The sequence below is a fragment of the Cyprinus carpio genome, unplaced genomic scaffold (genome assembly GCF_018340385.1).
Source record: "Cyprinus carpio isolate SPL01 unplaced genomic scaffold, ASM1834038v1 S000006738, whole genome shotgun sequence".
Lineage (NCBI taxonomy): Eukaryota > Metazoa > Chordata > Actinopteri > Cypriniformes > Cyprinidae > Cyprinus > Cyprinus carpio.
In genome coordinates, this window is record NW_024879337.1 from 6,000 (window position 1) to 71,338 (window position 65,339).

General features: G+C 37.9%; 3 long non-coding RNA genes across 3 annotated transcripts; all 3 read left to right on the forward strand.

Annotated features, from left to right (window-relative positions):
• The first annotated feature begins 25,199 nt into the window (after positions 1-25,199).
• Positions 25,200-45,217, forward strand: LOC122144604. Its single transcript, XR_006159774.1, has 3 exons — positions 25,200-25,661; positions 40,533-40,705; positions 45,184-45,217. It is a non-coding gene; the product is annotated as an uncharacterized LOC122144604 (long non-coding RNA).
• On the forward strand, positions 34,655-39,681 carry LOC109053538. Its single transcript, XR_006159775.1, has 3 exons — positions 34,655-34,842; positions 38,781-38,815; positions 39,227-39,681. It is a non-coding gene; the product is annotated as an uncharacterized LOC109053538 (long non-coding RNA).
• Positions 45,218-62,558: 17,341 nt separating the features above from the next.
• LOC122144603 lies at positions 62,559-63,251 on the forward strand. The gene is made up of 2 exons (XR_006159773.1): positions 62,559-63,020; positions 63,105-63,251. It is a non-coding gene; the product is annotated as an uncharacterized LOC122144603 (long non-coding RNA).
• Positions 63,252-65,339: the final 2,088 nt, after the last annotated feature.

A 65,339-nucleotide genomic window follows, 5' to 3' on the forward strand; every position in this document is an offset into this window, starting at 1 on the left:
AGTGATCTACTGATGAACACACAATTCAAGCTGGAGAAACTAGAGTTAGTATCATTATTCTCTACAGCAGTTACAGTGAGATTAAAGATTACTGTTTACTTTCAGGAAAAGGTGGCCAAGTATAGTGTCCCATACTCTGAATTTGTGCTCTGCATTTAACCCATCCAAGTGCACACACAGTAGTGATCACACACACATCGTGAACACACACATGCGGTGCCCGGGGAACAGTTGGGGTTCAGTTCTTGCTCAAGGGTCTCATCTCAGTCATGGTATTAAAGGTAGAAGAGAGCAATGGATATTCACTCTCTCCACCTACAATCCCTGCTGGACCTGAGACTCAAACCTGCGACCTTCAGGTTACAAGCCCGACTCTCTTACCATTAGGCCACGACTGCCCCCAATAAAACAAAAACAGAAGAAAAAAGTTTAACAAAATAGATTAAGATATAGGATCAACTATAGAACTACTTAAAATCATATTAAAAAGTCACCATGAAATTAAAGTTGATAGTTATTATTTTATGGAATATTGCAGTGTTTAAATGATTAATCTGTGCAAAAAAGTATTTTTAATAGATCTGTCCTCCTGATCTTTCATGTGAATAACTTCCCTTCACCCTCACAACATCATCTCTTCTCCTCCTCTGATGATGGAGCAGGAAAATCTGTCGATCACAGGAATAACTAACTTTTTTTTTCCACATTCACTCAGACATATGTCGCATAAAGATCCCCTTACTCTTAAATGTCTTTTAGTAAATTGTAAATTCAGAAACTCTAGTGGTTAGCGTTGTAGAGTAGCCCTCGTTCCCTGAAGGAGGACGGAGGACTTTACTCAGAAATAGACGGACGGTAATGGGGTCCCGTCGCACTACAGCCCCATCACCTCGGAGTGTACAAAACGAGCCCGTGTCAGCAGTGTACCCTTGGTCTGTGGAATTTGCAGTGCGAGCTTCCACCGGCCCACTTTTGTGGGTATATAAGGGCAACTCCGCATATCTTCAATTTTTCACTGACGGAGTACCGCGGCCCATGACCCGAGCCGTTCAGCGGATACAGCGCTGTGGCAAAGGGGCGTAATGTCTCCATTCCCATCCCTTCCGGGGAGCGATGGGTTACATCACGTACCCTGAGTACGTTCCCCTTGTCAATGTGGGACCGCGATAGATGTTCCTTCAAAGAGAGACCTTACTGCCCCGCAGGGGCAAGTAGCCGCGGAGGACTACTCTCCTCGCCAACACGATATTCATAAATCTACTTAAATGTGTGTTAGGTTGTGGCCCAAGCCGCCGCACTTCTACAGAATAGTCTGTTGCATGCATGTCCAGTGCGTAGTGCCCGGAGGGGAGGCTACACTCCTAGGTGTGATTGAGCTCTCACCCCTATGGGCGAGCAATTGCGGAGTCTTTGAAGTCCTGATACATCCTCGGCTGGGCCAATAGCCTCCCACTCTATACTCCGTGGGATAACCTCTGCTTCGTAAACAGCATGTATTCTCCTTCTTCTGCGCCTCCTGGTAACAAACAAGAGCATTTTCTCTGGGTCTGAGGTCCTGAGGCACCGTGATTTCTGTACTACGGTGAGTGTCAGCGAGTGTGCCGTACTCGCTTGTTCATCCTGCACCCCAGAAGGCAGCTTGCACAGTTTTTTCACCCCTTAATCTCTCAATGATTGATGGGAACTTTGGGCATCTCCTTGTTATCCAGGCCCCGGGTCTCAAAGATAAGCGTGTGAGAGATTGGCCCCTTCCGCCTTTCCTTCCCTCGAATTCCAGGCATGCTTCGTCAAACTGAAAATGCCTGCAGGTCCCGCGACCCTCTTAACCGAAGCCAAAGCCATAAGGAAGCGCAGTTTTCAATGATAAAAACTGTTAGCTCTACTGAGAGCAAGGCTGTTCGAACAGGTGAGCCTTCTGCAGTGCCGATAGAACAAACTCTCTCCTGCGAGGTCCAAGAGGGAACGTGATCTAGAGGGCGAGGCGGCATTGATCCTCCTGGCCCCTCTCAAGGTAACCTTGATGACCTTGATGCATGCTTCCCAAGAGACTTACCATCAACAGGGTCATGGTGAGCCAAAGTGGCAGACCACATAGACCTTCAGGGTGGAAGGAGACAACCAGCCTTTTGCGTTCCAACCCTTCCTGAGAAGAAAGCGAAAGCACTGACCCGGTATCGTAGGGGCAACTCCAGGGTTCTTCATCGACGTGAAGAACACCAAGTGACGAAGAGGTTCCACTTCAAAGAACATAGGGGTCTCTGGTATACAAGGCTACTAGCCAAATGTGATGGTAGCTAACCACCTGAGGATGGCCAGGTACCTAAAACCTTCCCGTGGATCCCTGCCAGAACCCCCACAGTTTTAAAAAGGTTTTCAATTATTGGGACGGGGGGGGTGCCAGAGGATGCCCTTTTCTGAGAAAGAAGGTCTTCCTCCTCAGAGGAAAATCGGCCCAGACGGGGGCGTGTTGCGAGGAAGTACAAGTTCGTGGGAAACATGTCTCGGCCGGGCCAAACAGGTGCAACCATGAAGGAACTGCTCCTCATCCTCCTGATCGTAGCACGCCCTACCCGTCTTGTGGTCAAAAAGGCGCACTCTCGTGGGGAACGCAATACTTGCGCACAGCCCCCGTGGCGCCAGCTGTGTCGGCCAGAGCTGTCTGTTGCAATTAGTGGGGGCCCTTGTAGTTCTAGGGCCATAACCACAACTGGCAGTAGGGACTTTTCTGGAGAGGCAAACAGGTCTACCTAGGAATCTCCGAAAAGTGTTCACAAATCAGACATGAACGACTGCATTGGGTGGCGTATCCAGTCTTTTCGTCCCCGGCGAGTCTGTTACATGAACCTCGTCGTGACTACGTGCACGATTCGAGCATGGCTGCCGGAAGTGTTGACTGGCAAGAAGCGGCCTGCATAAGGCTTTCTGACTCACTCCGCCAACAAGAGGAAATGGAGAGCGAGGTTGAGGCCATGCGATCGTGAGACGGTAGAACCGCCTGACGGTTTGAGTGTCTCGCTACGGCCATGGCAGTGTTGGCCCGTTAGGACGCATAACGTGCTTGTCCTTCAGCATGGCCCTGAAGCGGTTATGCACAGAGAACGCATACTGCTAGCAACTCCGAGGCTATTTGACAATGTCCACTGAAGTTGGGGTCTGTCCAAGGAACCTGACGCTTCGTATTGGCGTATGCCACAAGGCATGCCAGCGACGTCATCAGAAACTTTCTTATCCAACCACGGGGTGAAGGTTCAGCGCATTTTCGGAAGTGATGGTCATCGGAAAGGCCTGCCTGTGGCCTGCCATCTTGGGATAGCGTGACAAGCCATTTGGCTGAAGGTTTCTCATAATATAGAGCCAGGTATTACTGCTTCTGCGGACGCCATATGCCACAGGTCCTCTGACAACCGTTTCAGTGGCACCGCGGTACTGCCCATCGAAATTTGACTCAGTGCCATTCAGCAGTGACGTCGTAAAGGGCCTAAGCGCTTTAACCCTCTGGAGTCGATAAGCGGTTAAGCGTCCCGTTGGGGTATTTTTCCCTGAGAACCCGAAAAGCGCTCTGTTTTGAAATAACTTTCATGTCTGTGCACGTACTATGGGGAACGCCATCTAATACATTCAATAAGGTACATCTGTCAAGGGTTACTTTTTTTGATACGTAGACCTTAATAACAACCTTACTTGATGTGCCTTTATATAAAGGACAAACTTAACAAAACAAGGAGTTAAATAGTATGCAGCCTTTGGCCTGCGCTGATCTTCAGATCTCAAATGCGCAGGTTCCAATGAAGCTGTTACTAAGTGAATACCAACGAAAAGGGGAGACATGCGAGGATATCTATAGAAGCCTGACATGTTACTTTTAAACTAAACCAAGTAGCTGTGACTACAAATACTCTGTGATTAAAGTAACCATTGCTATTGCACAACGCGCTTGCCGTTTCCCGTCTCCACTTCCACGTATCTTCTAATGCGAACCAAAAACGCCCCCGCGCCGAGCGCGTTTTGAGATTCAACTGTTTCACTGAAGCGCGAGGCTTTTGATACACCCCACACAACAGCAGACAAACGCAGCGATACGTTCTTCACAGTTTTATATTTTACTGTTTGCTTGCGATGGACCTGTTGCTTAACTGCCATAATTCGACCCCAAAAGATGTGATGTGGTGAGGTACTGAGATTTGGATTTCCTCGACCCTCACTCTTATGGAAGCACTTTATTCAGCGAGAATCATAAACAGCTGAGTAAGCTAACTTTATTTATTTATATACTGTATGTTTTCACATAACGTGCTAAAACATTTACAGTTCGACTTTTCCAAGAGACTCTTTCAAAACTATAATTCGGAATAAATGTAGAATCAAGTGACCCGATATGCCGTTTCAATACTATATACACTACTATACCATTCAAAAGCGCCCTGTAATAATATAACATTACCAATAAATGTAAATGTACAAAGTGTGACACTTCATTGCTGTTCTTTCAATTTATTCACCCTAAAAAACTAAAAAAATATTCTCAGCTCTTTTCAACATTAATAATAATAGCGCAATCTGATAATGATGTGATAATAATAACAATAAATGGTTTTTTTGTAGAATTAAGAGTTGTTAGCGGAGTGGAGCTGGTGAACAATTGTCTCCTCCGCGGCTCCAATGATTCAAAAAACTCCGCCTCCTGGTTCACCATTTCCCACGTCGCCCCATCGCCACTAACCCTCACTCTCACTGCATCAGAAACACATCTCAAGAGCTAAATTATTATTTCACTATGATGTGAAAAATCATTTTACTTCATAAATTACAAATAAAACAAAATACATGTAAATAATCCTAGACTATATAGTTTGTAACATGGGTTATTGGAACACTACTGATTAGCTTCCATTAGCCATTATCAAATTATTAATTGGACTGCTCTCCAAAAACGTCTGTGATATGGCAAAGCTTGAGGGTACTCACTTTCAGAACCAAGAACAATTAGTGCTGCTAACCTTTTTCAGTTTTTCTTCATTCCTGTAATGTGAGTAATTGCCGCAAGATCGTGCAGGCTACATTATGTGTAAGCTTGTGGCTGTCAAGCTACAGTGCCTCACCTGCTTTGTCGCCTGCGAACCAATGTAGCAGTTGGGGAATGTTTTTATGGCTTATTCAGTGAATTAACAAACCTGTAAACAACTTACAACCACTCTCTTTTACCTCCGCGACTTTACTCAAACCTCTCCAATAATTAAATACAGTGCTTAGTGTGTTAGTTGGCCTAATTTGTGCGCCCATTTTCCCCTCGTACCTCGAGGCCGGTAGACTGGAGCCGTTGCTTAGGGTGAGTGAAAACTCAATGCTTCCGACACTTTCCAAAATATCCGCTCATAGCTCCCAGACAAAACTCACGGTCAGCTTCTGCTCACATACCCCTTAGACTCCAGGGGTGCCAACCTTCATAGTGCACTTTGAATGGCGACTGATATATTTCCTACAGTAAAGTCGCTCCTCTTGAACTGGAATTCAGGGTGCTCTATTTCCTGTGATGTCCACTCCAGCAGGGCTCCTTACGTTTGAATAGAAAAATGTCTGAAGCCATAACAGAAACATGCGAGAGTGACTGGAATTGAGAACCGCTTGCCTTTATGTAGATGCGGATACCCAGAGCAAATGATTAAAACAAATATGCCAGGATCAAATCCGTTTTCTTGAAGACAGTCAAACCGTTCAGAGGTGGCTCTAGTCAAAATGGCATAGACATCAGAGGTATTCATATATTCATTTGAATAATTTGTTGGCCACACTTCTACAACCAGGGGCGAGCTTTTCCTACCTGTTTGATCCACTCAAAAACGTGGCAAAATACTTCTGCTGTGGGCACCTGAGACTGTTAGCTGAAACTCGTGGAGAACCCTTAATGCTGGACAGTAAATTCAGTTCTGAGCCAGCTGTTCAAGGCATCACGGTACTCTAATAACGGATGTTTTAATGAAAAGAACAGATGAAACGGTAATACTTCAACCGTGGGCGCAATTTTCCATCATGATTTAATCAAGCCATACCTGGTAATCGTTACATATCTCGAGCGGAGTCCGATCCGACTCCCTCATGTCTTTCCAGGTTTAGCCATAGGTGGCGCTCCCTGACCACCAAAGTGGACATCACCTGACCCAAGGAGATGCGCAGTAACCTTCGTGTGCCCAGTTAGAGCAAGGTTTGGTTACAGTGCACGCCTCCTGCAAAACCTCTGGGTCAGCACGTGCCCCATGCAGCTGTTTGATGGCACCTTGGCCTGGTAGACCTGAAGGTTGGCCATGGGCGTGCAGGGCAGAAGCGGCCTTTGACCCGCAGCTCTGTAAGCCTTGGCCACAAACTGTTGGATGAGAACTTACAGGCCTTGGGGGGAAGCTTGTGACCACCATGCCATGCGGAGGTGCTCTGAGGACACAATTGCATCAGCAACAAATGGCTCCACTGGGGGAATCCCAGCATACCCCTGGCAGCTCCGCCCAAACGTCAAGGGTCAGTGGGAAGGTGGAGGAAGCACCGAACAGTTTCGGGTGCAGTTAAAGGTTGGCTCTTCCAGTTGAACTGGTCACTTCTCCTGGTGCGTCTACCTCCGGGAAGTACAAGGGAGCACCAGTGGTGGGTGCTGGCTTATGGCATCCCCGAAAGCATACTCCCCTGAACCAGATCGTCCAGCATTGTGTGGAGCGTTCGTGGATCACTGGGTGGAGGTTCCACTCAAGCACTGAGGCGTCCTCAGCTGGCCGGGATAAAGCACGGCCGTCAGCCTCTCGGGAGCTATCGTCAATCGCTTGGCACTCCCCAAGGGAAGCACGGAACCTTCAACGGTGCCCGACCGGAATCCCTCATCTCCTGAGGAATCAGAGCCGCCTTGTGATGCGGCGATCAACATCTGGTCCTATCCCTCCTGCAGGCCCCGAGATGTCAGGAACATGTAGATATGGTCCATCCAAACTCAACACTTCAATCCGTTCTGCATCGTTGGGGGGTGTTGGTTGTGGGGTGGGGTTGGCCCCACACACAGTAACCCCAATCGACCCTGGCCCCAGCCCAAAGTAGCCCTCTATACGAGAAGGAGCAGCAGCAAAGCGGTGTTGGCAGACGGGAACTCTATACCTTGTTTACCATCTGAGTCGACTAACGCGGATAAGCCGTTTTGAGGCAATTTTCCTCCTGATACCCCCGAACAATTAACTTAAAATTCCCTTTCAGTTTTGACTTCTAGACAGACAGAGCAATACATCAATCATCTGGAAAGGTCTCGTTCTTTTTTTATTTGTACCACACATAATAACCATCCATAATCGCACAACAGAATTAATATTCACTGAATAGGGGTAGTGCAGTTAAAACTTTTACATGGAGGACAATCAAGCTAACTTTCAAACTGAATTTGCATCATTGCTCGTCCCAATCCTTTCGATCCTGTTCTAACATCTATTATCACAAAAAAACATTATGTATATTACGATCTTATTATTCATTATTAATGTTGAAAAGGCTGAGAATATTGTTTTCAGTTTTTAGGGGGATATTGAAAGAACCAAAGCAAAAAAACGATGGTTTGTTACATTTGCGTTACAGTTCTTCTTTGTACATTTCAAATCTTATTATTACAATGTGGTTCACCAATCTTTTGACTCGGTATTAGTAGTGTTATATTGTTCTTGAAATTATAATATTTCCTTGCTTCTACATTTAGTCAGGAATGATCGTTTGGAACAAAGTCTTTATAAAAAGTCTAACGAGTAAGATTTTTAACACCGTTATGTGATCAAACTATAACAATTATATAAAATAAATAACTAAAGACTTACTCATGTTTCTGAGCCTCTGCTGATAATTGCTTTCATTACTTTTTTTTTGTCTGTGGAAATCAAAAGCCAATCCTCAACCACATCACATCGTCGTTTTGGGGTCGATATTACTGTCTTAGTCCTTCATTGCGAGCAAACAGTAAATATTACTATAACACTTGACAGTGAACAATCTCTGGCTGTCGTTGTCTCTCTTTTGTGTTGGCGTATTCACAAAGCCGCGAGCGCTTACCAGTGAAATATTTGAATCTCAAAAGCGCTGCTCAGGCGCTGGGGGCGTGGTCCGGATAGTTGACGCCTACTCTCATATGCCCTTTTGAAACAAAAAGTGTCTTAGAAATTTTAAATTGATCTTTTGTTTTCTGTGAGTGATGCAAACAAGATGATTTTCACATAATTGAAGCAAAAATTCTAGGCTACAAGCTCCAGGTTTGACAATCTTGTGAACAAATGTTCTGTATTTGTTTTATGACCTTATTTCAGTGACTTCAAAATTGCAGTTTATAACTAACCACGCATAATGTTTTTTTCTCAAAAACACAATCATGTACATACATGCTATTTACATGTGTGTAGTTTGTACTGATTACAGTGTTATTAGACTTAAGGCCATGTATATTTATAAGCAACTGAAAAAAGCACAAAAGTCAGGGGATGTCAAAATTTCTCTAGGCCCCCAAAAGCCCCTAGACCTCAGAGGGTTAAAAAGACGCAACAGAACCCGAAACTCTTTTAGAAGCTCTTTCAGTGGTGCTGAAGTGCTCAGGGGAACGCGGGAGCTGACCCGGCGAGGCTTGTGACGAACTGCTGAGTCGGCCATCACACCAACACCAGCTGACTCCCTTTGTAAGCACTCCGGTGAAACCAGCTGTAGATGTGCTTCGCCTCAGAGCGAAAGCTTGGATCTGAAGTTGCTTGCGCTGCTTCTTATATACCCACAGCGGTGAGCTTCGTGATGCAAATCCGCCAGACCAAAAGGTACACACAATGTACCATTGGCCCATTTGTTACCACTTCGGATTGATTGGGCTCTCAGTGAGACCCCGTCGTCCAGTCTCTTTCTGGCCGTAGCACGTCGAGCGTGACGACTGAAAGGGAACTTAGAATTTTCTTGATTTCTCACATTAAGCTAATTTTCATGTTCATGTTTCAAGTAGTTCTGAAGTTGATCTATATCTTAATCTACTTTGTTCATCTTTATTTCCTCTCCTATTTTACGTTTATGGTCATATAATACAAGGTTTTTGGCAATGTTTTATTTTTTGCACTTTATAGTTTTAACACATGATGAATTACTCACACATGAACATAACGTGTCTGATTCATTGTGTTTTCTCTTTCTGTCTTCAGTCTGAGTGGATGCAGTATTACAGAAAAACAGTGTCTCATCCTGACTTCAGCTCTGAAATCAAACCCATCACACCTGAGAGAACTGAACCTCAGAGGGAATCAAATAAAAAACACAGGAGTGAATCACTTATGTGACGTACTGGAAGGATTCACACTGTAAACTGGAGAGATTGAGGGTCAGTAACATTCACATACAAAGAATCAAAATGATAGAAAATCACTTTGTTTAACTCTTTATGTGCTGTTCCAAGGTCTTTTGAGACCCCAGAAATGATGTTTGCTGAAATAAATATAAAAGAAATCCTTTATCTAAATGTCATGAGACTTTGTACGGTTGTCAACACTTGGTAGCTCTACAAATAAAAAATTTAATTGGATTGATATCTGGTTGTGTGTTACTGTTAAAAAAAAAAAGTCCCTCTCTGGAGACCCTCATTGAAATGAATGAGGAAATGATAAAATCAATAATTTTTCTTCTTAATTTATCAAACAAAATCAATAAATCCACACAATTCAGAACCACAAAATACCACGAAAATGAAGTGGCAACCCATCCACACGTTCACAATGCAAGAACAATCACACACAAACACCCGGTAATACATAATAATTGCATGAGTTATCATAATTTCATACATTAATAGACATTAATATCTTGCATAAAATTTTTTTAAAAAAAAAATAAAAAAAAAAAAAATTTTTTTTAATTTGTCATTAAACACTAATGGGGAGACTATTAAAGTGTTGATTTTTTGTTTACATAATTTTATCAAGAAATGTCAGTCACAATGCGAACCAACACACACAGACTGAAGAGGTGACACCGGCACATCCACGATGGAGGAAAAATACCGCATACGCCATGTTATCACCATTGAAATCAAAATTAGAATGTGGAGTCTTTATAATGTGTAATTTTACATAAAAAAGCTCTTTTTGTATAAAAAGCTAATTAAAATATATTAGGAATTGTTTTTTATAAAAAAAAAAAAAAAAGTGGAGTAAAACATTAATAAAACTGAGTAAAATTACATGTGTTTAAAAAATCATATATTGTTTGTTGGCTGTGTTCTCTGGAGACCCCAAAAAGCACGAGTTTTCCTCCCACACGAACAGCCAATAAGAGCGTAAACAAACACTTCTATACTCAATTATTCATGTGAATGTGTTCAAATATATTTGTGAAAGATTCTTCACATAATGATTTGTTGTAAGAGATCTCTCTTCCTGTGGGTCTTTTAGTCTGATTTACTGTGGCAGTACGATGTTTCTTCTTTAACTCAGTCTTGACACACACAAAAGCTGCTGCAGTTTCGAAAACAGCTTGCTCTGAGAGCTAATAGATGGCGACTCCAAAGCAGAAGCTCATTGAGGTGTACGAGATCAAACTGTAAACTGAGGTGAGTTAACTTCACTTTGTGATATTAAAAGAGGATCATTTACCTCGGATATGTGAACAAATTATAATTTCAAATAGTTGTGAAGAGAGTTTATCAAATGCTAATCACAGCTTTACATATTTCGAAGGGTTATTTGTGTCAGAAGGACATGTAAAGTTGATAAAGTGTTTGAAAACAAAGGAGGAAAGAGAAGAAAAAGGCACACTGTCAACAGCTGTATACAGCAACAAGATGCGTTATTAATGACATCAGTAATAGGGATCATTACCAGTTTGAAATAGATGGGTTCCGGATGTAGGAACACGCTGGTTTAAAACAGAAGCAGATTAAGATTAAGCTCACAGTCGTCAAGCCAGAATAACATGATCAATGTCTCTGTCTCTTGTGTGTTTTTTACTTTGACCAGCAAGAAGGCACAGTCTGGTACATTACTGTACTGAAGAGATAAGGCCCGGTTCCAGACGAGCGGCAACAGCCCGCTCTCCTAAGTAGAAGCCCCGATAAGGAAGTGACGAGAAACTGTGGCCTCATGACTGGCCGTTGAGGTCTGTGAATAGAAAAAGGGTCCGCAGTCCCATAGACTCCCAATTATAAAATGCCCAACTTTACAGCAGAAAAAAATCATACTTTACATCCAATGGTGACAAAAAAATGATGACGTATATTATATGCTTATTTTTGGCTCTTATCACCCACATAATGCGGGGGTGATTTTTTTATAACTCATCCGTTAAACATATTTAAGCCTTAAAGTTTGCATACGTAAGGCGCAGTGGCCACGGAGTGGACAGTGGTGGGGTTGAGCTGATACAAGGCAGGCGCGATGGTGGGCGGAGGCGTTTCAGCAACCGACCCATGTTGCCCATTTTCAGATTTATTGCAGGAGAGTACGCGCGGTGACGCGATGCCAAATGTTGTTATCGGCACGATCTGCACATCTTATGAGCTTCAATAACGCTATGATGAGAGAGTTAAGGGTCGCCGGGGCACGGACAATACTCAGATGGCTACAGCTATCCTCCAGCGTGTTTATAAAAGAATAAATCGACAGGGGGATCAGGCGTGTGTCCTCTGAAGAACTTATTATGTGCTAACATCCGGGCTGCATGTGCCGACCACACTTCTATATGTTTCTTGACACAGAGTGAAGAAGTAGACACAATTTTAGATCAGCTAAACACTTCCGGCCGTGCAACAACTTTAACAACAAGACACCCTTTGAACAATGTCTCCTCAAGTTCTACTAGTAACAGGAAATCTCCTGCGGTTTGGTTTTGAGGGTAAATAACCAGTCAGTAAACACTGGGCACAAGCCTAAAGCAGTTGTGTTTGAAACTGAAACAACAACGTTGACGGCAGGAGCGCGGTGCTGTTGATAAGAGGAGCAGGACGCCCAGGTCAAAAAAACGCACCACACCCCCCAAAGCCACGCCCCGACCTCACAACTACCGCTACTGACATGAGTGTGTTTATTCCTGCGCTGCTTAATCGAAAACAACACCTAATGGGAATAAATACAACCTGTTCAGAAGGACACAACCCCTTCCCTGACAAGCCGAATCCAGTACTACCAGCTAGCTGCTTGCAGAAAATGTCACTGAGTTATCGGAGACCACTACCCAAATCAACAGGGTTAAACCACTAACCAGAAGGACCAACCAGCGTGTCTTTAGTGCTTCCATTTTAACTCGTGCACACGTTTAAACCTGAAAGAAAGACAAAAGTTGTTTTATCAGGTTTTAGCCCCCAGTAAATGGAATCTGATGAGGATTGTTAAAATGGTAACCCCTGAATTACGCCGGTTCGAAAAATAGTAATTTTATTTTTTAGTTTACTTCCATTGTTTTGCACACTGATTATTTTTCTCTTCCTTTTCCAACTTGACAGTGTAGATTACAGATCCATGTTTTATTGAGAAGGATTCCTGATCGAGTTCAATCCACCAATTACGTCTGATTACAGATTTTAAGAATGTCATGTTTTTATTGTGCCAATGTAGTCCTACTCCTATGGCTCTCATTTTCTCCCGCTGAGGATGATAATTATATGCTCGATATTCATAATTCCAGCCCTTTTACAGTCTGTGAGAGTGCAGGACGCCATAAATTTCTTCAGATTGAAGATTCCAGGCGTGGTAGATAGTATCACTACTGTGCGACTATGAGGGAGGACACCATAAAAATAATAGAAAATAAATGTGTGATAAATAGCTGCTGCTGTACACCAACGATCCTAAAAGTACGCCGTGTCTTGAGAGAAAACATAGACTTCTACATGTGAAACGTACAATGTCACGCAAACGAGTGTTGTTAGAAAACGTCTATTGTACCATCGAGTCCGAAAACCGCCTTGGAGTAAAGAGATGTTAGCACTTTTAAGACTGTGATGCTGCTTATTCAAGCAGCTACTCATATTAAGACACACGACGCAGATGGTACAGTGTGTTTAAGTGTAAACCTGAATAGACAGAAAGGAGGACGAAGAGCTCAGAATGAGTCTGTCTGGCTCTTCAGTTTAATAATATTTGTTATTATTTCAACTCAATTCAATAAGGACTTTCAGATGGTTTAAACTTGAAATGTGAATGTCAAAAGGTGACTAACAGCAGTTTTGAAGGGTTTAAAGTTGGGTCAAAGATTATAAAGCAGATCTCCCAATGTGTGACAATTTCCATGTTAACTTAAAACATTTCCCATGATCTCTCATACGATTTTCTACACTATTGTCTTCTATTTATCTATATTTAAGTTGCTCTGCTGTCTAGTCTGTTGCTAACAATCAAAATGTTGCTTACTCATTTTACAAACAAACAAAGCCGAAGAGAGCAGAAGAGCCAAAGAAGAAGTAAAGAAGAAGAAACAGTTATTTGTACAATAAAAGCCCTTCTGCTTTTTAAAGAGTATTACCAAAAAGTCATACCCGCGGGTATGGTCCATGTTGTTTTGTTCCTCAACTGCAGATTGGCGGAAAAGCGTGCTTCATGACTAAAGGCCAAAGCAGGATTTATTTTAATTTAAAAGGTTAAAAAAAAGTTCTGTGTATTACTTTGTACGCGATTTTGTTTAAGATATACAGTCCACAGTGGCCCGTTTTTCATTTTCTTAATTACATCAATGTTAGTTTCAAAATACTTATGGTAAATGAGCCTGATGTTAGTCGGGAAAACTGTTTAGATCGTTGGTGTTGATTTTTTTTTTGCATGTACTGAAACTATAATTACAATCCACCATCCGTTTCAAGGCTTTATCGACAATACATGGACCCTTTTATCCGCACAAAGCAAGTCAGTAAATTGGAGTTGGTTGATGGGCCCCTTAGTTTGGGACGATCAGGCTGCATCGCCGGGAGGCTGTCTCTCGAGCTATAATATGAGCTTTACATCAGATCATACTTGTGCAACTGAGGGCCAAACTTTGCTTCTTCTAAGGAAAACAACTAGGGGTCCCTATCAGCCATGAGCATGCTAAAACAGACCCACACCTATGCTTCGTGTATGTCTGGTAATAACTGAGGAAATGTGGTTTATGCGGATATTAGTGGGTTAAAAAAAACACTACATTATTTTCCAGGATTGTTGACGGTACATCTGTTGTTTCTCCTCAAGGGATGCCTGCTTTCTGGGAAACGGGCGAGGAGTGGTCCTAGAAACTCCAAATGGGATCCTGAAGACTTTAGAACATTCGGTTCCCCGAGCAACTTAGCTTATCCAGTGTATTGTGATGCTGGCGACGGTGCTCAAGTCGTGTGGCGGAAATGCATACCATTAGATCTCTTCAGCCCCCATTAGTATGATGTCGCTGGAGTGCGTGTTTGGACAGAAACAGTAAAACCCATTATTTGCGTGGCATGAACATGATTTCTAGGTTCGTGTTTGGGGTATACTTTTGGAAGGCAAATTTAATTGGCTGTTGGTTTCTGGGGGCAGAGCCCAGAAGTGTTGAAGTGAGCCCCTCCCTTAGGGATGAGAAGGAATGCGCCCTTGGACATGAGAATGAGTCGATACCTTAGTCAGGAATGCTTTACTGTTGGCAGTAATGTCGACACAGGAGCGGATGACTTTAGTAAGCGCTCACCTTGTAGTCTGCTTTCACAACCAAACACGTGATCTTTCTAAGATGATAGGCCCCAACAGCAATCCTACTTGAAGAAGATAAGGGTAGAGTCTTCATTCTGAGGAAGGGAACATGTACTTGCTGTTATGCAGTCCATCAGCAGCCAGTGCACGTATACTTTTGGAAGCGTGTTAGAAACGACGCAATTTGGGAAACGTGCAGCGGAGTCTTAGCCATTTCATCTGGAAGGATTTGAGAACCATAGTCTTTGCTTCCTCACTGCCCTTCTTGATTCACCCAGGAAGCATAATACTCCAAAAGATCTTGGCATCAGAACATTTGCGAGTGCATCATATGACCCCTTTAATGCGCTCCAGCACCTGGCTGCTTTGGGTCCTGCATTCCTTAGGACCAGCGACTCTGCAGATCAGCGAGGGCACTCCCTTTCTCTCAGTACAGTACTGAAGTTAAATTAAATCTAAATGTGGAGGATGTTGGTATTTACAAGATGATTGACAAGGTCAGTTTAAGTCGCAGGGAGTCGTGGCGAGTGCGACGGGGCGCTCCTTTAAAAGAATTGAACCTCTGTGACATGAAGTGTGTTGATGAACCAAAAGCACCCCTACTGGAGTAGGTACACTCTCAAAGTGTGTACTTTTTTCACCAAAATCCTTGCCTACTCCTGAGGGCAATAGTATAAGTAACCGTAACTATGAAGCCAGCGCAGGGAACGCAGTTTCTTTGGAAATACTTTAATTTACACCATATGTTAACTTACTATTAGTCATAGCCCGTTTCAAGCCCTCCACCCTCCATTTTACACATGTCACAGTATGCCACATTCTAACCCAATCCAGCCCTGAACCCCAATAATGTCTCCAGCATTCGTGCCTCGTCAAACATTCTCACCTGACGCGGGTGTTAAACAAGACAGCTCGAGCACTTACGAAATGGGGACTCTCAGAAAGGTCCCCTTTTTAATGAACAAGCAATGAAATGAAGTGAGTTATTGATTTGGCAGGGAAAGGTTTGATTTGGCGAGGCTCCCGATTAGTTCTTTTTTTTTTTGCGGGGGGCGTTCGGATTTAGTAATTATTATGGCAAAGAAAGGGACTAGCTGCAATCATCTGATCACTCGTCATAACATTTTCCTGGAGTAGAGTATGCAACCAGTCGCCTATTATAAAAACTTAAGCGAGCACTTTCCAATTTCCAATATGTGAGTAGCTCTCATTCAAGCAACAGTTAAAAGGTTAAAAAACTGTCTTAACCCCACGATGTTTAATATCATATATTTGTGCTACAATTTCTACCAGCCTTCGACCTTGATTAGTATTTATTCTCAGGGAATCGGGGGTTTAAAAAGGTAAGTCAAATCTTGCTTCTATCTCATAAAGCATCTGAGTTCATATCAACAAAAACCGGAACAGAAGACTTCTCCATGTGGGTCTGTTCTTAGCTATAGGAATTCAATGCCTAGGGGAGGCACAGAAACTTGTGTTATATACTACACGGTCAGTTATTTATTACAAGTAGTAAAATATTCTGACAAAACGACTGTACAAGTTATCTAAATAAAGTATAAATTGAGTAAGTTTCTCTGTCAAGCCAATATCTCCACAGGCAAGAATATCAGCCCCCCCCCACGATGGCTTCTGGAAGACAGGAGAGCTCGTCAGGTCTGGAGGAGAAGCAAGCATCTGATTTCATCATCACTTCAGTCTTTTTTATAGGACAGCAGGGGATCCAGTGTAGCTTCTATACATTCATACTGGAAATATTCCCCTCAGAAGTGCTCTTTATAATAAGGCCTTGCATCTTTCTCATTTTTCTTGTCTTCGGGATTCTTGCTGCTCCTGCTGTCTTTTACACTCAATTTGAATCTGAAACAAAGCCGCTGAGGTGATGCCAGCTTCTTTCTCTCAGCGCGCTCACTACGTACATGTGTCATCTCTATGTGCTCTTTGATATACATGTTTAAAGATTTCTTAAGAAAATTAAATTAAAACAAGAGCACGAGTGACTCTCCTCCACCTGTCACTTATTCCTCCACTCCCATATATGTCCAATATTAATATAATACAACACACTGTGTTAGATGGGGAATAACATCAGCAATCTCATGCGTTTCGGTCAAGACTTATTTCTATTTCATATCCAGTCGTGCTCACAGTCAGATACTGTTCTAGACGCTTCATTCCCGCAGGAGACGCGTCTAAGCCGTTTTGATCGTGTGCTTCTTATGGGAGACGTTCAGCACTAACTATTGCGTTATTATACCTAGTGAACAGTTCAACTATGCAGGATTTTGTGAAGTGAAACCTAACTGAAATTTCAGAAAACATTGATCCAGGCCCTGCACTTTCTCTGTAAGAAAAAGAGCAGGAAAGTAAACTCACAATGTATGTGTTTCAGATAATGTTTCTGCAATCAAAATCCAGAGAGTATATGAACTCAAACAATTCTCATCAAAATTTCAAATTCCACACTGAATAAATCAGATTTACCCCTCCCAATCAACCAGATACTGGTATCCCCTTCCCCGCCGCCTGGAATCAAGAATCCTCCTAATGGTAAAAGCGGGAGCGCCCTCAACCATTAGGGGGGGAGGGGGGAGGGATTTAGGGGAAGAAGATGAGGAGAGAGAACAAATAAAAGGCTTGACACAAGACACGTGAAACACTGGGTGCACTCGACGGAGAGGATGCGGAAGCTCACAGGAGTCTCTCTCGAGTTTGTCTATGTTAGACCTGCTGGGCAACCATAACCCCATCATTAAAAAAAAAAGACTAAGCTAAAATGCAAAATACACAAGTAAACAATACAGAATGAAATACTTGAGTGCTTGGCTGCAATGGTCAAAGAAGAAATCATCCAGGACGTTAAAATCCAGCAACAGTTTTCAGTTATTGTTGATGAACTAAAGATGTTCAGAAAAAAGATCATTTGTTCTGAGATATTTTTACAACTGTGTGGTTCATGAAAGCTTCTGAGTTTGAAGTGGCAGAACACCTGATGCTGCTTCTTAAGTGACAAGATTATATTCTTCCTTGAGAAGCATGGGCTGAGTACAAGAAAACCTTGTAGGTCAGGGCTACTTATGGAGCAGCAGGATGCTGGGCACAAGCAGGTGTTCAAGCAAAATAAAAAGCAAGTAGCCAAACATGCCTCTATAAGCCCATCAGTGCACACTGCTTGAACTTAGTTATAGTAGATGCCACAAAGTGTGGCAGATGCAGGAAACTTTTTTCTCATTATTGAACCATTGTATGTATCATGTCTGGGTCTTATGTACATAACAAATGGCTGAAGTAGCGATGTTTGATGGTGCACCAAGGAACTCCAACAGCTAAGTGATACATCGCTAGCTCAGGCACATAGTACGTCGCAATGTTATGGACAGGCTCTGCAATAGTACAGGTGGCAGCTTGAAGAGATCGGATCTGGGATGAGAACCATCCACAAAGAGCTGTAGAAGCAAGAGGGATACTGCCTCAGATTGGATCTGAATTTTGCTTGATCTCTTGTTCTGTTCAGAAAGGTCCCTGAGGACTCCAAGTTTTTATCAGACATGCTCCAGTCGAAAGTAGCAGTGGACTATGCTAAAGCTGTTGAACTTTATTGAAGCACTTAAAGAGACACTGGTCCAGTACTCATAGTCAAGTTTCCCTCTTGAGGAAATGTGGAGTGAAAACACTTGATTTATGCTCCACGTAAGTAACATTGATACAAGAACTCAAAGCTTAAACCAAAGAGGCCAAGACAGCACAGTGCTGAAGTGCTTCAGATGTACTGTCATCCACTGCACCTTGGGACAGCTTTGTAGTTCCAGATAGCAGACACTTTTGGGTCTCTGTACTATCCAGTTCTGGATAAATATGATTGGAGAAATAGGAAGAAGATTTTCTAACACAAATTGTACAACATTATGCAGGGTGTCCAGGCACTAAATCTGTCCAAGTCCAACTTTTTTTTGAGAAAGGAGGCTGTTCTGTTATTGGCGGAAGCTTATGATTCAAATATTTATGATCTCAAAAAAAACGAGTGCCACATATCAGACGAGAGGAGAGTACTAGACAACAATAAAAGAGGAGGGAAAAAGGAGAGTCCTACCACTCTAATGGAGTTCACTCAGTTTTTGAGCCATACCAGGATGTAGTTTTAAGTGAGTTGTTCAGGTTGGGAGTAAAAAAATAGCCAGTTGTTTTACCTGTGAGAGCAGTGCATCCTGTGAACGTAAGTTTTTCATCTCTCAGGCTCATAAAGACTTATTTGCGGTCAACTATGACAGAAAAGAGACTATCAAGTTTGGCCACTAGCATTGAATCAAAACGACAAGTACAAGTAGATCTAGATAAATTTGTGAAGCGCTTTATTGAGCAACATGGAAACCATTCAGCTGTTATAGGCATGACAGGCCACTGTTCTTGTTAACATTTACAGCTTTGTATGTATGAATGTATTGTTTGTGAGTCAAAATGAAAGCTCCCTGCAGGAAAATGTTTGTCCAGACTGTTTGTCATGCTGTTCTAAAACTAGTGGATTCAGACATTTTATCTTTCTATAAGAGTCCATAAGACTTTCTATATATCTTGCTCTTCCTCAAAGAGTGAAATCTGAAAGTCCATCAGTGCCGAATGGAGTCAGTTTGAACTGAGAAAACTCTGAAATCAGTCACAAGTTTAAATCTCATCATTGAAATGTTCTTGCTCCATAAAGCCATCAGAGAAACTCTGAAATCAGTCAGAGAGGAGAAACAATTGAGACATTTGATAAGAAATGACCAACAAACAAGCTGAAGACAGTTACAGGAGAAACCAGCGTCAAAGACTCTCTGGATCTCAGGATCAAACGCTGCTTTAAGACACTTTTCACATGTTATGGTCAGTTTGTTTCTGTTGAAAACGACACCATTGATCTCCAGGAAGTTGTGGCAAAGTGTCAATATTCAGAGTTTGAATTCTTTAGAAAGAAGGAGCTAGATGGTCACATGTGCTGATTCTGACTGACAGGAGAGTTTCACATCACTTTACTACAGAGCCGCCTCACATCAGCTCATCTGTCCTTTCATTACTGAACCAGTTTGTCTCTTCAGATTGGTGGACTGAAACCTTTGAAGATGTTTGACAGATTTTGGTTCTGTTTGTGGCGTCTGGTTGGTGAGTTTGAAATGTGTATTTTTTTTAAATATATCTGTGTGTTTTTCTAAATGTCCTTTATGTAAAAACACTGAAGCTCAAACAGCAGCGGCTTTAGTTTCAGTCGTGACGAGATTCTCATCTGAAGTCAAAGTGTTTTCTGTGTATGATGTTGTGGAGCTCAAATCAACTTCAGTTCAGAGTTTTATTAAAAATCACCACAAAGATACAACTATTAATCCACACACCAGTTTGCTTCTGTTGTGTCATTTGGGATATTATTCTTCTGAAATGTTAATTCCAAACTATTTACTTCAGCAAACCATCAAGTTATTTTAAAGTCTTTTTTTGTTTGTTCTTCAGGTGTGTTCGGTGAGTTGTCTCAGTGATGGAGGGACATTCAGTCTTCATAAAAGGATGCTAATGATGTGATTCAGTGGATGTTCAGATATAAAAGCATAGCTAAAATGTGCGTAACAGATGGAAGAATTACTGTAAATGATGTTCTTGACGGAGATTCAGAGACAGACTGAAGCTGGATCTCTGACCATCACAAACAGCACAATAAAACACACTGGCATTTCTGAAGAACAGAACAACAATGAGAGAAAGAGTTATATTTCCACTGTTAATGGTGAGTTCAGTTTCAGTTTTACCTGTTATATCAATTCCAGCTTTGAAGTAAATCTAAATGAATTCCTTATCATTTAAATGCTCTTTTATTGTAAAAATTTTTAAATACAAATTAAATATAAATAATTGTTACTATGTCAGAGTGTTTTTAAAAGCTCCTCGCAGTGTTTATTCCTCGTTTGCTTCAATGTTTTTAATCATCCTCTTCTGTATTTATTCTGTCATGTTTTCAGCTCGTCTGCTTGTTTCTGTCACCAGCACAGACTGTCCTTCATCATCATCATCAGGATCTCATCCCAATCCCATCAGCAAGCAGACTCAACATCTGGACATCAGTGAATTCTGTCACACATGTTCAGGTTCAGCAGCGCTGATATTAGAGCTGATATTAGTGTTTATTGACTGAGCTGATCCTCAGTTTGATGTGTTTATTCCTCAGACTCTGAACACTGTTGTGGTTCTACTGAAGCTGTGATCCGATTGGTCCTCTCTGCTCTGGTGGGCGTGGCTACTGTCATTCTTCTGGTTTATGACATCAGATCCAGAAGAGCTGAACAGGATGAAGCACATATTCACACATCAGTTACATGAATAATGATGTAATTTCTCATGAGATATTGCATATATGAATATTTGTGAGATTTAGTAATTTATTCCTCTATTTGTTCATTTTTCTCAGGAAATATAAAAATAAAAAACAAAACTCAAAACTAAAAATTCTTCAAGTGTGTTTTAGTGTCTTTGTCATAATAAATAATGATGATTATTTGAGCTGACAGTCTTTCTTTTAGTGTCAGATTTAAAAAAAAAAAAAAAAAAAAATCCAAAGCTTTATTGTTTATTTTTCTCTCAGATAGGCCTACATAAAACAAAGTAATAAAGAGACACACAGATCTCACTTTACTACTGCTGTCCATTAGCCATCTGTATTTACTTGTTTTTAGGTATCTTTTAAATTATTCATGAGGCTGCGTGTTCTTGTCCTATGAGAAGACGCTTCTCTTAATTATTCACAACAGCATGTGTTGATTTGCTCTGACAGAGCTTCAGATTGTGAGACCGTGTTCATTAACTGAGAGAAACGTTCATGGATCAAAGGAGAGGGTTTGTTTCTGCTTTGTAATAAGAGTTCGGCACAAACGAGATTCATTCACTCGGTGAGCTTTACTGTTTTTACAGCTCTATGACAACCTGTCAAAAGACTTATAAACACCGCAGAATAAGCCTTAAAAGTTATCAGAGCTGCAGCAGCGCGTTCATATATATGTTTCTGATGCAGAGTGCAAACCGCTGTGCATTTATTTATGCTCGATGAGCGTGAAATGAAACTGTGTGAACCCCAAGCTGTGTGTGTTGTCTGTCTCTCCTCTTCCCCTCCACTCGCAGCAAACCACACACACATTGTTTTTTTTTTTTAACTGTGGATAGAACGAACCAGCGCTGAAACGGGGGTTTTATGACCATTTAAAGTCACAGTCAAACCCTCACAGCAGCCCAGATAGCACATGTATGTCTGCAAGATTTCTGTTAAAGATCTCTTGGTCTGGAAAGCATCTACTGTGTACAAACATCTGAAGGACATCTTTAAGATGTCAATTTTACATACGTTCTTAATCATAAACATCTTAAAGACAAATAAACGTCTATTTGACATCTGTTAGGAAATGTCCTTTAGATGTCACTGCATGAAAAGGGTCAAATCCGGTCATATCTGGTCATGGTGAACTGCTGTGTATTTTCAGGTTTGTCGTATGTATGTGGAAATGATCTAAGCCGAGTTACACAGAACAGTACATTTCCAGAAATACCCACATAGTCCGGTGTACACGGACATCTTCAGGAATCGGTGAAGTTTGATGGACACACTGTATAGAGCTGAGACACTGCTGGTTGTGAGGACTGCTGGCTGTCAGACCTTTCATGTGTTAATGAGCAGCAGTAAAGAACCAGGAGAGATTCACAAAACAGCCTCAAAATAGTCTTCATATTACTGAACTCAAATATACAGTAGCTGGCCTTATTAGTTTTGAGAGACATTAGAGAACATATCTGTCTGTTTTATAATTCACTGAAAAAAATGTTTCATTCATTTAATTACAAATTTTAGGGTAATGATTCACATCTAAATTTTTTTAATTTTAGCCAATAAAAAAAAATTAACTTGCCACATATTTTAACATACATCGTGCCGCAAACCAAAAATACAATTCATATAAACTATATATATAAACAACTAATAAAAACAAAAAATCTAAATTAAATAATCAAAACAAAAATTCTCATTTAAGATATATATATTTATTGTTTTTATAGACATAAAAAATATAAATATATATATATATATATTTAATCAAAACAAAAATTCTCATTTAAGAAATTTGTTTTTATTGTTTTTATAGACATAAAAAAAATATTATTTAGGGCAAATTATTTATTTTTCATTGGCTCAAGTTAAACAAATATAGATGTGAATCATTAACCTAATTTTTTTTAATCGGATGAATAAAACATTTTTCACTGTAATTTCCAAGTTAAATCTATATCAGTTGTTTTATTTTTCCAATTTGTTACACTAGAAAATGAAGAAAAAAAGCAAACAAATAAAGGAACATTCATGCAATTTTTATTTGCAGTTTTATTTTAATTCAATTCCAAATGTTAATTTAAAAACACAACAAAACATGATTTTTTTTTTTTTATCTGAAAACATTTCCTCTTAAAACACGAAAAAACTAGCATTAACAGTTTATCTCAGAATCAAAACAAACAGCATCAAAACTATATGGTTTTATTCCTCTCTGAGTTCACAATATTAGCAGAACTGAATTTTAGGAGCTAACTCACCTTTTCCGAGGTTGAGCATTACCTGCTGAATAAAATATAAAGTGCTTTTCAAACACTTAGTCCAGGTGCAGGGCATAAATCAGTCTGAAAAAAATGGACATAGAAGGCCTGAGATCGGTGGGTCATCCATTACAAAGTTTTCTTCAGATGATTCCCGCTCTAGATGGGTTAGATGTGGACTTGATCAACACTGAGGACTCTTACTGGAGTCTGTCCTGTCAGCTGCATCCTAACAGATCCATAAAGACATTATCAAGTCAGTTAGATAATGCTGTTGTCATATACTCAAGATCATATGCTGCATTCACACTGTGTTCTGCTCAGAGCTGTTCATGTCCTTGGAGCGGGAACTGTGTGTTTCTATGGCAACACTATCGACGGCTAAATTAATCTGCAGCAGTCCGGTACAGTCACGTGATACAAGTAGAAGCTCTCAGAAAATTCCCAGATTACAGATGATAATTATGACTAGTTGTAATCTTTGAATTATTTTCCAAGTTTTGTAATCTTGTAATTATGGCAAATACAACATGTGATGAATGCACTTCTACACACCTGGTTTACTGTAAGAAGAGCTGGCCTTTGACTGATGTCAGGCTTGTCCTTCACAACTTTTCTGTGAAGAGCAAACATTAAAGTTACAGTCTTTATGAGGGCATCTGACTTAAGGGTTTCCATTTAATTGTGCAGTGTAGCTGTCAATAAAGTGCTCCTCCTCAGAACAGGTCTCAGTTAACACACATGACATACAGCTGATCTGGAGCTCTGCTGTGAGGGGCCAGAAGTGTTAAGCTTTAGTGCATAAAGTAATTTAAATGTATGCCTGATGTGAACAACAACATTGTTTCATTCTTGTATAACTTCCATGTTTGAACAGAGAGACAAGGTTTCACAGACAAGGCTTAGCTTAAGCCAGGACTAGGCCATATTGGTTAAATCAGGATATTTAAATAACTTCTATAAAAATGCTTTAAGAGCTTTACTGGTGTGCATCTTGAGACACGACAACGGCGCTGACATATTTTAAGATGTGCCAGTACAAGATATTTTCAGTTAAGACAGCTTGAACATGCATTTAATCTGAAACTAGTTTGTGAATCCGGGGGATAATGTTTATATAATGTTAGCTGTGCTCTCTTTTCAGTTATGAGGGCCATACTTACACTTCCAAAGCATCTCTTCCATTTTTTCTTCCTTCATAAACAAGAAAAGGGCTCTGAACCTAGATAGAACAGAAGTATATTCATCCGTTTTTGTATTTATACCGTTAATTACTTTAAACTTACTTTTTCAAACAACAGTCATGTCTATTAAACGTGGTCGTTAAATTATTGCACTCCCCATATTAGTGCCACCATCATCTCTCCTCCGCTGTATAGAGCGTGCGTTTACTGCTATTTTACCTGTCGTGACTCCAGTACATGCAAACATGCCTTCACCTATTCAGCCTGTGTAGTGTCGTGTCTGCTGCCATGGATCTGAGGGATCACACTCAATCTTGGGGTTTTGTTTCCAGAAGATAGACTTTATTTCAGAGAGAAACGAAGCCGAGATGTTCTCTGCGAGAAGATCTCTCGAATGTTATGTGGTATCTCCTTATATACCATATACAGGGCGTTCCCAATATTCCATAATTTTCCTTAGGCTTACAATTCGATCCCCAGAGAGGAGGGGCCCCCTATTTGGTCTGGTAAGGAGAAAGACCCTTTTCCCAGATGTTTCTCATCTGGGTCTGGACATCCTGGTCACGTAGGCATCTTTCTTCCTATACTAAAACCATTGGATTATAATGGAATAATAACTATAGACATATGTGGCTAAATTCACCTTGATTATACTTGATTAATAAAAAATCTTATTAATAAAAATCTTCTACACCTGCTGCTGTTAATTTGTTTGATCCCAAATGTAATTCGTTACTTTCCACCTCTGCTAATATATGATGGCTATATGCATTCAAGACTATTTAGTAAATCACGAACACTTCGGCTACGTTAACTTTCCAATGAAATGCATCACAATTGTTTTTAATGTTAAACAAATAAGAATTGATGCACATTTGATACTCTGACACTCTGATTGTCCTCTAATTCGGTAGGTGGCGTTGTCACTAAAAACCTAGGGTCCTAGAAATGCGTTCCTAGGATTGCGGTCCTGAAAATGCAGCCTCCGGTTTTGCAGGCAGATGCTACTCACACTGCCTGGTTTCGGTATCTGCAGTTCTGAAATCCCTGCGTGGCTCGCCTTGATGACGTCATCACTCGCGCGAGCTCAGCCAGCGTAGGAGCTGTATCCCTTCTAGCCACAACACAACAGCCAGCGTCGAGTCTCGTGAGGAGAGCAGTTTGCGGTCCTTCACGTGTTTACATTATTGTAAAACACACTTAACCGTTCATTTAAGCGACAGTCAAAGAGGTAATTTCTGAATTGTTTTCTTTCTGCGTTTGCTGACTAAAACATTTATAATAGCAGGCAACGAGCATGTGAGGAAAAATGCAAAGATTTAAGCGAATTTGTGTTTTTATATTTGTTTGTATGATTGTTAAGATATTTAATTAAGATTAATTGCTTTATTGCTATGCATGCAGTTATTAGCAATCCAGACTATATTTAGATCAATATGCAAACATTTTGGTCGATGTAAGTAATGGCATTACGTTAGTTGTCTGTCTGTATATTTCTGATATATATATATATATATATATATATATATATATATATATATTATTATTTAATAAAACAGCAGTATAATATTCCATCAAAAAACATCATTAAAAAAAACAACCATCTACCAACAAAAAAAAAAAAAAATAAGATCATCTGCTGATCGTTTAATCTTTTGTTCTTTGCATTCTTTTTTACATTGGTTTCTTTTAATTGTGTTTTTTCTTAATTTCTATATTACATTTTCTGTAGGCTATATATATATATTTTATATATATTTCCTTATTAATTAAGTTAGGAATGAAGTATGTAGATAAAATCCTTATAAAAAGAGACAAAAACATAGGTTTGTGCTTTTGTTTTATGTTTTTGTTCAGCAGTTTGGCCAGCCGTGCTGCTAGCTTAAATGTGCTATGTAAATTAAATTAACTTGAAACTTGAATAGAATTTTCAGGGTTCTAGACTCTAGATTCACATTTGCAACAATTTTTTTGAGAATGTGCGAGTTAAAATTTGAGGTGGTCATATTTGAGATGCTTACAAATGCTAACAATTCGATTTCTCTCCTGGACAAAAAGATGCTTACAAATGCTAACAATTCGATTTCTCTCCCAGAAGAAAAGACTTTATTTCAAGGAGAATAAAGCTGAGAGTTCCTTGCAAGGAGATCTCTCGAATGTTATGTGGTATCTCCTTATATACAGTATATACAGGGCGTTCCAAATAATTTTCCTTATGCTTACAATTCGATTCCTCCCTAGAGAGAAGGGGCCCCCTACTTGTTATGGTAAAGAGAAAGGCCCTTTTGTATGTTTTTCCAGATGTTTCTCATCTGAGGGCCTTGTATATTCTTGCCACGTAGGCACATTCTTTCAACTCATAGGCTATATGATTATAATAGAATAATAACTATAGACATATACAGTGGGTACGGAAAGTATTCAGACCCCCTTAAATTTTTCACTCTGTGTTATATTGCAGCCATTTGCTAAAATCAGTTCATTTTTTCCTCATTAATGTACACACAGCACCCCATATTGACAGAAAAACACAGAATTGTTGACATTTTTGCAGATTTATTAATTAAAAAGAAAAACTGAAATATCACATCATTTTATAAAATGAAGAGAGGGCGTCGTACGTTTGAGATCATTTTACTTTGTTGACTGTTTCCCGTCACGGAGACTGTTGATCTTTAAATGGTTTTGTGGTGCTCGTTGTTGTATTTTAAAACACAATTGCAATTTTTTCAACTGACATTATGGCATTTAAAATTAAATTATCCCAAATTGTGGCGCGTGTGGCTGTGCTGCGCAGTAAGAGAACCGCTTCCATCGGCGCTGCTGCAAAACGCACTGCTGCTCACATCAAATATTTTTATGTGAACATTATGACCAGTACTTAATTCGATCCTGCTGGATCCTGTTCCTGAAAATGTCAGATTTTGGATTTTTGCGTTCAGATAGGCCTATTAGTTTTTTTTTTTTTTAAATCCGGCATTTGCAGTGCAATAGATCATGACAGTGCGTGCGTGCGTGCATGCATCGAGATGGAACGAGTGCAGGTTTGGCTGGATATATTTGGAGGTTATTGCTCATGTCTCATTTGACACAAATCCAAATGTTTCCATATTCGCAATGTATTTGAATGTTAAACTGTTATTTATAATGTAAACTACAATATGGCTAGCATAAGCATCATCAAGCGTGAGCGGCAGGAAGTCAAATTAATTAACGTTACTACGGTTAAAGTTTAAATAATTAGAAAGTGAATACTGTACAGTTTGTCGTGTTAAATTTCAAATAATTAAAAAAATTATAAAATTTTATCTCAAGATTTTAATAGTTAACGTTATCTTAGAGACTGCTTGTGAGCTAATTAACCAAACAGAGCATTTATTTATTAAATTGAATTAGAAAACCTACAAAAAAAAAAAAAAAAAAAAAAACTGAATAAAAGTAGATTTATAGCTTTTCCTCATTGACAGTCCGCTGGAAGTTGACCGTTACAGAACAAAATAACGGGCACTTGCAGTACTCAGAAAGTGACGCGCGCTGCTAGTTTAAATGTTAATTTGTCCCGTGCCCTTTCAATAAATCTGTCATTAAAACATTATCCCCATTTGCTAAGCAAACTATTTGTTATTTGTTTTTTCCATAATTTGATGACAAATATTTTATATATCTAAAAATATAATAATGCCATCTTTTAAAATGCTTGACAAATTTAGTATATTTCCCAAATAATAGGCTATCCTTCCAATTGGTATCTTAACAATAATAATACATGTGGTGCAATAATATGAAAGTTATCTGGAGACGAGCTGACCACGTCGCTACAAAGTTCTTCATGGGACTAACTAGCGACGTCTTTTGAGGACGTGCCCACGACGTTTCTGGGACGTTAGCCGAGATTCTAAAAAAGTAATGTCAAAAAGTAATGTCGCGCTGACCAAATGACGACGAACTGGTGACGTCCTCACAACGTTCTGTGTTTGCTGGGAATCAGGGCCGCTGCCAAATGGAGGCCCTAAGCAGGATTGTATTGTTGTGCCCCCCTTCCTCAAATATCATGAGAAAAAAAACAGGGGGCTTGATATGTAGGGGTCAAAATAGAACTTTAATAAAAAATAAAAAAAATTAAAAAAGTAAATAAATACATTTTATTATTTACAAATTACAATTGTAGCTCTCGACATTTACCTATGGCTATGACTTGATTATGACTCTAATTTATTAACCTGTTATTAACCAATTATTATTGCCTCGTTTTGTATATAATGCATTTTAAGTCATTTTAACGGCTATTGATGGCTTAGGTCTGTTTTTATAACCCCAAAATAAAATAATAATAATAATAAAATAATAATTTATAGGCTATTAATACTTCTTTGTAAATTATTAATTGAAGAAACAAAACCATGGTTAATTTGTGGTTACTATGGCTACAAGAACGATGATTCTTTTGGTGTTATTCTTGTTAAAACCATGGATAATTTTCGTAAGGGAACCTGGAAAGTCAGAGAGAATATAAGAATCATTGGTGGTGGTGAAATTATTTCTGACATAAAAACTTGTTATTAACGTCAACAGCCAAAAAAGTTTCACATGAATGTGCCTGAAAGTGATACACGGGCCTCGTTTTTACCTAAACAATTTACAATTTATTTTAATACATATTAAAAATGTATAAGGTGTGCATTGTAGTTGACACCTAAATGAACACATTACAGTTATTTTTATGACTGTAAGTCTTTCTCCTCAAATGCTATTGAGCTTTAACTTTGCGTTTGAGCCCATTCCATTGTGAAAAAGTAGCATAATTTACATATGATTTACAGTTTATTTGTCACAGTCATGGACTTTCAAAACCTTTTCATTATAGATGACACCTAGATTAACACTTTACAGTTGTTTTATGACTGTAAGTCATTCTCCTCAAATGCTATTGACGTTAGAAAAGTGTATACCAATATCGCATGTAACTTTAGAGACGGTCCCTAAATTTGCGAATATCGAATGACCAACATCAAGCCAACTCTATGCCAGTGTTTAATTTTTAACATTTAATTTTTTTTATTTATTTATTATTATTATTTATTTTATTTTTTTTACTTTTTTCCGTTTTCTTCTCTCTGCGCCGGATTGCTGATGTCTTTTCCACGGGCATAGATGTCCATCCTTCAATTATGAGCATTCACCAGCAAACATGAGGTGCGGGTTTGCAAGTGCGGTTGGGGGAAAGGCGCCCTTTCATCTTTTTTTATGAGCAACTACGAAAACTCCCCACTCTGAGTATAGGGAGCGGCGGTACCTGCCAACTATACCTATACTGAACCTCTCTACTACTGGAAATGCACTGATAAGTGTGGGATGCCAATAAAAAGACAGAAGAAACTATTTGGCGCCAGTGTTGCCAGATTGGGCGGGTTTGAATTTGATTGTGCGGGTAAATATTGGCTTGGGCGGGTGGACAAGTTATGACATAACTGAATTCAATGATGAACTGCCCTTTTGCATTATTGACACACACACACACACACACACACACACACACACACACACACACACACACACAAACACTTTTGCTTTATTGACACTATTTTTCTATTTAATGCCGTACAGTGCTTTGCCACAACAATCATTATTAAAAAAGCCACAATATAAATAAAGGTGACTGACTGACAAAATATGGGCTGGTTTGGGGTCAGTTTGGCGGTTTTCAAACATATAAATTGTATAAGCTAATAGGGGTGTAAGAAAATATCGATACACTTGAGTATCGCGATATTTTGTTTGGCGATACTGTATCGATTCTCAAAAACGTAATATCGATATATATATATATAAAAAAATCATACAAGATTCATGGCAGTTGTTTCGCTTTGAGTTTACATCCCGGCCGCTAGACAGCATTATCCATCAACGAAAGACAGAGAAAAATAACAGGAAATAGGGCACGCCACTAATGTTAGCATTAATATCGCTATTTGCTGCTAGTAATGGAGAATGAAAGAATTGTCCCTGTTCCTGGTTCGGTGTACAAAGCTGAAGTGTGCCGTCATTTGGGCTTTTGTGGTAATGTCCACCGAGGGACCGTGGCGAGGGCGCCGCCTCGGTCCCGCCGCGTCCCGTGTGAAGAGGGGCTCGCGAGGGGCGGGTCGAGGTGGGCGGTAGGGTCGCCGCCCGGCTGCAGCTTTCTCTCATCTGGGGGGCATTTGTGCAGTTGGGGCGGTGCTCACGTCGCGGTTTCGGCGATTCCACGCAGAACATAAATACAAAATGAAAAACCTTGGAAATCCACGTGGAAAGGTTCGACATCTGTATTTATTTTGTTTTACAATTGTTATGTTTTCTTTAGGAATCATGTAAGCACTTTTTTATTGATATTAAGCAGATGTAATTTTTTGTTCAGATCAGACTTTTATGACATTGTATGTCAAAATTGTAAACTGAAACTATGAACCTTTAAAGCAGGTTCTTATATATATACACACATGGTCTTTTTATAAAATACATTTTATACGTATTATACATTTAACTGAAGGATCCTGCAAGCACTTTAATTCCCAACACCCCCACCCTTTACTCGTACTGCACAAAAATTGGTTCAATAACGTTGAATGTTACAGGGACTGATTATTGCAAACGCAGATCCCACCTGTGTTCTGGTTAAATAATTTTTATTTAACTTATTGCTAAGGTTTGCATATGGTGGTGTATTCTTACAACATACAGAACTACCAAATTTTGCTATGAGTTTGATTGCATCATATAATATAATTGCTGTTAATAGTGTTCATCGTCTGTTTGATTATGTTTTTAATTGATTTTTCTTAACATTTCTGCCATATGCACATAAACTGACAGCCACCACTGATAAGCTACTACTTAATATTGTAGAAACTTAATTTTCTGTAAAGTTGCTTTGCAACGATTTGTATCGTAAAAAGCGCTATACAAATAAACTTGAGTTGAATTGTGTTCTTAATGACAGCTTTCCTAAAAATATATCTTATTCCTAAAATAAGAAATATCCCAATATATCGCCTTGCTGACAGTATTGCAATGTATCGCAACATATGTATCGTATCGCCAGATTCTTGGCAATACACAGCCCTATAAGCTAACTGGTTAACATACAAGCCCAAGTGTGCATATGCTGCATCCAATCAAGTCATCATGACTTTACTAAACGCGCACACTGCAGAGGCGCTGGTGCTGATGTTGATGTCATAGTCTCACTTTTAGCCAATTACTAGGGATCACAACAGACAGCACATGATAAATCATCTGAGTGCGACGTTTTTTTAAGCGTGATAAAAGTATGATAATTGAATGTACTAGCTGTATAAGTGATTCATAAGCCCACTAACCAGATAAGTGTTCAAAGAATGGCATTGTGTTAACTCTCAAAATGTGACTTACCCCTGTTTGAGGGAGCTGATGGACACTAAGGCCTCCTACAGCACTGCAACTCCGAAATCAGAGGGTAGGTTAAGTTTATTTTAATCAACCATCTTGTTCAATTTTTTTTTTATACTATAGACCTCTGTTCCTTTTATCTTTTAAACGGTCCAGATTGGTATGCTATATCCTTAATGCTGGGGCTGTGGGACTTGTTAGTTTTTATAAGCAGGGTCTGTTTAAGTTCAAATATGAACTCTTCACGCAAGTGACTTCCTCTATTTCTGGGGTGTAAAATTATAGTGAGCGCACACACGAAGGTTAAGCGCATTAATTGTTTACTTGTTTTTTTTTTTATTTTCGCGGATTATTATACAGTATGAAATCAATGACTGACGTAGTTTTTGACTGTCATGGTGTGTGTGCAACGCTGCATTGAGTGTGGAGATACCTAATTACGTTTTGCTTATTTCCAATATTGGACCCTTTTTGCATTGAAATGGTCCTATCTAGTTTATTGACTTTCCTAAATTCATCAGTGTTATCTTCTTCCTAAAATAAGAAATATCCCAATATATCGCCTTGCTGACCAGTATTGCAATGTATCGCGCACATATGTTCGTGGTTGGGTTTTGACAGATTCTTGGCAATACACACCTATATAAGCTAACTGGTAACACACAAGTTTGCGTGGTGGTTATGCTCTAGCTGTCCAATCCTGCTTCCCCAGGACTAGTTTAAACTTCCTCATGGGTCAGTCAGTGCGCGTTTTTTGTTTTCCTTTCGTGAGGTGTAGTCGGAGCAGATATTTCACAGACATTTGTTTTAATCAACATTTTATCCAGTATTTCGAGAATTTGTTTCATCAAGACAACATAGTTGAATGTTCTTGGCATCTGCAGACTATCATAGTTCACCAGAAAGCAAAGTGGCATAGAGGAACTAAATGTGTATCTCCGACACTGTGCACATTGGACCAAGCCTTTCAACGTTGAAATAGAGTTGAATAAGGTCAGTTATTGTGTTTAACTCCGAATAACAATGTTTAATGGTTGAACGGGTTATTGAAAACAGCCGGCACATATCTATATACACTGTCCTTTTATCTTTAAACGGTCCCAGTCTTGTAGGCTATAGCCTTAAATTGCTGCTGGACTTGTTATTTTGATTAGGCAAGGTTCTGTATTAAGTTCCATAATGAGACTTCACCGAAAGACTTCCTCTGTTCGGTGGTAATTATAGAGGCCGTACACGACAGGTAAGCGCAATTATGTTATTTTTGTTTTTTTTTTATTGCGTATTTTTACACTATCATCAATGAATGACGTAGTTTTGACTGTCATGGTGTGTGCATGCATGAGTGTGAGATACCTAATTACGTTGCTTATTCCAATATGGACACTTTTTTGCATTTAAATTCCTATTATTATTGACATTGAAAATTATTCACGTTTTTCATTCTTGTTGGAGTGGGTGGGGTTTTCTTACACATTCAGCCAGAAATCATTCATCCAATCTTACAAAACCTTTCAACACTTTTTGACAAAATCATACAACCAACCTTCAAAAACCGTCACCACTATTTTAACAACTCATTCAGTCAGTGCGCGTTTGTTGTGTCTTCGCCGCATCAGCAGTGCGCGTTGGTTGTGGCGTCTGGAGGGGAATCGAGCAGAGAGGGACAGGTTGTGGAAGCAACATTTGACAAGGGTATGTCCGAGAAGGGTGGCTCAGATAAAAACAGATGGTGGCCGTTCGGGCGCTGCAGACGGAGGGGGGCACCAAGAAAGCATGTTCAGAGAGGAACCTAAAGGCAGCCCAGCCTGCACATTGCATCCAACCTGCACCCGTGGAAGATAGTTGAAATAAGGCCAGGATTGGGTCGTGATCACATAGATTCTTGGCAATACACAGCCCTATAAGCTAACTGTTAGTTTAACGGGGGTACTAACAGAGACCGCCACCACGGACGCACCTTCATGCTTGCATCCAAAGTTGGGGGGCGGAACGGGTCATCATGACTTGATTGCAATGCGAGCGGACACTGCAGAGAAAAATTGGTGAGTGCGAAAAGGGTGGATGTCGTGAACAAAAACACTTTGGTAAAGCAACAGAGGGGGTCAGAAGAGCTGTATGGGGAAGCAACGTAATGACAGCACAGGTCGTGATACGGGAACTCAGCGAGTGACGTTTTTTAGCGCAGAGCGCGCGTTGCACCGCCGTGGGCGGACAGGTAAAGGATAATATGAAATGTATTGAGCTGGAGTAGAGTAGTGGAAGAGCAGTGCCTCAATATTTAGTGGTAAAGAGTGGAGATGTTTAAACTCTCAAAATGTGACTTACACCTGTTGAGGGAGAGATGACACAAAGGCTCTAAATCACTGCAACTCCGAAATCATGATACCTATTCTAAAAATCTAGTTAGTAGGTATATGTTAAAAATTATCCACATTAAACAATGAAACTAAATACATTTTCCCCTGCATCCCACTGAAACAATTCCTACTGGTTGTTTTACTTTATTGCTTTCTGATCATGCGATTGGTTAATCTGGCTGTCATCCAGGAAACTGGACAATGGAAACGGTTTCGCCTCTTTCTACATCTGAGAAAATATGATGGTTATTATCGCCTTCTTTCTGTGGAGTGAGGCGGCTGACTGTGAGCTGCTGCTCATTGAAACTGCTCGGTCGGTCCCCGCACTATTTAATATTTGCCTGTTTTTTTTTTTTTTTTTTTTTTTTTTTTTTGAGCAAGGGAATTTATCGCGGATATGTCAATGGAGAACAAAACTGTAATGTAGAACACAAGAAGGGTCAGATGTTCTGGCGAGGTCCTGGTAAAAATGAGGTAAGAAAATCGCTATCTTTATTATCTTTCCAAAATAGTAAAGTATAACATTACCATAGTTTACAAATGGGTAAAGGACGTGTAACCAGCAGAAGATAAATACCTGTGTGTGTATTCTTGTATTGCTTTATCACAGATGCTCAAGTTAGATGCTCATCTGATGTTGTTGTGTTACTGGTAAGTTATGTGTTAATGTCAGTCTTTTAGAGATTTTTCCACATTTTCCTGATATGAATCCCATGCATTAGGTGTGTTATATATATATTTTTAATCTTATAATAATCTCGAAGATAACATACTCTGTTCGTGTTTTCTGAAATATATAATTGCAAAATGTCGGTACTATTTATATGGAATTAAGACTGTTTAAAGCAGTGGTTCTCAAAGTGTCAGGCTCCCCTAGTGGACCAAGGAACACTAAATTACATTAAATTATTTTTTTTTTTTATTTAATTTAATCTGAGTAATTTTAGAGTTTTTTTTTTTTTTTTTTTTTTTTTTTTTTTTAAATTTAAGTACAGTACAGTTTTGTAACTTTTGTTATAACATTTTAATTTAATCTTTAATTTTTTCATTTACCTGTATGTAAGCACTAGGGATGCGCAGATCCGATATTCAAATCGGGTATCGGCTCCGATCCTGCCATTTTTCGATCGGGTATCGACCAGAGAGGGCCGATCCAAACCGGTGATGTTTTATTTTTTGATTGTGCGAATTATTCTGTTACTTCTGAGCCATACAAAAGCTAATGCAGCGGTTCTTCTCAATTTTCCCAGTCCGCGGATCCCAGCAACTGCACATGCCCATTCCTGTAACATTTCTCTTGATCGCTGTCAGACTTTATTGTCGATTATTCCGGAAAAGAAGTGCCCCCTGCAGATGACCCCTGGACTATGCGGACAGATATTCCGCCATTGAGTCTCCGAAATGATATGTTTCCCTTTAAAGTGCATTGAAGTGGTGGCGAGACGGCATTATTAAATTGGTTTTATTTAACAGAGGTATATGATTCACACGTTTCTGTGGAAGAAAACGTTTGCGCCAGGTCAGCAGATCTGTGAAGGAATTTTTCCTAATTTGAGGTAAACCGTTCAACCAGATTTCCCCCTGGTCAGGGAGAGGGAGCATATCAATAGGGAACACAGTGACAGTGTTCACGGAGCCTTCCACTTCTAATGAGCTTGACTTTATCTGAATCAAGGTTTGGCTTAACAAAGACGTAGACGTGCATAAATAATGCAGAGAGCTGGGGGCGCGAGGACTCGTACTTTGTAGAACTGCTAGGCTTTAATGTGTTAGCTAACATTTGATATATTGTAGTCCGTTAGATGAAAGTTCACACAAACCCCTTTTCTCTTGTGGGGGGACCCTCCCTCCCCGCTGGCTGCTCAGTCATTCGTTCAGCCTTTAAATCCCAGGTCACAGGTTCGGTGTTACACGACAGCCAGCTTGGTAAAAAGCTCTCCCCAGGCTAAAGGACTTTTAAAAATCTTCTTTGGGCTTGCCGGAGTTTAAATGTTTGTGTTTGTTGTAACTTGCTACCAACGGGTGGTTCGTGAGAACAAACATGGGCGTTAGACAAAAGACTAAAATTGTTTTAATACCGTGCACAGTAAAAGAAAAACAAAAACTGGAAATTATAAACCTGTTAAAAGAAAGGCTCTATACAACGTTTAAAACATATATACTACAGCATCACTCATAAATAATTTAATGCTACGCACAGCGTTTACACTAGGTGCAGGCTCTCTCATGAATGACGCGCGTGATGCACGCTCGGCGTCAGCTCTCTCAAGGCATCACTTCTGTACATGTACTGCGGATGTGCACATTGTCTATCCATATGTTTTGTTGCATTGTTCAAAAATATAGGCTAGAACATTTAAAAATAAGTTTTATGTTTAATTTTATGTAGTGTACCCCTCGACCCTGATCCATCTAACTAACAATTCATTAATGTTGTTTAATGAGTGGGTTTTATAAATACTAACACAGAGCATACACGTTGAAAAAATAAACTCATATTTAGTGGCAACACCTTTGATTTTTAGCTTCGCCCACAAAATAGGTGTTTTTTTTTTTTTTTTTCACTAATATTGTTGTGAGTATTTTCTAAAAGTATGGGTCACTTCTTCTCGTCTGCTTTCTCCTTATTTTTTTCTAGAATAGCTGTATGTTTGCCTTGAATTAAAAACCACTCTTCACAACCCCTCTAGGGCTTCTGAAACGTTCTTTACTCATATGTCATAGCGATTCTGAAAAATATGCAAAGCCCTATATCCTTGTCCATACTATTACCTATATAGATAGCTATTTATACTATAATCATTAGTATATAGTAGTTATATCTATAGAATATAGGACCTGATATAGTTAGAGGATAATTGTTAGTATTTCCTGCTTTTGGTACATAGTGACATAGATCCTGTATCTAGTAGATTGTGAAAGAATGATTTATCAGTCCCACACACAGAGAGATATTAATTCTACTTTAAATGGGGGAAAAAAACTTCATTGGTATCGGATCGGTATCTGTATCGGCCGATACTGTGTGACCCTAGTTAACTCGGAATCGGTATGGGAGGCAAAAAAAGCAGATCGGAGCATCCCTAGTAAGCACAGTGCCGTGTTAATGTTCAAACTGTGTATTTACAATGTTAAAGTGGCTGACAACAATAAATATTCTTATTAGGAATAAAACTGCCTGTGTCCCATTTTTTAAATTCTGCAGAGCTGTAGTTGAATAGTTAGGCCTACTACGGCTGTCTGAAAATGTAATGTTGGTCATTATGGTGGTACTTAGGCCTGTCCGTTTACACTGTCCAGTTAAATGTGACCAATTCTGATTTTTTGCTCATATGTGACACACGGAATCGGATCTGTTGTCTGTGACAGTGTAAACGGGAAAAAAACGCATGCATTCGGATATTTCGTTCCGGCTCGGTTTTCAGGCCTCATTCATATGTGGAAATAAATTGGATATAAATCAGATACGTGCCAATGCGACTGTCACGTAAACAGGCAGATCGGATTTTCTGAGGCATCGCGTTCTGTACGTCATTAAAACTGCGACAATTTGGTACTTCTCTGCGGTTTAACGACGTCATATGTGACCTGTGCTAGCAAAATGAGTGTAAATTCGCACGGGCTATTTTGAGCTACAGGCACAAAAAAAAAAATTATTTGTACATTTCCCTCCGCTCGCTTCCCCCGCTTACTGTCATCCGAACGTGCGTAGTGCTTCTGAGGATGCACGCAAATCCCAATAAACACACACATATACAGAACTCCAGTTTTTCAGAATTCACACAGCAAACATGATCTTGCTCCTGTCTTAAGTGAACGCTTAGGTGAAACTGGTGGGGTAGGGTTAAAACATCTGATGTTGCAACATTTATATTAGATCCATGCCATTACAGTATAGGACGCCTGTATCATTATCACAATGTTAATCTAACAATAAAAGAAAAGATGGCATCACTCGCTGCACTGAACTGCTTTTGTAGTTTTTAATAATCAATTTATTTGTAATGAACACACAAGTTATTTTTACATTTGATAGTTTTTCATACATGCATGCTTTAGTTTAGATATAAAATGATAAAGGTAATGCATTTTTTGTTTTTCTTTCTAGGCTACTTGTATTTTTGTTGTTTTGTTTTTTTGCATCTGTTCTTATTTATAATAGCAAAGATAAAATAAAAAAATAATAGCTATATTGTGATTATTACATATAGTAGTATATTAATAATAAGAAAAGACGGAGGACTTCACTACCAACTTCAAATGGGTGACTCATTCTTTTTTTGCCGATTCCCACAAATCATAAATCATTTTGAAGGTCTTTTAATGGAGAATTTAATTTGCCCCCCATTTTTTAAATTGCTCATTTTGACTCATTTTGTCAGCACAAGTCACATTATTCTCATGGGGAAGCACATGTGGAGGCGGTAAATGACAACAACGCATGTGCGATATTTAAGGCGGTATGGCAAGTGTAAAACACACATGAATGGGATATGGGTCCCACTTTTAAAAGAAAAGAAATGATTTAAAAATGAAATCCTGCTGTTTAAGAACTTTTCAGTAAAAACATTTCTTCTTTCCCCTTGAAGAGTCATCAAGGATCCAGCTTATTCTTGTCACATTGGTAAGAAATTGTTAATCTGCTACATTGCACTGTCACTTCTGGTAGAGATTCATTGACCTTTAGTGATAAGTTGTGATTTTACTTAGTTTAATAAAACATTACTTAATTTGATTTACTTGTTTTACTAAATACACTGTATAGTTAGGGTTCTGATTAAAACAGTGTAACTGGGGGCTCTGAAAACACTGCTTGTGTTAATTTGTTAATATTGTAAACTTTCATCTGAATACATTCAGTAAGTGTTTAATGAATAGTGTTGTGCACTTTGTTTCCAGCCCCAATTGTTATTGAACTGGAAAGTGAAAATATTGTGTGATTTTGTTTTGCATTCAGTTTTCCAGTTAAAAATATTTCAGAATATCAAAGTTGATATTTTATGAGGATTTATTTTTGGTGTTTTTGTTTATACAGGACAGTACAGAAAGCGCACCAGTGGGAGAGAGTGGAGGGGATGGCGTCAGAAAGGACCTAGAGCTGGGACACTTTCAAGGATCACCCGAAGCACAACCACACCATATGCACGAGGCTGTTGGTTCTAACATTTTAGGGTCCCCTTCGGTAGAAATCACATTCCGTGTTCCCCGCGGTAAAAAAAAAAGAAGCAGTCTGGGGGGGTTCCCCTCATTAAAAATCGCTTTCCCCCCCTCGGGGAACCCCCTCTAATGCTGGGCCCTTGGAATCGTCCTAACTTTCCCTCCCCTTACAGCACTCCTGGTTGCAGGCTCCATTCCTAAACTGTTTCAACCTGTTAAACACATTTTCACTGCACAAATGTACAAATCTCTTGTAATGAGACGCATTAGTAAAACATGTTTTTTTTTTTTTTTTACAGAAACTATAGTTTTCCACCAAAATAAAAGATCAACTGGTTTCAGTCATAAAAGTACAAGGGTTTCTCTTGCAAGTGCAGCAGAAAATATGCATATTATTTACAGACAAAAACCTTTAAATATTATTGTATTTGGATTTGTTCTTCTTCAGGTTTTTAAAAATACATCCATGCACAAACACTGCAAGCTAAAGTTTGGGATTATTTTCATCTGTTTTATACAGTATGTTTCCTAAATAAAACTTAAAAGTTGATTGTAAAGCCCTTGCTGCCAGTCATTTGATTTTTAACCTTTATAATGTACCGTGTTGATCTAAATGCAAGGCTCTCATTGAACGTACAGTTGTGTATTTAACCATGTTGAAAGGTACGACGGTGAAACAACATCGTGTTATCAACGTTGATTCACTTTGCAAAATCAACACCTAATTCAATGTTAATCCAACATCTACAGAACGACCTTAATTCACCCATGATGAAGGTAAGACGTTATGAAACAATCGTCGCGATTTCAACGTTGAAACAACACGTCCACGATTTTCAACGTTGATCCCCATGTGCAATTTGCAAAATAGAAGTCATTCAACGTTGATTCAGCCATGGTGCCTGACGTTGAATCAATGTTAAAACGGATGTCGGTTGGGATGCGACTAAGGTGTTTTTTTAACATTTAAAAGTGCATTTCTGTTTGGACTCTAATGGTATTTTAAGTAACGTTACTTGTGTATTTCTTTTTTTTTTTTACCACAGACACCCACCATTAGTATGCCAATAACAATGCCAAATGTTTACCATGCAAATAAGCACTCTAATGTCAACATAAAAAGCAAGAACCGTGAGCTGTATCCCACTTTTTTTTTTTAACGGAATGATTATTCTTTTCCTAAGGTTCAAATCAGATTTCCTATAAATGCTGGAATATATGCATCAACCTACAAGTGAAGACGAGCATCAAAGCATCAGGAAGAAGTGAAATCTGCAGAGACAGAGTTTATTGAAGGACAGAGAGAACATGAGAGATCCAGAACCCTGCAGAATCAAACACACTGAAGAACAAACAGGTTGGTGTTTATTCTTCATCCCTTCATCAATGAGACTGAAGAACAATGCCGTTTAAAGCTTCACACAGTTTTTAAAGGTGTAAAATAATATATTTGAATCAGCAAATAATAAGACTTTTTTATAAAAATAATACTTTTTTAAAAACCAAATAAAATTTTTAAAAATAAATTTTAAATCAAATAAAATATTTGTGTAGTAGATAATTGTGTAGTTGTAAAGTTTCAGGGTGTCTCATAAGGTCAGTGGTGTAGTCCTAAAACAACAAACTATTACCCAGTCACCCCCTAACCTCCTGTCCCACCACCACCACCAAAAAAAAACAACAACAAAAAAAAATATATATATATATGTATATATATTGTTGTTAGTTTATTAGTAATTGAAATAGTAATTTAGTAATATCAATACAGTGAACTCTAAATTTGATCAACAGATTATTTTTCAAGTAGTCTACAGCATGACTTCCAGGTTGTTCCAGCCCATCTGTCGACACATTATTACAGTTCTTTCAACATGTTTCTTTGGAATTATATTCATTGTGAAAGATGCTTCAGAGATACATCTAAATTTAATGTTTTGTTTTGTTTGTTTTTTTATGTTCATGTTAATTTGATGTTTTATTTTATACTTTTAGTCACTGATTGTATTATTTAGGAAGGGAATTCTACTTCCTGCCAGGGGATTTTTCAGCATGTAAGCAGGGCTGGACTGGGGTTCAAATTCGGCCCTGGACATATCCAGCCCATGAATGTTCTGCTGGGTTATAGGGCCTTCAGTTGGAGTAAATTAATGAATAAATAGAACAGGACAGAAACAAATAATGATAGATATTACTGAAATTCAAAGCAAATGCATTTTTGTCAGATAGAAATACACTTGACACTAAAGCAATGATTTTGAGCTAGAATGCCAAAAAAAAAAAAATGAGGCCTACTTCTAAAAGATTCTGTCATCCTTTCCTCACCCTCAAGTGATTGCAAACCTGTATGACTTACTTTATTCTGTGGAACACAAAAGAAGATATTTTGTAGAATGTTACCAAACCATTTTGCTTATACCTTTGATTTCTACTGTATGAACAAAAATGTCTTGAATTTCTCAAATTATCTTCTTTTTTATGTTCCACAGTAGAAAGAAATTCATACAGGATTGGAATGACATGATGCTGAGTAAATGGTTATTTTCATTTTTGGGTGAACTATCCCTTTAAGAACTTTATTATTTGTAAATAATACACACCTAATTTATAAAAGACACTGATATTTATATTTAATTGGGCTCTTACTGAATCAACATTTTACTTCCATTCAAATTAATTAGAACTAAACATCTAAAGAGAGACGTTCTTGCTTATAATTAGTAGGCCTATTAGTAAGATGGTGGTCACTAGAAGTAAAACCATGGTAAATTACTATGGTGCTGAATTGACAAGCCTATGAGCCTAAATTTGATTGTGAAAAATACCCACAAAGATTATTTATTTAAACCTATTTTTTGCGATAAATGAGAAAGTATCAAGTAGACATGGTAGCTTTAGAAATAAATATTTTATTTGATTTAACACATTTATTACACAAACATTTAGGCTACAACGGCATAACACAAACTATGGAACAACAAAGAAGATAATTTGAAGATAATGGTTTGAAATGACATGAGGATCAGTAAATCAACACACAACTTTGGTAACCAAAACTGCTTTATCAACAGTCTTCAAAATACATTCTTTTATGTTCCACAAAAGAAAGGTTTGAAATGACATGAGGATCAGTAAATGATGACAGAATTTTAATTTTTTGGGCAAACTGCCCTTTAATGTTTTTATTTATTTATTTTGAAATGATACTCTAAACAAGAAACTAAATCTGCCAGCAGGTGGAGGTAAATGTCTTCATTCGATTCGTTCAAACGGCTGATTCATTCAGGAATGAAGTAAATAACTCTTTATAAATGGGTCTTTGAATCATTGGTTCACACGATTCTTTAAAATGCGGATACATTCAGAAACTAAACACCACTTTAAAGGTAATATGTTCTCTGCAAAATAAGGGGAAATCATAATCACTATATATCACAATATCAAATTATTTACTGAACTGAATTATTTACTGACAAAATCAGCACTTGCGTAATACTGTTCTCCCTGCTTGTGTGATATCGTATGATATAAATCTGAGACAAAAACTCATACGGGGGGGGGGGGGGGGGGGGCGGGGGCAACTAGATGCTTGCAACTAGATAGATGCACTTTTTTCGCCTCCCCCACTGGGTTGAAATAAAAAAACTAATCAAAAAAATAACCTCGCCACTCAACTCAACACAACAAATAAAAGTCAAAATGTCCCTGGATAACTTTTTTGCACTGCCCGCATCGAGTAAGAAGAGAGACGGACGAAAGAAGACGGCTAAAAAATTACACCCAGAGTTGATCAGTTGTATGCGGAGAATATCAATCCTTTAATTAATCACATAAAAGAAAAAGTTATAAGTTGGAAAAAGCTTCCTTTATCAATGCTTGGTAGGATTAACCTTATAAAATGATGATAATACTTCCAAAAATTCCTTATCCAGTGTCAATGCTTTTTGTGTTTTTGAATCCAAATGATCTTAAGGACATTAATAAACTGATATCAGAACTTTATCTGGGCAGCAGAAAAACCTAAGCTTAAAAATGGATACTTTACAACTTCCAAAAACAAACAGGGTGTGGGTGGGGCTTACCAAAGGATTGAGAACTATGTACTGTCTATCCATGCTAGAATTGTTTCAGAGTGGGCAATCTGAACAAGATGTGACACCGTGGCTTGAAATTGAAAAAAGTAATTAGCCAACCCCTTTGTCTTATAACTTATTAGATAAACCTCTGTGCAAAGAGAACTGCCTCCTGCTGTTAAAGAGACAATTACCTAATTAATAATGTTATCAAGACATGGAGTATTTGAAGAAATTATTTGTGAAGTCTAAGACTCTTACCTTCTTTCTTGCAATTTTTGGTAGATATACCAGATTTAACAGCAGAGGGTGCTGGTCTCAATCTCAAGTCATGGCAAGAAAACTGGTATCAAGAGAATGTATGATCTGTGGGACAAAGGTAAATTTAAGACATTTTGAAGATATAAGATCTCAATATAATATACCTGCCAAAGACTTCTATAAATATCTCCAGATCAGGCATTACGTAAAATCAAAGATTGGATCCCTGGAGCTACCAACAAACTGTTACTTGCTTGAAAAAACTCTACTTGAATGGCGGAAACGTGGACGTTTTGTGTCTAGATTCTATTCTGAGTTACAGACTATAACGGTAGACAAACTGAAACATTTACGAACAACTTGGAATATGTTGCTTAAAATGTTAATTGACTCTGAGTCGTGGGAGGAAATAGTAAGACTACCTTCTAGAATATCAATCTGTAATAGATACAAAGAAATGCAGTTCAATATTCTACATAATGTTTACATATCACAATTATATATACAGTAAGTATACTCCAGGTGTTTCTCCGAATTTGTCCTAAATGTAATTCAGCTAAGGGCACCAGATATCACTGGTCTTTGGGAGTGCAAGAACATTGAGGTATTCTGGCAGGCAGTATGCAGTGAAATCAGTTTGGTGATAGGACAGACAGCTCCACTCATGTGCCTACTGGGGCTTATACCTGACCCTCTGAGAGCTCACAAAGAGAGATTGTTCAGTTTCTCCTAATGTTGGCTCGAAAGGCTATAATGGTCAAATGGGTTGGTAGTGATGCCCCCTCTACTCAGATGTGGAAATCTATGATATCTGAAGTTGTAACTCTAGAAAGATTGAGGTATTGTCTTAATGGTAAATCGCACCTGTTTAAAAAAAATGGGAGAATATTTTAAAGTGTCTAAAGATTAAACGGTCATAAACAAAAACTGTATAAAATTTAGGTACAATCATATGACGAAATGCTGTATGTAAAATTGTTGCCACATGTTCATAGATATGTTAATTAGTTTCCTGTGCTGTGTTTTTGTTTTAAAATGTTTTTGTTTGTAATAATTAAAAATGTTAATAAAAAGAATATCTAAAAAAAAACCTCATACAGGGAAATTTTTTTGCCCCCAATATCTTGAATTTTTTTTTAGGCATAAACTGCATTTATGGAGTTGTTGCCCTTCATCATATTTGTCAACAGTCAACTGTATGAAATGTAAGATTATGTAAAGGTCTGAGGGCAGGGCCAGTGCTTTAACTGCATTAAATATATTAATTGCGTTATCTTTCATAACTAATTACATTAAACTGACAGCCCTAATAAAAATGCATCAAAACAAAATGTGACCTTAAACCAATCATAAAGGTAAATTTTTCGAAATTGAGATTTATACATAATCTGAAAGCAGAATAAATAATCGTAATAATATAATAATAATACAAGGAAGGAATAACTGACGTTTTTTTTTTTTTTACGATTTACTGAAAATTAAATGTTTTTTACTTTTGTTTCAGAGTTGATTGTAGAAAATGAGGAGAATGATGAACTGAAAAAAAAAGGAGAAGACACATGTCAAACCTGAAGAAAAAGCTCTGAGTCGCTCTCAAACCAAACAGAAAGTTTTAAGGAGAAGAAGAGATGAGAAATCTTTCACCTGCACTCAGGTGTGGAAAGAATTTGAAAGGCAATAAAAGTCTCAAAATTTCACATGAGGATCCACACTGGAGAGAAACCATTCACATGTGATCAGTGTGAGAAGAGATTCACACAATCATCACACCTGAAGAGACACGTGATCATCCACACTGGAGAGAAACTGCATGAATGTGATCAGTGCGGAAAAAAACATTTTTTGGGCTTCATCCCTGATAGAGTCACCTGAAAGTTCATTCAAAGGAAAAACCACATTCATGTTTTCTTTATGTGGAAAGAGTTTTTTTTTTCAAATTTGCAAAGTTTAAAACTTCATCAGAAGATTTACACACTGGAGTGAGAGATTATTGGTGCTTTGAGTGTGAGAAGACTTTTATTACAGCTAAACATTTGAAACAGCACGAGAGGATCCACACTGGAGAGAAACCTTACACATGTGATCAGTGTGGGAAATGTTTTGCAGGAAAAGGAGGACTTGTGTCGCATAAGAGAGTTCATACAGGAGAGAAACCTTACACATGTGATCAGTGTGGGAAATGTTTTGCAGGAAAAGGAGGTCTTGTGTCGCATAAGAGTGTTCATACAGGAGAGAAAACCGTTCACTTGTGATCAGTGCAGGAAGAGTTTCACACGATCATCATCTTTAAAAAAGACACATGATCATCCACACTGAAGAGAAAACTGCACAAATGTGATGTGGAAAATGTGGAAAAACGTTTTTGGTGGGCCTTCAAACCTGAAGAATCACCTGAAACTTAATTTGAAGAAGAAACCACATGTATGTTCTTTTGTGTGAAAGAGTTTTTCACACAACTGCAGAATTTAAAATCACATCAGAAGATACACCACTGGTGTGAGAGATCATATGTACTTTGAGTGTGAGAAGACTTTTATATACAGCTGATCATTTGAAACAGCACAAGAGGATCCACACTGGAGAGAAACCTTACAAGTGTACACACTGTGACGAGATTAAATCACTCAGGATCCCTGAAAACACATGAGAGGATTCACACTGGAGAGAAACCATATCACTGCACTGCATCTAGGAAGTTTCAGTCGTTCTAATCTACTCAAGCATACAAAAAAGATTCACAGTCAGTAGATCATCTTCAGATCCAACACTTTAAGGTCTGACATTGCATTCTCATCAAACATGACACAATAATGTGTTCAGTAGACATGTGCCGGTATTTGGTAATGCCATATATCACGGTAATGAATATGCACGATATTGTTATCTGGGGCACTTCTAAATACTGTGAATAATTATATATTACAAATTATTCAGAAATTGGAATGCATTTTAAGAATACTATTCCCCATCAACTGGTCAAAATGCACAACACTGCTGTATGCTGCTTGAAAGACGTGTGCGCTTTGATGTAAAACAAGCATGCATGAGAAAGCACATGGGGGTACACGTGAGAGACCGCGCTGAATGAAAGCACATTCACTCTCTGACAGCAGATGGCGCTAAACTGCAGAAAATGCAGCCTTACCCTGGAAACCCCATAAATAAAGCAGCTGCGCTACTTTCTAAAACATATTTAAATAATTTTAAACAGCCATTCAGATTTGTGTATTCGCTATGATGTTCATCACAGCACCAAATACTTAAGTATTTAGACCTAGTAGGCTATTTATTTTCAAACTTTTTTTTTCTTTTCATTTTAATCTGTACTACAACATGCCCTAGATATGTTTTGATTCTTTATTGTTTATTCACACTTTACATTGGGGGCTTCATTAACATTAGTTAATTCATTAGTTAACATAAACTGCCAATGAAAATTTTTTCTGAACATTCATTAATCTTAGGTATTCCTATATTTAATAACACGTTGTTAAAATCTAAAGTTGCAACTGTATTATTTAATGAGCTAACATGAACTAAGACTTGTATTTTTTAATAACTTCTGTAGCAAGTGTAGCTATTGCTCATTGTGAATGTTAATGGTTAACTAATGAGATCTTATTGTAAAGTGATACCTATTGGTCTTTTAGTTCTTTTGCACTTTAATCTGAAAAATTCTTTTAAACTTTATATATTTTTCTGTATTGCTTTATTGTATTTAGATGTTCAGTTATTTTGTTATAAGAAAAAAGTTATTTAACCTGTTATACTGTTATACATATTTTGGAAACTAAATTTCAATACTGTGATTATTGCACTAGCAATTAATCACAACAGGAAAATTTGATACCGGCATATCCCTAGTGTTCAGGAAATAAAAAAATTTCTGTATAAATCTGTCCTAACAAAGAAATATCATATAAAGTCACGGTGAATAAAGTTCATCTTCAAGACAAGCAGTTTTTTAACTAACATTTTTGTGGGCCTCAGTCCTGAAGAGTCACCTGAAAGTTCATTCGAAGGAGAAACCACATTCATGTTCTTTATGTGGAGAGAGTTTTTCACATCTTCAAAGTTTATAAGTTCATCAGAAGATACACACTGGTGTGAAAGATCATATGTGCTTCGAGTGTGAGAAGACTTTTATTACAGCTACACATTTGAAACAGCAGAGGATCCACACTGTTTCACAAGAGAAAACTTAGTTTCATCTGTCAGATTCAGATCAACTCAAAGATGAAGTTCCTCCTCAATGAACAATATCTAAATGTTTTATTCTTGTATATCATTTTGCTTAATATTATTATATTACTATTATTATATCATTGTGTTTTCTTAGTTTTATTCATCACTTGTAGTTTGATTATTGTGCTGCATTCTGTCTGCTTCACTGAGCTTTTTTTTCCTCCATAAATGTCCAAACATAACATCGTAGATTTCAGAGTGAATCAGACAGTGATAATGTGACCAGAACTGAAACTGATCACGAAGCTGAATTAGACAGGAGGCCCTGAGTCCACATTTAGGACCATAAAATCAGAGATTCTGTGACACCAGCGAGTCTGAAAACTGATTTTACATTTGATTCATTCGTTCAGTTTCTTTTGTAGGCTTTTATTTACCTGAATAGTAGTCAGTAACGAGAGATCAATCAAGTTAGTTTTTCACATTTACTTGGCTAATTTTTTGTACTTGCTTTGAGTAACCATTGATTAAACATGACCTTTTTATTAATATCTTATTTTTACTTTATACATTTTATCAACAAATTGTATTGTCTGCTGACTGTTTTTGCATCATTTTAGCTATATCTGAAAGCCATGAAGTATTATGTTTGGATTTTGGGACTTCTGTTTTTCATTTCTCAATGAAGCTTTTTAACTGCCTAATAAACTATGTCACTCCCACCTGGTCCTGTATGTATAAACCTTCTCAGAAATGCTCTTAAGAATATTCTTAAGCTTTGACTTAAGTGCCAAAAAAATAAAAAATAAAAATTGTAAAAAGAGGGACTTTTCTAAGAGTAGTAGACTTTTATAAAGAAGCTAAAAGCAACTTTCAGATAAGTCTAAGACTGATTCTTAAGTGTTGAGCTGAGATTACACTTAAGTGTCGTGAATAAAGGAGTACAATGATGCCCTCGACCTCTGAATCAGCCAGTAGTGAGTCTGCTCAGGTGGAGTCACAGCAATCATTAAGACACTGAAATATTTTAATATTTAAATGTTTTTTTTTTTATATTATTCTTGCATTGTGGAAAATTATCTCAAATTATTACTGATGCTTCATTTTCTATTGGTATGTCTCCTCGTCTACCGTCTACATCAGTGGCTCCAACAACTCCAGGAAAGCCCACAATCCTCATAATCATGGCTTGTTTTTGCAATGGTTTGGCGGTCAGCTGAAAGTCAATTAACTGCCATATATTAGTTGCCAAAAGTGATTTCCGGCCTAGGAAATTTGAAATCTTCACCCTTAATTATAAATTTTTTTTTTTTTTTAAAAGTTAAAAGTTTTGTAAGCATATTGCATAGTTGCTTAGTTGTTTTATTTGTGAAAATAATGCAATGAAAAAAACATGTCAATTTGTGTGCTCATAATTATTGGCCATACTGTCATACAAAGAAAATTATGAGCACATGCAAAAACAAAGAGGACCAATGAAAAGTAAATAACGTATGTTGTAGTCAGTGTGCTAATGTTGCCAATTTAGTGATTTTTAGATTTTTGAAAACGGTAAGATGTGGAAATACTTTGATGTTATGAATGCGGTAAATAACATTATAAATGTATTCAGATTCATAAGGACAAATCACAATGTTTGATAAAGATGTGTTTCTATCAGCAAAAACTCAGAATAAAGTTCTGCTGCTGATTCTGAATGTCTTGAGACTCATCAATATTATCAGCTGCTGAAAATCCTTTTTATTTCATGATAATAGATCCTGTTTTCACCTCATTCATGATACTGATGACTTAAGATCTGTTCATTGACACATTAAGATCATTTTATTGCTGTCAAGACCAGAAAACAACACGATCAGTTATTGTGACATTACAAGATGAAACTATCACAACAGCATTTATTCATTAGTCTGTGATAAACCATGTTTCATATAAAACACAAAACTAAAACACATTCAGTTAAACTCAATTCATTGGTGATTTATGTGTACCTTGCAAATTTGTAAAATTATATTTCTATGTGTGTTTATTCTTTCACTTTTTAAGTTCTTACATTGTTTATATTTGGCATCTTTTAATTGTATTTTTCCTATATATTTATGTGTCTGTATATTAATGAAAGAGAAGATGAATAATAATAGATAATGGACTTATTGATTATTATTTTTATTTCAGCGTACAAGTACAAGCATCTCAGCATCATGAAGAAGTGAAATCTGCAGAGACAGAGTTTATTGAAGGACAGAGAGAACATGAAGATCCAGAACCCTGCAGAATCAAACACACTGAAGAACAAACAGGTTGCTGTTTATTCTTCATCCTTCAGTAATGAGGCTGAAAAATGTTTGTATATATATGTGGATTTTAGCAGTGGCAGGTAACATGTTCACTCCTACTATGATGATTCTGATTTTATTACATTCTGTGTAAACGGCGATTGATAATGGATCAATAAAAACAAGGTCGTGTCAGTTGAAGCTCACACAGTCTGTCTGAGAGAGAATCTCGTCGAGAAATCAAACAAAATGAACGCAACTGCACACAGAAGAAACATTAAAAATGTAACTTAGTTCTTATATTTATAACATACAGCCTAGTTAAGCAACATGACACGACCAAGAGAGTGAAGCTTTCCTGGAAACCACGAATGAAAATTTGACATTTTAAAGAGTTAAAATGAGTAGTTCATATACATTTTAGTTCAATATTTGAGTCTCTGAGCTGCACACAGTAGTGTTTCATTACTGAAGGATTCGTGTTTGTGAATTTTGAATCATTTGAGTCAATGATTCAGTGGTCCATTTATAAAGACATGCCCTGCGTCTCAATGTTCATACTATCCATCCTTAATAGTATGTGAGATTAGAATAAGTGTATAGAAATATAATGTAGGAACCAGTTAAATGTCCTTGTTAGTTTTTATCATATTTAGTCAACCTTATTCTATTTAGTTTTAATCGACTAAAAGTCTCAACTTTTAGTCTAGTTTTAGTCAATGGAAACTTGACATTTTAGCAATAAGATTATTATTAATTAACCGCACAGCAGTATTTAGTTTGGCAGTAAGCCAACGAAATGCATGACCATTTTTTTCAGGTCGAAAAACCCTTCAAATTTTCGTCATACTCAAGTTTAAGTCAATGAAATGTATAAGCATTTTAGTCAGGTTGTAGTCAATGAAACCTTAGTCACATTTTCATCATATTGTATAATGGCTCAACTGATAATCGTAATGTTTGTTGTTATTTGAGAAATTTACTTTTGTGTTTCAGGTATTCCTCTTTCACCAGTAAACACAAAGCAATAGAATGTGGACTCATACACATGGTTTATTTTATCTCATGTAATGTGATGATTATTAGGCTTTTTATTATATAAAATAAAAACCAAAGACTCATGCACTCAGTCTGTCTATAATATGAAAACTGGTGAAACAAAGAAAAATATGATAACAGTGAAATTCCTAATAGTTATTACACTACTTCCAAATTGCCGTAGCCTTTTTCTGTATTAAAACAGCAGTGGTTTTTATGGATTACATGATTACATATTATTTACAAGATATCAATAAGTTATTCATAATTTATTGATTCTCCCTATTTTCCATCTTTTAAATGTTCCTTTCCAGCTGATGTACACTCAGAAAGTCGTCCAGTTTTGTGGACATTCACACAGAGATCAGTCATTAGTCAGCGACAGCATTTGACGACTGATTTATAAAAATCATTTCAGGTTTAAGAAGTGTTTGATGAAAAATGTTTATTTGAATTATCACTCTGTAGCTTATTTAACCATGTATTACTGTGTATTTGAAAGGCGTTTGTCTTTCAAAACACATTAAAACGCACAAATTCACAAACTTTTGTCATCTGATCCTCTTTCACCAAATATATTTACTTGAAGTACCCCTGAGATTTAAAAAAATATATATTTTAATAATTATCACATTTGCATGTTCATGGTTCTCTGATGTTGGTTATGTCCACATGACATGCAAACAAATGAAATGTTAAACTATTTTAGTAAGATTTATTTTATTTTATTTGAGTGGGTTTAAAATTATTTATTTAATGCATCATTTTTTATGATTTAATTAATTAGACTTTTGATTAAACTCACAAAACCCTAGTTTGGGGAAACCTTGAGTAATTTTAATGGCACTTCATGTTAATAACAACAAATGGAATATAGTGTGTGTCTCTATATATGATAAGATATATATATATATATATATATATATTAGGCATGGGCCGGTATGAGTTTTTGACGGTATGATAACCTTAAGCAAACATATCAAGGGGGGGGGGGGGGGGTTTCACGGTATTGTTGTTACAGCTCTGAAATGTGTTATTTTTAAATGACTGGGTTAAAAATTAAACATTTAAAATTTCCCGCTATAATATATTTTGTTTTTGAGCAACATACAGAATATTAGAAAACAGGAATTTGTTTATTTTTTTTTTGTGTTGATTTGTTTCGTTGTAAAAAGAAAAAAAAATAAAGACTGACATCTTTATTAACCTAAATCTGTAATTACAGTTATTTCATTATTGTTATATAATTCATATACATATAATTTATATCATTTCACATCATTCTAGCTGATATAATAAATAAGGCATACACATAATTTGAATTTAATAATAACCCAATGAAGCAAAAACACAGAATGTTCTGACAAGCTTTGTGAAATTATACCACGTAAACTTTTCAGAAGACAGTCAGCTCGCCCTCAGAAAACACATTTCATATAACCACCCCAAATCAATAATTGAGGATTTTATTCTCAATAGGATTGTGCATCATGAACAGTGAGTTAACGTCCTGTGGCTACAGTATTTGTTTCTCTGTGCGTCCGTCGCTTCAGTTAAGCAGGACTTCCATATTTTCACAATAAATGACATTTTGGAAAAATGATTGCAATTGCAACGGCAGTTTGTGCAAAGTCCAGCACCAGAAAGTTGCAATAGGCCAAAAAAACGGCCGGTTTAATGCACAGATTTTACTACCATATTTAAACTGCGCAGTGTTTGATGTTTGACTGACTGTATTTCTTATTATGATAATGAAGAGACTGGCGCTTGTCAAAGTAACTGTGTGCGCGCAGCTACCAGCACAATCACTACCTGATTTTTTTATTTTATTTTTTCTTCCAGTGGAACTGTGGAAGCTAACTTTCATTTTAGTCAAAAAGATCATCAGTATTGTAAACGGCTTCTGTTCTCTTTATTTGTGCACATATCTACAATAAAAACAAATCTTTATGCTAAAAAATGCTCTCAAAGAAAATAGGATGCTGCTTTCTGCCGTCTGGCATATTCCCTTCTCATGCTATACAATACTAGGCTACTTGTTGCACACAGTTTTTTTGTTCATTTTCTTAATTTATTAAGTAAAAATGTATTTCTCATATAGACCTATTTATTCTATTCTAATTTAAAATAATCTTATCGGTTAACAGTTAATAATCTGTTATTCTAGCTACGGTTGTCGGTTAGGAAAATAACCAAAATGAATATCTGTACACACGCATTAGCATACAGGTGACAGTTGACCATACAGAGCATCAGGGAGAAGTTGGACAAGTGGGGACTTATTAAAAGTTCCCAATGCTTCGGGAAAAGCTGCATTTTGAAAGAGTTTCTTGCTTTGATTACCAATGATTAAACAATTGAGTTAATTGTTCATGTGCAGTAGTAAGTTTAAGCATCTCCCTTATTAGACATGATTCTATATGGATTATGATCATAATAAAAGAGTTTTTGTTTTCATGCTTTTCATTTCGTTAAGTATACTAATTCTAAAGCTTAAAGATATATTTATGTTCGTGAGGCATGTTTTCGCTTGAGTTTCTGTTCCACCATTTTTTGTGAAGTTAATCTCCTTTTCAAGCACCAGACGGCAGAAAGCGCTTTCTTGTTTGTTTTTTCTTTATTTTATAAAAGCACAACGTTTTGTTGATATTGTGAGGTGTAAAATAAAAGTTAGACCCTTGTTATAGTCGATGAATTAAAATGACGGAAGTACTCTACGCGGGATCGCTTATGGCGGATCGCTACTATACTTCCAAAAAAGTCCTGCAAAGCCAGCTTCCAATTTCTGCACAAAACTATTGATATGAAGTGTACACATTTATCTAGGTTTAAGGAAAAAAGGTGGGCTAATTCTGATAAGCTGCCTGATACAAGCCTTGGCTCTGGCTCTGAGCTACTTTGGCCAGGCACCGGCCTCGGGCCTACCTTTGATAGCTAGTGCAGGGCTCTACACCAAACCAATTGATGGAGCTGATCAAACATTGGCTGAATAGTTTTCACCACAGAAACATGGGTTTGTGTCCATATTTTTTAATGTAGATCATTGTACCCTCATATCATAAAATGGCTATAATTTTGCATAGTCTGCTTCTTTCACTTCATACACTTCTTCTGATTTATTTTTTGATTTATTTATATTGTAACGCTTTTACTTTCATTTCAGATCTGATGGAGGAGAGGAAGAGCAGAAACATCATCACGCAAAAACCAGCTTAAAACACTCGCCACACAGACCGGAAAAAGAGTTTTCTTTTACTGAAAAGAAGAACAAGAAATGTTTCACCTGCACTCCAGTGTGGAAAAGAGTTTGTCAACCAACTTTTTACTCTCAGTGTTCACATGAGGATCCACACTGAGAGAAGCCACCACATGTGATCAAAAGCGTAGAAGAGCTTTGCAGATTTAGGAAGCCTCCTCAGAATCACGAGAACATCCACACCACCCAGAGAGAAACTGCACCCATGTGATCAGTGTGGAAAAACATTTGTAAGAGCTTCACATCTGAAGAATCACCTGAAAGTTCAAACACAAGATATCACATAGAAATACAAAAAACAAATAAGTAAAAACACAACCCAACATGCTTCATAAATAAAATTCATCTAAAAAAAAAAAAAAAAAACGTATTCTTGTCTTTTTTCTGAGGTAAAGATATTGAAATTATTTAAGTTGTGATGTTTGCTGCTATAAATGCTTTAGAAAAAAATATAAGTTTAAGTACATTCATTATTTGTAGTGCACCAGTCACCCACACCACACACAGGATAACCTTTGTGGTTTGTCACTTCTTATTATAACACAAAAAATCTCATATTTCAAGCCCTGTCGATCTTATGAAATACATAAAACATTTCCAGCTTATAGTATTATGATGTTCTGCCATGAATGCAGGTAATATTCACAGTCATAAGTTCGGTATGATTTGAATTTCTCAGGTGACTGCTAGCAATGGTCTCAATCTATACCATTAATATAAAAGAAGGTAAATACAGACTCTAAGAGTTTAGAGAGATATTTTTGCTCTCACTGTAGAAGAGGGTGTGTCAGGTCCCAGGGTCTTTAACGTGAGTTACCATCTGTCCCCAAAAAGGTGTAAATGATCAATGCTGATCAATGCATCGATGTTTGTCCAGATTCTGAAGTACTTAAGGAAATGTCGTAAGAAGATCAGGGTCCTTCTGTATCCAGATGAGCTCGTAGTGTGCAGTGTGTCCATATACACCCATACTCATCCATCTTAGATCTCTCTTTGAGAATGTGATGTTTTGTATTGATTTGATATCTCTGAATTGGCATGAGATACATATTTACCTGACTGACAATAAATTGTTACATTTGAATCTGGATTCTGATTTAACTAGAGTCAATAATCTCAGAGTAATTATGTTAAGTCTATTACAATCTAGCAAATCTACGCTTTGTAGTTAGTAAACAGACCCATTACTCGATGGGACGCGATGAGTGCTGGATGATTACTGACGCATAAAAGCAGCGTGTCCGAAAGTAAAAGAGGTAAGGAGAACGGTTTGGGATCCTTCTAGCAGACCGCAGCACTTTTATGCAAATACATAGAGCCCCTTAAATGGAGAGATTAGTCTGGGGTTCCGGGCATGCTCCCCGAGAAAAATGCAGGTAGATTTTTCTGACCTTACATGTGTGCTTTTTAAAATGTTTTAAGTCCCATAAATTGGAAAAACAATACAGGTTTCTAAAAACCAAGTCAGTGGGTGCATAAAATGATTTGCCTAAGATAACAGGATTCTTAAACATATGAGAACCAGATTAAATGTTGCAGTGATCCACCACTACAAACTGGAAAAGAGAAGATTTGTGTATTTTTGACAATGGCCAATAAGCCAATAAATCCCAAACATGTGAAACATTTCAAGGATTACTCATCATCATCATCTCTCTTTCTCTTCATCACAGGTCTCTTTTCTCCTTGACTGTCGTCTGTGCTGGAAGAATGTAAATATTGAGTCAGCTGATATGAAGCTCCAATGGTGGGTAATGGTCCTGTCTTCTAGGAGCTGCGAATAGAGCATTCTCAGAGCTTCCAATCCCAATTTTGGGAACCAAAAATTGTTAGCTTGAAGGGACTCTTGCCTTGTCCAATACCCACACTTCAGTGACACCTTCAATACTAGTACTTGACCACTTGATGACTTAAGTATGACGTGATTTACCGTATATGGTCCAAGTGTTCAAGTGAAGATAAAGATCACAAGTGTATGTGTCTAACTTCATTACCTGGATGGGACACACTTATAGTGTTGTAAAATGCAAGTGTTACATAGCTGCTATTTTTTTCATTTTTTAAATACTTTGCATTTTAAAATCAACTTCTAAATGTCTGTACAGTAGTCCCTATAACATGACATAATTTTAAATTGTTGCTTCCTAATTAAGTGACAAAAAGCAGTTGTAAATATTGTACAAAAATAAATATCACCACTACTCATCGCTGCACCAATTAAACATTAAAAAAAAATTATACCCAAGTTATATGTGTAATATTTAATTATTATATTGATATTTAAAGGGGTCAGTATGATGCTATTTCAATTTTTCTTTCTCTTGGAGTGTTACAAGCTCTTGGTGCAGCATGAAGAAGATCTGTAAAGTTGCAAAGACTCAAAGTCTCAAATCCATATAAATATTCTTTATCAAAAGTTAAGACTCGTGCACACCCCTCCCCTCCTAAATGCTCTCCTAAAACGTCTAGGTTCTAACACGCCCCACCCCCCCCCACATATCTACATCACAATGTGGGAAGATTTGCATTAACACTGCTCCAAATATTCACGCAAAGAAAGAAGGCGTTCCTTTTATTCTTCTTGTAGGCATTGTTGCTGCCGCTGCCTGTGTGTTTGGTTGTGAAAGTGAAACTGTTTGCTTTTGGTCTTCTGTAAAAGAGGACGGATCCGTGCTGGTCAGCTGAGGAAATACAGCAACTTCGCGACTGTGGATCACCGGATTTGCTTTCATCGTGGACGAAGAGGAGTCCAGCCCATGGTCATCACATATCGGTTAAGCTGCAAGACCAAGGCACGCCTCCTTCGCAGAATCCGCAAGTCAAGTCAACTGTACTCCCCGCTCACACTCTGCAGTGTGTGATGCTTTTTCATTGAGAAAAGTGAAACTACTTTGTTTGGCATATCTTCCAAAAGAGGACACGACTAGAAATCATGTTTACATCACATTTATAATGGTTTTACCGTTTATGTCTCAGTCGTCTCGGCCGACATTGCGGGCATCACAAATATGTTAAGGGGTGTAAATACATTTCGCCACACACTTGAGTGTATTCGACCAATCATAGCGCACTGGATAGTTGGATTACAATCACAGCACACCTCGTTTTTCGTGAGAGCGATGGCGAACTCTTGTAAAAATCGTCGTGTTTCAGAAGGCGGGGCATAGAGGAGAAACAATAATGTACAGTATATGTACCTGTAATTTGTGTTGATGCAAAAATCCTTTAAAAATATAAGCATTACGTTTAGTGCAAATAAGTATTAAAATTGCAATATGATTATTATTATAACTGCATTAAAATACTTTTTAACTATTTTAAATTAAATACTTTACATTTCACAAATTAAATGCTGTTTTTTTCTCTTTAAATATCTAGGCACTGAAATTTCTTGGACTTTTGTTAATGTGCTCATATTCAAATTGGTTTCTCATGTGTTGTAAATTTTTATTTGAAATTGTTTTATTATTGGTATGTATTTATGCTTTTGGCCATCTGTTTGTGTGTGTGTGTGTGTGTGTGAGTGTGTGCGTGTGTGCGTGTATGTATGTGTGAACTACCCATATCATATTACTTCTTTCATATTTTGGGAATAAATATGATGAGTGACTAAATTTGTGTGTATTATAAATTATTAAGCCTTCATATGTTAACATAGGCTTATAAAATAATGGAAAACAAGCAGAGGCCTCTCTCTTCCGCAACGCTACAAGTAAGGTGAAATGTAAAAAGGGCTGTGTAATAAGATGAATATTCATATTTAACACTGTAAGAAAGCATTTGATTGAGGATGTAAATTACTAGTTTGGACGTTGGTAACACGTTTTTAAACGTTGGAAGAGTATACGAACGTGATAAAACGTTTCTACACGTTGTGAAAAAACAAAGAAAAAAGACATTTGTTGTCCGTATTTATACGTAGCCAAATGGCAAAATGGTTTCGTGAAGAACAGCAGTACAAGACAGTTGTTGAAGCTGAGGTAGAAGATTGTATTTATGTCAAACTCCACTTATGTATTTGGTTTTAATTTTCTTTCAGAGGTATGTGTTCAATTATCCGTTCTGTGGCTAAAACCAACTATAAAATGTTTGTCCCATCTGACAATCGCCAGCTACACAAAACTCTCCAATGTCAGGAGGAGGCAACACGATGAATGAAAACAAAAAAAAGATTTCGCCCTCACTATCGCGGCGAGTGACGTCCATCCCCACCCGCGCTCTCACAAACCACAACACAATTCCTCGTGGAGCGCGAGCAGTTCGCGGTACTTCACGTGTTTTATTTGTCACAACTCTTACCCGTTTTATTTAATCATCATTCAAAGAGGTAGGTTTGTGATTTGTTTTTCTTTCCTTTTCTCTGCGTCTGCGGACTAAGACATTATCACAGCAGGCGACGATGTGAGGAAAATATTTGTCAGTTTCCTTGGATAGCATATATAATTTTATTATATTTACTAATAGATCACTTTTTAGTCGTTCAACACATCGCCTTCACGCAAAATAATCAGTTTCTATCATCGCAAACACTCAGAATAGAGTGAGATGAGCTGCTGCTGATCCCTCAATGGTCTTGTTTAATGAGTGTCTTTTATAGTCTGGAGACTCATCAATATTTTCCGCTGATGAAAAGCCCTCTTTATTTCATGATAATAGATCCTGTTTTTTCACCTCATTCATGTATACTGAGAACTTAAGATTCTGTTTCCTTTGACACATTAAGAATTATTTTATTGCTGTCAAGACCCAAACACAACACGATCAGTTATTGTGACATTACAAGAGGAAACTAATCACAAACAGCATTTATTTGCATTAGTCTTGTGATAACCCACGTTCAGATAACACACAAAACTAAAACACATTCTTTAAAATGCAAATTCCTTGTGTTGAGTTAATTGTGTACCTTGCAAATGGTGCAAAATGTATTTGTGTGTTTCGTTCTTTAACTTGTTTAAATTCTTGATTGTTTAGAATTTGATATCTTTTTAATGCTAATTTGGTTTTCTCAGCTCACAAGTTGCAAGAATAGAGCATCAGGAAGAAGAGAAATCTGCAGAGACAGATGTTGTTGAAGGACAGAGAGAACATGACGATCCAGAAAAACCCTGCCGGAATCAACCACACTGAAGAAACAAACAGGGTGTGTTTATTCTGTAATGATTAGTGATGAGGCTGAAGAAACATTTAAAGTAGTACCGAGCCGATCATCAAAGTTTTATGTTTGAAACAGGGAATGGGGACAATAGCAGGGCTAAACAAAGGAAAATGGGTAAATAGGACAAAAAAAAAAGAGAAAGTATACTAACCGGAAACGTAAGATCGAGCGCGTAACATTCTAGCTCAGTTTCAGTACAAAAGGGGATTGAACGCAAATGTTTCAAAGGATATCCTGAGTGTTTGTTCAGTGAAAATATTTGGTCCAGTTAGTTAGCTAAAAGGGTTATATTATTATCTGATACGTTTTTTTAGTTAGTTATTAGTGTTTCATATTGTATGTAGAATATGATTTTCTATTTGTTTAGTGTGTAGTTAATCAGCACATCAGTAGTTATCACTACAGAAACCCATGTGATATACGAGTTGGATCTAGAACAGTGAATCAGTTTGTATGAAGTGTGTGCAAATTATTTAAACTGTTGTGTATCCGTCGTCAACGTTTGCATCATAGTTTCTACAACTTGTTAAAAAATGAATTTAGATTGTAATTTGGTGTTTAACTGTCATTTTAGATCCAATCCAAGAGAATAAACATGTCAAAAACTCGAGAAAAATCTCTCACCGAGACTGAAAGAGTTTCGTTACTGAAAGATAGAACAAGAAAAGTTTTTTCACCTGCACTCAGTGTGGAAAGAGTTTCCACATGCAAACAGAATCTCAGTGTTCACAGCATGAGGATCCACACTGGAGAGAAACCGTGCATTATGTGATCATGCGGGAAGAGAATTCCACACACAGCGACACTTTTAAGAGACACGATGAAACATCCCCACTGGAGAGAAACTGCAATATCTGGGATCATGCGCAAAAACATTTTTAAGAGCTTCACACCTGAAGGGGTTCACCTGAAATTCATTCAAAAGGAGAAAACCACATTCATGTTCTTCTTTTCCCTGTGGAAATAGTTTTTTCACATCTGCATACTTAAAGTTCATCAGAAGATACACACGGTGTGAGAGAATATAGGTGTGCTTTGAGTGTGGAAAGACTTTTATAGCAGCTGAAGATTGGAAACGTCACCAGAGGATCCACACTGGGAGAGAACCTTACAAGGTTCACTCTGTGATATGAGATTCAGTCAGCCAGAACCCCTGAGAACACACATGAGAGGATTCACACTGGGAGAGAACCGTATCACTGCTCTGCATGTGGGGAAGAGTTTTCACTCATTTTTTTCTCTACGAAGTCATAAAATAAACATCACAATAATAGTTAATCTTCAGGTGTGTATTCCAGAAAGGATTCAACAATCTCAGAGTTGTCCCTTACCCTGAGATGGAACTCTTGAGTGTTTCGGTTTCAGAACACTAAATCGTGTTAGTTCAGTCGACTCTGAGCAGGTTGACTCTGAGTTTTAGCTCTACAAGTGCACCACCTACTATGAGAAGTCATGATCAATGGCGCTCTGTAATTATGATTCACCATGGCAACAGTCAACCGACAAAAATACATCTGCATACTTCTGAGTCTGAACGTAAATTAATTCTTAATCACTGTTTACAATATCAATGGTAAACTGTATATTATTTAACTAAATTTCATTTTCATGGTATCCCATGGCAAAAAAAGAGAAAGAAAAGAAAACGAATCGTAGTATCATCTAAAAAGGATTATTATAAAAACACAATTCAATCAGGGTGAAGCCCCTAAGTATAAACGTTGCCATGGGAAGCTACATGACGCTGCTTCATTCCCTCGCTGTATACTGTGTCGAAGAAGACCAGAAACTCGAGTGGATTTTCGTCAAGTTAAAGCAAGTCTATCCTCGCACTACCGCTGCAATGTGTTTGTCCCCTGATTGCATCACAAAGGGAAAGCCTGGTTCTATCGTCTTGCGCTCTATGGAGATGCATAGCAGTGGATTATTCCCGCACCGCGTGAACTCCACTGTGGCGGCTCCCACAACTTGCTCAGGGGTAATAACCTTATTCGCTAATGAGAAATTGTACGTGCATAATCCTGTGTTCTCCTGCAATCACGAATCGGGTGAGCTGGAAGTTTCCACAGAGGGGGAAAGGATTAAATTGCTCTGACTGAATGCAAAGTGTCACCTGCAAGCAAAACGTTTATCTTAAAAGGATTTCTTTGATTCTCCGAATTTTGGACATTTTATTTTAACCAGAGACCTGGTTACATACTAGTGATCTAAGTTCACTTTCTGAGTCGCTACCGCCTAACAGGTTGTTTTTTTAATTCCACCCCCGCGGGCCTCTGGTGGCAGAGGTGTGAGCTTGTCAACTATTTTAAATGGAGCTTGAATTGTCTGGACTCTGCAATATCACACATTATGCTAGGTTTTAAGTTGTTTCAGTTGAACTCCTCAATACTTGCATGTGCGTGGGTCTTATCGTCCTTCTGAAAAGGCTACAGCCGATAAGGAAGTTTACAGGGACATGGTGGGGAAAAATATATGTTTACAAAATGACACCTTTTAATAGTGGGGACTTCATTCATTCAACAGTTATTTATTTCCGTAATTCAACTCAAATGACACTCTATGTGTGTTAGGTATGGATTATTTATAGTTATTGTAGAAGCTTTGACTTCAAAACATACTTAATGCCACCATATGAGATTAAGTTAATAAAAGTGGTAATATTATTCTCCGCTACTTCTGCATTTCACCTCTGTTTTAATAATTTGTTTATTCTCATAAACCTGAACACGTAATATTAAATAGTGTGGTGACCCCAAGTTACGCAAGGTGACGTTCAGCAAACCAGGGAAAGCACCATCATTGGCGACCCTGTGATGTTTTTCAGGACCAGGGATAGCTCCTCCAACACAGGTGTGCACGTGTTCTCCTCTAGACAGTGAGCCTCCCAGCTGCATCTCGTTTAACTCTTAACTTCCGTTGAGGACACTTGTATACAGCAACCTACAAGGGCTCCAACATAATGAGAAAACGAGACACAGATGATAAAAAAAGTACTGAGCACTGTGAATGTTAGAGACTCATGTTTTATTTATAACAATCATTGTATTTCAGGGCAGTTTGTGAAAAAAAGAAAAGAAAAACACGTTACGACCTTTTCACAACGTGAAAAGAAAGTTGTTGTGCGTGCTGGGTAATTACGTCTTTAGCGAGCCTGGGAGGTGAATGGTGCTTCTCAAACAGAAAGCTGCATCCTAATGTGACTATATATGTTTGGCTTGCTTCAGGTAAAATTATTGAGCCTATCACAGCTAAAGGCGGAGCATATATACCTGCTTTGTAATGAATCACGTCATGGAGCTTCTTTCTTGTTTTCCGGTTCCGCATGCTGAGTGGCATGCGGGAAATTTGTCTGTTTGGTCCCTCGTATGGCATGTAGGAGATCGAGTGCTGTTTCCCACGGCTGACGTTCTTGTGTAGAGACTCCACAGGTAGGAACGCGTTGTTTATAGTGTTTATTTAATCTTTCTTATAGGGCGGTGGGTAAATCAAAATGCCTTCTGTTCTATTTATAGTGTGCGCATTGATTTCGCACTTTGGACTGCCGTGACTGGATTCCGTTGCTGGGGTTACCTGTCATTCGCCCGTTGATCACGGAGCGCTGCTGTTTTGCTGCTGTCTTAACTAGATATTAAAACGAAAGGATTTGCGTCAATTTCATTTCACTCTGGCTGCGGCCGAACAAGAAACTGTTTGTGTTTTAATTACGTATGCAGGTCGACAGGAGGACTATCACCGCTCTAAATTTTGTACTTGCGTTTTTACCGTGAACTTAGGCTACCTGCGTGTGTATATGCCTGTATGTTTACAAGGAGAATGTTGTGTGTTGGTAATTGTATTGGTTTCTTTCAAATGTTTATTGTTAATTTTGTACTCGCGTTTTTACCGTGAACTGTGTATTTAATTCTATGTATGTGATTTTTGTTTGATTTCATTAGGGGTTGAGTAAAGTAAAGGGGCGGGGCTTGACTTGTGGATTATTTCTGTGCTGTGTGGGCACCAGTGTGTGAAGGTGATATTAATTTTGTTCTGGTTTTCTTTTGTATTTCTTATGCTACTTACTGAGTGTTGTGGTGCTCATTGAGTCCCCCCCTGCTGGCCACACTCAGTCTTGTTGTCTTATTTTTGAGCGTTACCCTTTTGATTAAGTGTATCTATTTTGTATTGATGTTGTGAGGTGTGCTATTCAGCGCTGTAGTATTATTTTGAACATTTTCATTGTATTGTCTTTGTCTTGAACTTTATTATAATTGTGTCCTTTGAAAAAAAAAAATAATAAAATATATATATTCATCCACGTCTCTTGTCCTATTAGGGGAATAAATCTGTGCAGCCTATTTTAGGTTGGTTTTCCTGGGTTGAGAATTCCCAGGTGGCGTAGTCATTTGTAACCGGATCTTCTTAGTGAACCGGTTGAACCACTAAAATTCAGATGATCAGTACCGTTTTCTTTGTTTATTTTCGTGAATTTAAATGTGTGCAGCCTTTCGTTTGAGAGACACCCAGAGATAAGATTTGTTGAACTGAAAAAGGCTCTGAATGAGGAGTCGATTATTCCCCTTGATGGAATCGATTCCTTTGGATTCGACTCTCGACTCCCAACACCCCGGAAATTCCAACATTCCCACATTTCCCAGCCCTTCAGCGAGGACCCTACGCAGATAGCAAGAGAGAAATCTTAGCTCGCTGGATTTGATCCATTTTATGTCCTAGAAAACATTGTACAGGTAGGCTATAATTTTAACACAGACACTACTAATTTTAACACTCGCGGACATTGTTTTTGTTTATTTAATCCAATCCGTCTGAGAGATATGAGAATTAATTACTGACAAACTAACCTTCACGCCTAAAGTACAGAAAAATGAGCGTTTCAAATACTTAGAAATTCTCCTTTTAAAACGAATGTGTTTCTGAATGCTTTTCCGTGTTTGCTGTTTTCGCTTCTGTTTTATGCTGTTGTTTTTGACCGATAAGTTGATTCGACGTTTGCTGTTTGACATTTTTTTTAGAGATTCAGCCTCGAAAATCTTCAGCAGTTCTTTAACGATTTAGCACAATGACAAGAAACATACTGTGTTCTAACTGTTTTCAAATGTAGAAGAGAACACACATGTGTTTCATTTGTTTTAATCTGCCTTAAGTTATTATAACTGATAGACCTTATAATGTAGCTAAAAGTGCAGGATAGGGACCGTCTGCAAAGTGCAAAACCAAGAGCAAAAAGCACGTTTATTCCATATAAATGCTTCACTTGTGAAATGTATAAAAATAAATCTCAGCTCTAAGGGTGTGTCTTATTACTGGTCCAGACCCAGCAAACAGGGGACGTCCCCCCGTTCGCGGACGGACGTTCGGAGGACGTCCGTATTTGGTCCTCTTTTTGACGTTCGCTGGCGAGCCAGTTTGCGAACGTCCCTGTTTCGTCCCTCATCTGCCATTTCCATTACAACACTTGAAAAATCCAGTCCTTTATCCTTTATCATCAGACCTGACCAGTGTTGGGCAGTAACTACATGTAACTAAATTACCTAATTTAATTGCAAAATGAATGTAACTGTAATCTGTTAGAGTTACTAGGAAAAAACCGTAATTAAATTACAGTTAGCGTACTTATGAAATTGTTAATGATTACAAAGGGAGTAGTAATATCTGAATATTTTCACACACATAACTGTTTTATTTCCTTTATTATTATTATTATTAGGGGTTCAAGCACGCAGTGCTGAAACCCTATTGTAATTGTTAGG